The sequence below is a fragment of the Cupressus sempervirens genome, chromosome 1 (genome assembly GCF_028749045.1).
Source record: "Cupressus sempervirens isolate cs-2001-9-10 chromosome 1, ASM2874904v1, whole genome shotgun sequence".
NCBI classification, from domain to species: Eukaryota; Viridiplantae; Streptophyta; class Pinopsida; order Cupressales; family Cupressaceae; genus Cupressus; species Cupressus sempervirens.
Window position 1 is genome coordinate 291,667,804 of NC_143118.1, and position 72,089 is coordinate 291,739,892.

The 72,089-nt window shown below is 35.2% G+C and overlaps 1 protein-coding gene across 1 annotated transcript; it reads right to left on the reverse strand.

Moving 5' to 3' along the window:
• Positions 1 to 17,702: 17,702 nt before the first annotated feature.
• Positions 17,703 to 22,692, reverse strand: LOC149577251 (cation/H(+) antiporter 19-like). The gene is made up of 3 exons (XM_089822873.1): positions 22,069 to 22,692; positions 19,737 to 20,738; positions 17,703 to 19,476 (listed from the first exon to the last, which is right to left on the reverse strand). Exons 1-3 carry the CDS (start codon positions 22,288 to 22,290, stop codon positions 18,166 to 18,168), a joined length of 2,535 nt encoding a protein of 844 aa, XP_089678999.1. The 5' UTR covers positions 22,291 to 22,692; the 3' UTR covers positions 17,703 to 18,165.
• Positions 22,693 to 72,089: the final 49,397 nt, after the last annotated feature.

Genomic DNA, 72,089 nt, shown 5'->3' on the forward strand with positions numbered 1-72,089 from the left:
CAAAAGTCCAAATAACTAGCACCATCATGATAGGCTTGAAAAGAGCTTTTCGATGATATAAGATTCATTGAAAAATACCTCATATGACAAAGATACGGCCAAAAAACTACAGACAACTTTTTAAGACAAAATAAATCAAAGAAATGATAGTTTGAAAGCCGTCAAATTTCAGCCTCAAAAGGATGATGTCAACACCTGTGGTAGGCCTGCAATGTTAGTAGTTTTCTGACATCCTTGCTGTGTCAGTACTTTTCTGATGCAACATCCTTTTTTGGAAGATTTGAAAAGTTCTTTTTGAAAAAACAAAAACAAAAGAAAGCACGTTTTTTTTGAAACTTTTATTTTTTTGAAAAAAACATGCATTTCTTTTTTGAAAAAGGGCTTTCTTCCTTTTTTGTTATTTTTTAATTTATTTTTTAATGGAAAAATAAATTTTTTCCTCGTGAAGCGTGCCCAAATCTGAGAGTAATTTTTTTGCCTCAAATTTCAACTGTGTCCAAATTAGACAAATTTTATATGGAAATAGGGGTTTTTGGGTGCTACAAATCCAACGGTAAGGTCTGTTTGGGCTCAAAAAGAACCGAAGAAAATGACCCCCCTCAAATCCAATACAAAATAACTCTAAAAATTGAAACCCTCTGAAAAAAAGCATAGTTTTGAAAACCAAGAAAAATCTCTCATAAATTGAACTGGGGCATGAAGATCTAGAGTTCTGATACCATGTTGAAGTTAATGAAAGCTCAACCCCATAACTCCCAAGAATCACCTACATGCAAACACCTGTCATAGAAAGAGAAGCAAAATGCTATGGAGGCAGGAATTAATAGATCCATAGATGAGACATTCTTGATGAGAAAAATAAGAGATTGTTATTATCAAAAGTGAATGAATAAAATTACAAAGAGATCAATCCTTATAAAAAGAGATTGAAACCCAAAAAGGGTAACCTAAAGCAAAAAAAAACTAGGTTGCACATTATAATTAATATAAAATATTAACTATATGCACCTAAAGAGATAGCTTAAGAAAACTAGAGTAATAGGCAACTTATTTAATTAAATCAAAGTGATTTAATTAATAAGTGTGAAAAAATAATTACTCTAACACCTTTCATGCACATAAGAATTTTATGGTTTATCATCCTTAAGAAGACCTAGGTGGCTTAGGGTTAGGTATGAATCAATGGCTGTGAGTCATCCATATTTTCGCTTAAACCTTCCCTTTACCTAATTGGGTGCATGTAATACATAGGGATTCCCAAATAAGATTTTTCCTTATCACAAAAATATCATAATCCAATCCTTAAGTCAGCCCAAAAATGGTCTACATAGTAGTTTGTGCCAATACAAATAACTATGACAAAACTATGTTACTCAGCATGTAAAGTCCCTCGTGCTTGGCACATACTATGACTTCAATGTTGTCACTTAGCATCTGAATGACTCGACATACACTGCTTGCTTGGCTCCTAAATCACTTGGTATATACTATCTGCTTGGCACTTGAGTGACTCAGCACTCACTGTTTACTCAACATGCTCTAAGTTACATGTTGTTCTCAACATATGTTACTTGTTCGGCATGAACGAAGTAAATGAATCAAGTGTATAGACACTTACTTGTCAAAACCAATCTGAGATTAACAAATTCTAGTTCATCTAATTAATATTGGTTATTTTTACAATGTTCAAGTGAACCCTAGTGACACCACTATTTTGACCATGGAGAGCCCAAAATGTCTACAAGCACCCTAAGCTAGAGCATCTCCAATGTGCCCTAAGCATGTTTGGGTTGTGATCTTCCAACACCTTTAACTCAAAACTCTCAAAGATTATTGAAGAATTTTTAGATGCTAAAGGACCATGATATCAAGTCTTACAATAACCTCTTTTAGTTTTGGGAGATTCAATTTCATTTGAAATTCGCATAGAAATCTCGTTCAATGCCAAACCTCATAGTATTCCTCAGTAAATTGGTGCACCAGTAGGAAAATTCAATCCATTCATTGTGGCATCATTTCATTGGTGTCATTAGATTTGGATGGTTGGGTGAACCCCAATGACACTACTATTTTTCCAAACCAAAGTGTCTCCAAGATTTCCTAAGCATGTTTGGGTTGCAATCTTCTGACACTTGTAAATTAGAACTTGTGAGGCATATTAAAGACTTGTCAAATGCTAAAGGACCATGATATCAAAGCAAAATATAACCTCTCCTAGTTCTGGGATATTCAATTTTATTTAAAATTGGCACAGGGATCTCAGTTGATGCCAAATCTCATAGTGTTTCGTAGTGAATTGGTGCAGTAGTGCACACATTTTGAACCATTCGTAGTGACATCATCTCATCAATTTCGTTAGCTCCAAATGGCTAGTGAACCCCAATTACACCAATTATTTTACCACAAAGAGCTTAGAACATTCATGATTACCCCAAACTAGAGCATCTCTAAGGAGCCCTAAGCATATTTGGGTTGCGATCTTCTAACACTTGTAACTCAAAAGTGGTAAGGCCTATCAAAGAATATTTATATGCTAAAGGAGTTTGATATCAATGCTCACAATAATCTCTCTTAGTTCTAGGAGATTCAATTTCATTTAAAATTGGCAAAATGATCTTGGTCAATGCCAATCCTTATAACATTCCCTAGTAAATTGGTGTAACAATGCACAACTTTTGAACAGTTCATCGTGGCATCATTTTGTCATCACTATTAGCTTTGGATGACCAAGTAAACCCTAAAGACACCATTTTTTGACCATGGAGAGCCTAAAACATTTATGAGAACCCCGAACTGGAGCATCTCCAAGGTGTGCTAAGTACATTTGGGCTATGATCTTTTGATGCTTGTAACTCAGAACTTTTAAGGCCTATTAGAGAACTATTAGATGCTAAAGGATTATGATATTGATGCCCACAATAACCTCTCTTATTTCTAGGAGATTCAATTTCATTTGAAATTGGCACAGGAATCTTGCTGAATGCCAAACCTCATAGTGTTCCTCAATGAATTGGTACACAAGTGCACAACTTTCAAACCATTCATCATGTCATCATTTTGTCAATGTCATTAGATTTGGATGGCCAGGTGAACCCCAATGACACCATTTTTTTGACCATGGAGTGCAACTTTCAAACCATTTGTCATGGTATTGATTCATCACTAGAAAGTTCATGAACACCACACATTGAAGTACACATAAGGTCCATTAAGCACATTTGATAAATGATCTTTGAGAGTGGTAACTCAAAGCCCTTATTCTTTTGTTTGTTGATTGTGTTTGTGGTTAGTTATATGTTAACAAATTTCAATGGCTTGTCTTCTCTTTTGGCTATATTTTCTTAAGGAGGGATTTTGGTTTTGGGGTTGCTTAAATCTTTGGAGGAGTTCAATTCTTTTCTATTAGTGTGATATTGATTTCATAAACCATGAAGAATATTCTAATGAATAATACTTCATAAACCATATACAAGATTCCAATTAATGAGAATTCAATTAACAATATTCTAATGAACTTTATTAAAATAAACAAGATTGCATACACTAAAAAAATTCATATGTGCAACAATTTATGTAGTTCCTCTTGTGTATGTGCATTTTGTACCTTTCTATTTTAGTTTTGAGAGATAATTTGGCAGTCATGTTCGAGAACATTCGAGGTGACCTAATGGTCAGATACTTTATTTCGATTTACTAGTATCATAGATGTTAGATGCTATGTTTTTTAGTTTGAACATATCTACATGATGATGCTTATTGATGTGACATGATGCTTTATGATGATATCTGGTTATTTTTGCATTTAGACATATACTCTATTTATGATTATATGATGGACTTGCCAGATTTTGCATACTTTGATTTGTTGCCATGGCTACTTACTTCATTCTTTCTTTGAGATGTTTTATGATGCAATTAGTGATTTAAATAGATGATTTTAATGAGATTTAAGGCATTTACCACTTCGGCTATTAGTATATGAAATTGCACTTGATTGTGTTTTTTAGCGTGCAACATTTATATCCATGGTAGTGGCACATGGAGTTAGTGATTCGTTTGTCCTTACCTAACCAATGTCATCCTTGTATGGTCGATGTATCATGTATAGTTGATTAACTAAACCCTCTAGTGATTTAATAAATCTAGACTCATTTGCACTATGTGATTAGAGCAATGAGTGTGTCTGTGCATTTAGAGGTTTGCAATTGTCATGAAAATTATTTTAGAATATTGTTATAAATTGGTTAAAGGGAATTTTGGGCTTTATCTTATTTAATTTAATCCCTGACAACTTTTTCATACTTGAATTCCAATTACATGGAATAGGATGCTTTTGTTTGGGTTGATTAAGGGTTTAACTAGGTGATCTAGTTAGTTACCTTAATCCTTTTATTCACTTGAAAAGTGAACATATATCCAAAAAGGAATTTTATTCCTCACCTCTCACTTTTTGAAATAGAATTTTGAGAGAAAATTCCAAATCCTCTTCAAGAGGAAATATTGTTATGTTCATTGTAGGAGCTACAAGTGTGGGATCATTGTGAGGTTGGTCTCGTTGGATCCAACTCGAGGAGACCTTGGATAGCCATGACTTTCAATAGTTTCTGCATGATTTTTATTTTATTTCTCGAGTTCCTATATTTTCCCTTTTGGTTGTTAGGTAGGACTCTCCTATTTTACTATTTCAGCTCCATTCTTGCTTTTTCTTTTGGTAGTTTTTTGTTAGGAGGTTGAGAACAAGTGTTTCCCTCCATTTCTAGTTTCTAGCTCTACCCGATTGGGTGGGCATGAGCATTGCTAGCTCTACCCAGTTTGGAGAGTCTGAGCATTTCCTTATTTCTAGGGATGGTGATTTTGCACCATTATTCTAGCCATTTTTGCACACAGACTCTAAACCCATATTTTATTTGATATTCCTAGCTTTTCTACCAAAAGACAAAATTGGTTTGAAATTTTTGAAGTTTTTGACTTCTCAAGTGTTCACCTCAATTTGTGTGTTGCTTGATTTCTCAGGTTTTCTTGGCACTGTAGTTGGTTGTGGATCTAGACTATCTATAGGGATATCTTTCTAACCCTTGTTGTATTTTATTGCATTGGGATTCATGCCAAATCTATACTCCTGAATATGGGCTAATTAAGTGATCTGTTCACTTTTCCTTTTTGATTCTCATCCAACCCTTGTTATTTATGATCATCATATAGTTGGTGTGCCCATACACGAGCACATGAGTATGCAATTTTTAGTTTCTTACAAGACCTGAGCTCCTGGTTGTTTGTTGGTTGAGTTATGTTCATTAGAGTTGGATTGGGAAACTACATTGCCTACGGGCACTCATCGTGTGATGAGCATGGGTATGTAGGGTAGGCTAGTGTGGAGGGGCTTCTCTTGTAACCCCAGGTTGTATTCCCAATAAGGTGTACATGAAGAAGTTTCTAATTAAGTGATAACTAAATAAATTCATGGGTAATTAAATAAGATAAGGAAATACCACATTATTTTCATGATTTATTTAGGGACGCAATGCATTGGCCTCCTAAGGGGTACGGTCTATAATGATGTTGATCTTGGGAGCACCAAGCAACTTACTCTCTGTTAGAGTAAATAATTAATTATTAATTATTTATTCTATTTACTTAAGCTTACTTAGGTTAATGCATTTATTTAATATTTTATATTTAATGCATGTAGTGGTTAGTTGTTGACAACACGGGAGTTTGTTCCCTTCTAGTCATCACACTTATCTCCTAGCACCTTCCAGCTTGTTCTACAAGCTTCCATGAGCTCTTTATAAGCGGGCTCTTCTCATTGTAATCACATAAGACATTTTTATTGTAAATACATTTTCATTATGTTTGCACATATTGTCTCTCATGTCCGTTTAGGGTTTTCCCTTGCTCCATGCTCCTCCCCTTCCTTGGTTTCTCTTTGACAGGTTCTCGCATGCAAGTGATCTTGGGCATCTTCGGAGTTGGCTTTCCTCAACTCCAACATGGTATCAAAGCCTTCCTGCTGCTGCTTGGTTGAAGAAATTTTGAAGCCGTGATTTGGAGTCACAAACACTAGTTTGTTTGTGCAATTTTTTCTTCAAATCAAGGGATTAGCAATTTTTTGGAGCACTTTGGGACCAAACGGATATCACCATTGGATCCAGAAGGCCGTTTGTAGTCAGGATTCATATAAAATTTGTCAATTTTGGACACAAGGCATTTTTGGGGATTTTTTGAAGCCTCCAGGGTCTGTCGTACGGATTGTACGGACGCAGAGTCGAAAAAAATCAAAAAAAATTTATTAAAACATGCCGCTAGCGAGCCGTCGGGCGGCCACCCGTGCACTGCTCGTCGGCCACCGCAACCAGCTAAGCAGCCGCTGGGTAGCCCCGGCCCGGCCGCCGCCGGTCGGCCACCCTCGCTCCCTCCAGTACAGAACCCCGCCTCCGCCTACACCCCACTTCTCCGGTGGCGCAACCGTCTTCCTCTGCCTATGTTCTCTGCCAGTTCCTGTAGTGCACAGTCAACATTTTTTGCCAATTCAGCGGCCACGTGCACCAGTCTGAAGCTGACGCATGTTGCGTTACTGTGGACCTTGTGCACTGTCAGCAGTGAATCAGAGCGTGACACGTGGCATGGGCGCCACATGGCCTCTGCCACGTCGTCATCCGTACATGCCACGTGGTGATGCCACCTGGCAACCTTTTTGTGGCGACGACTGTCTAGCCATCAAATTTTATCGCTCGACTTGATGACGTCAGCGCTGCACTAGCCCTTGCTTGCACCTCTCTTGATTTGGTTTTGGACCTACTTGTGTTTTTTGGCCATAACTTTTGCATATGGAGGTATTTTTCTGATCCGAAAGAAGTGTTGAAAAGCTAGTTCCGAGACGGAGATTTTGGTGTAGGTATTTTTTGGTTTTGATACTTTTTATTGCCCATTTTTTAGTCAAAGTCTGAAGTCCTATTTTTGACTCCGGCAAGCATATCTTTTGCGTCCCATGCCTGTTTTTTGAAAACTTTCTATTTTTGGAAAGCTAGTTCTATCACCTTTTTAGAAATGCAGTCCTTGTCCTTAGTTTTTGGCCTCTACTTTTTCTATCATAGTTTTGGCATTTTTGCTCTATGGTTGATATTTTGAGTGTTTTAGGCCTGAGGATCGTTTTCCTGGCATGGTTTGCTTTGTTTTTTGTTGTACTTTGTTTTGTTGTAGCTCTTTTTTAGTTTTGATCATTGTAGCTATCATTTTGAAGCACTTTTTTGTTTCACACTGAGATAAAGTGTCACTTTTGCATTCTAGGGATCATGAACATTGTTTTGAGTCAGTTGTACTTGCACTATTTTCATAAAGCACCATGGGGGGGATTATTTGTTTGTTATTTTAGGCATTCTTCCTTTGTCAAGTGAGTGTCCCTTCCATGACATTAGCCCGATGTAGAGTCAATTTGACCGTGTCTTTATCGGTGTCTGTACCTCTTTTCTGCTCTCCTCGTTCTTGATTTGTCTGCAGGAGACTTTGGCCCACCTTCTCAGTTTCTTGTCATCACACCCCGTTTGCATTAAGGGGGGGTTATGCTATTGTTCTAATGCATCCATGGTTCGATGGTTCGATAGTGTGAACTATGTATTCAGTGGTTGATCCTATATACAAGGTGATTGCAGTGGTTGGCTACCTATGCATTTCGGTGAGATGGATCATCTACCATATAGACATGCTCGGTTCGTGCCTTCTTCTTCCATGGAGGTTCTTCAGATCAGCAGTTTGGCAGATTTGCGGCTTCTTCATGCTTCAGTGATGCTACTTTATACATGATCGCTCCTCGTTCCTGTTTTAGGGGACAATTTCCCTAGTTGGAGACTTCTTCAGTGCTTCACTAGGTTCTTACCTCTTTTTGGGGGAGGGTTTTTTCCATGTGGTTTTCTCTCTTTCCCCATTTATAGAGGTTGCGTTCTTCTTTCATTGTACTTGGGTACCTAACATGGCCTCATTGTCAGGACCCATTATGCATACATCTTAGTTTTGTGAGCTTAAGGCATTTCCCTAAGTTGCACTTAAGGGGGGGTGTTAGAGTAAATAATTAATTATTAATTATTTATTCTATTTACTTAAGCTTACTTAGGTTAATGCATTTATTTAATATTTTATATTTAATGCATGTAGTGGTTAGTTGTTGACAACACGGGAGTTTGTTCCCTTCTAGTCGTCACACTTATCTCCTAGCACCTTCCAGCTTGTTCTACAAGCTTCCATGAGCTCTTTATAAGCAGGCTCTTCTCATTGTAATCACATAAGACATTTTTATTGTAAATACATTTTCATTGTGTCTGCACATATTGTCTCTCATGTCCGTTTAGGGTTTTCCCTTGCTCCATGCTCCTCCCCTTCCTTGGTTTCTCTTTGACAGGTTCTTGCATGCAGGTGATCTTGGGCGTCTTCGGAGTTGGCTTTCCTCAACTCCAACACTCTCCACCAGAGTCCCTACATAGCAAACCCATAGAGTGTCTGACCAGGACCTTTTGTATTGCATTGTCTCATGATCATGGTTTTAGTCCTATGTACTATTTGGCATGAGTGTTAGCCATGGATGATTGTCTTATGTGTGTTTGAGGTCAAATCACTATCTCCATCAGTATGACAGGAGTGGGCCTATGGGTTCCACATGGTTGGTAGAAGTAGCTACCTTTACCACTACTAGGGACCAACATATAGAGTTGGCCTTTCTCCTTGTTCAATTCTGGAGTTGGATGCTTACATAGTTCTTTGTATCTTCTAGAGTATGTTTCCATGTGATTTATGTTATTTCAGTTCATAGAGATGGTTGATTTATGCTCATGTATGTTAATATGATGATACCTTTCTACATTATTACTAGATGTTATGGATTAGATGATTAGATGTTTGATTCATCCCTTCTAGCATGCTTAGTTTTTTTACATTCATTCGAGTGTTTAACCCTCAATTATTATGGATTTGGTATTCCATAGTGTGGAGGTTCTAACTCTTTCTCCATTCTGATTGTTCATTGGGTTGGTTCTTTGAATTCTTAGGTGACTGAGGTTCAACATTAGGCAATACTAAAAAAGTATCGCACACCTTAAGAAGAAATATCATACGATACTAGAAAGTATTGCACGATAGTTATAGGTTCTATCATACGACATTGGTAAAGTTTCACATGGTAGTAGTAAGGTCTATTGTGCACTCCGTAAGGGTAAGTGCACCAAGATGGTGTACAAAATAGTGGACACCTCCCCCCCAACCCCGCAACAAAAATAAAATAAAATTCAATAACCTGATCGAGTTATATGAAATTTCAAAAAGTGGCTAGGCTTGGTTACCAAGCCTAGCAAAATTACATAAAAAAACAAAACCCAATTGGATTTTGAAACCTAATCAAGTTTCTAGGATGAAAAATCTATTCAAAACCTGATCGAGTTATGCAAAACCTGATCGAGTTATTCAAAACCTGATCAAGTTATTCAAAACCCGATCAGATTTTGAAGAAATAAAAGTAGGCTCCACTTAGAAAGCCATAAATTTCACATCGAGACTATGATTGACTCCATTCAATGTGTGTTGAAAAGATATTGAAGAGATCTACAACATTATGCAACTAAAATAATAGTAGGAAATAAATTCTTTCTTTTCCATCCACTATAATCAATCATGGTCTAAAATAAGCAGTCATTAATAGGTAGGTAAGAGTATTATGATAGTTTTTATCTTTCTATTATCTCTCTCACTCCCTCTATCCCTTTCTCACACACAAAATTGCTCACTCATTCACTCACTAACTCCTAATCTCTCTCTTACTAACTCTTAGTTCCTCTCATTCTCATACCAACTCCTAACCTCTCTCTCTCTCTCTCTCTCTCTCTCTCTCTCTCTCTCTCTCTCTCTCTCTCTCTCTGTGCATATTTCTCACTCTCTCCATCCTATCCTACTATCTCTCTCTCACTCTCTCTTATCCTATCCCATCTCTCTATTTCCCCCGTCTCTCCCCATCCTAACCCACTTTGTCCATATTTCTCTCTCTGTCCATGTACAATACCCTCTCACTCTCTCCATCATATCATGCTCTCTCTCTCTCTCTCTCTCTCTCTCTCTCTCTCTCTCTCTCTCTCTCTCTCTCTCTCTCTCTCTCTCTCTCTCTCTCTCTCATCCTATCCTCTCTCTTTCTTGCTATCCCTTACTCTCTCTCTCCCTCTTACTCTCTCTCTCTCTCTATGAACCCTAATCCCTAACCCCCTCTCTCTCTTCCTAACCTCTAATCCATGAAATGGGAGCTTCATGTAGAGAGAGAGAGAGAGTAGGGGATATGAAGATGGAGAGGGGATAGGATAAGAAAGAGTGAGAGAGAGAGAGATGAATTGGTGGAGAGAGAGGGACATAGGAGGGAGGGGGAGAGAGAGAGAGAGAGAGGGGGGGGGGGATAGGAAGAGGGAGAGGGGATAGGATAAAAGAGAGTGAGATAGAGATGGAGAGAGTTACAGAGAGATGAAGTGATGGATAGAGAGGGGCATAGGAGAGAGATTAGGGCATATGAGAGAGAGAGAGAGAGAGTTTAGGGTTTAGTGAGAGATAGGGGGCTTAGGGATTACTTGGTGAAAGATAATTCATAAGGGTAACAAGTTAGAGAGAGAGAGAGAGAGAGAGAGAGAGAGAGAGAGAGAGAGAGAGAGAGATTATTAGTTAGTTAAAGAATGTGAGAGGCTAGGAAAAGTGAGAGATATATCTTAGGATTTATTCAGCTAGTGAGTGATTGTGTATATGTGTTTTTAGAGAGAGATAATTAACACTATGTTAGCATTCGTGTTTACCTATTGATTATGCATTTGGAAAACAATGACTACTTATTTTAGATTATGCTTAATTAAAATTAATGGGAAATAATATTTTGATGACATAGGATTGATTTATCTACACCGTGTTGTAGATCTCTGCAATATCTTTCCAATGTATTTTGAATAGAGTCAATCAGACTATGTATGTGAAAGTTATGGCCTTCAGAGTAAAGCCTACTTTTAGTTCTTCAAAACCTGATCAAGTTTTGAATGCAATTTTTCATTTCATAACTCGATCGGGTTATTTGAATCCTCGAAACCTGATTGGGTTATAGCTTGGTGATAGTATAGGGAAATGTCCCAAAGACTTCGGAGACTATTTTCCCTCCAAATTTTTTCCTTTGGACATTTTTTCATCTTCTAAGATGAATTCTTGTCTTTGCCTTCATTAGGTTTTCTATTGGTGAAGTGAGTATCTCTAAAATCACCACCATAATCTTACATGTCTTCTGAGCTTTTTAGCCATATAAATTTTTCTTTTTTTAGACAACAATAACATTGTAAACTTAATTAATTTTACTAATGCCTTGACATTCCTCACAAACATATGTCTACCATTTGTTTAATAAATTTTTATATACTTAACCAAATTCAAAATAAATTATATATTGCTATTCTACACTTTATTCTATACACTTGTATTAAAAAAATAATTTTTTATTATTTTGATGCAAGTTATGCTTAGTACACGAACAGGTACCAAAATTTGAGGATGTAATCAGTTCAATAATTCATAATAATAATAATAATAATACTCATCATAAAATTACAAAAAAATACACAACTTCTAGATATGACTCTTTAACTATCATCCTACCAAAGAGATTAGCAAGATACTAAATATAACTCAATCTTTTGTGATGCACACAAAAATAACACTGTTATGTTTTCTTTAAAAAATCAAGGATTTTTTTTGTGTGCATAGGGTTTAATCCACCTAATATTATTCATTTTGTAAAAACTCTAGTAGTTTAGAAAGTAGATTCAGAGTACTACAATTTATATGTTTTATACATCTTGTCATTTTTATTGGATCACCCTCAAATGTTTTGTCCAAGTTTAGGTTTACCTAATTTCAGAAAAAAGGTGTCCACTTATATCCCCCTTTTTGTACACCATCTTGCTACACTCACCCAAGTGTTTCCTATTAGTTATAAGGAGTATCATGCGACATTGGAAAAGTATCACCTGGTAGTACTATGAAATGTTGTACGATACTAGAAAAGTATTGCCTGATATCTTTGCAAAAACCTTCTTGAGCAAATAGTAGGTATCTTCAGACTTGATGGTCAAGAGTTGAAGGGTGTTTTGGGTACCCTCTTGGGAGGCACCCCTTCCTAGGTCCTGAGAGGTCAGAGATCTTTGGTTTCTTGTTTGCATAAACTTTCATAGTTAGTTTTGGACGCGTGAGTAAGTAGTGAAGCTTGGAGATTCATTGGTTGTCTGGATTAAGTGGTCAAGTCTTCTGTTGTGATCTTTTCATTGATGGCATGTTGATGTGTTTGATTCCATGCTTGTTCTTTAAAAAAAATATTGGCTTGTATTTATCCTTGTTCCAAGGATCTCTGGGAAGTGCATTACAATTCATAATAATATAATATATTAAAATATATAATCATATATAAGTTTGATGCAAATGTATGTCAAAATGTACATCTGTATACAAAATATGGTGCATGCCATCAAAATATGTCTATGAAATCAAAGTTTATACATAAAATATGGCATATGCCATCTAAAAATATGCCCTAAGGCATCACTAAAAAACTACTATATTCTAGGATGTGGAAGGATCATTAAAATGGAGCCTCTTTAATGCACCCTCTAAACTCTCAAGCTCTTGTATGAACAAAAAAGACAAAATCCAAGTTAGACTAGTTAATTAAATGATTTGTACATAAAAAATATAAATTTTTATTCAAATGCATATTGATCAATAATGAATGCAAATTCATGTAAGGCTCACCATGCCTTCCTCCACTACTCAGGAGTCCTCATATATGTCCTCAATAAAGCATCCACCTTGCTAAGTCTGACCTAAACATGTTTGTATGATTTTCAGATTGATCTAACACTTAAACTATAATGTTATTAATGATAACATAATGAAGATTTCAAATTATAATTTACCTTAGGTGATCTTTGATTAGCAAATGTTGGTTGAGTACGCAAAGATACAAAGCCCTACCTATCTCCCTCCATCACATCAGATGTTTCCTACAAAAATAAAAAATATAATTTTTACAATGATGACAATCATTTCTTTATAATCTAAGAACATTAAGATGAGTAACAAATAAATGATAAATATACATACTATAGGGCTCTCATTGCGAATAGAAATGCTCAAGGGTCTAGAATGGTGAATCTAGGTATGTGCATCATCAAAGGCCATCCCTTATAAAATAAATAATGCAATAACATTTCATTAGTACAAACAACTAAAAAGTACATATATATCTATATATGCATATAATGACTTTAAAACATATAATTACCTTCCCCTTGTCAATGGTCGATGGCACAATCCCCTCACACTATCCCCCATTGACAGGTGAAACCTGCAGGAGAAAAAGAAGATGATAAATCATGTAAAATATAATATCAAACAAGAAATTAATGAGTAATCAAATAATACATATTGTAGAGGTCTCAAGGCCAAATGAAATGGTCAAAAGTATGATAACATCCAAAACTTTCATCTCATCCTCTGTCATCAGTTGGACATAAATGAATCACATAATGTACATAAGTATGAAGTTATGAAATATTTTTTAATATAGATATTGATTATAAATTAACAATTCTATGACGAATCAAATTTATAGACTTGCCGCAATAGAAGGAGTCCATGTCTCTACCCGCCCCTCTGAATCTCTAGCAAGGGTTGTGGTTGTCTATGCATCCACGTTTATTATGTCATCATCCCCAATTTCATATTAAAACTTGAAATCAGTAATGGGACCCAAACAAAGGATCTTGTAGTTAACGCAAGTGTTCAACACACACAAACACATGTGAGGATCTACTAGATGTACTAGTCCCAACATCATCAACATGAGGAAACAATGACCTAGTCTGAGTGACTAGTAGATTGCTCAAATGATGAATGGCTCTAATAGATGTTGCACTAGCTTCATTGATGACATCAAGATGTTGGACTAGATGAGGGACAGGGATATTAAGGGGGATAAATGTGATGGCTTTCTTTCGCTTTTCCCTGGGTCTATCCTATGGAGCTCCACCTCCTACACCCATATTCAACTTCATGCTCTAATAATTAACTTTATGCCCTTTGACAAACTTAGCATATAGTTTTCTCAAAAAATATGGAAAGCTCCAAATTGGTATGTGGTGGTTTGTCAAAAACCATCCATCGACGATCCCAAAAATGAGTTCTAATGGCCTCATTAATGCACCATTTGATTTGCAATTTTGGTTTTTTACGGTCAACTTTTATACTAGTTAGGAAATAGGTCAATTAATTCTTTTTTACTAATATTAAGGGTTGCAACCCCATCATAATCCAAACCATCATCAAACTGGTGGTGCATCTCATTACACCAATGAATAGTTACATCATGTTACTCAGTAAGGGTCTCAATATTAGCCACAATAGTATGAAGGGTGGCTAGCATGGGAGATGAACTAGGGATAGTGTTATATGTTTGTTGCACAACCCTCAATTGATTTAGATTTTTTTCAATCAAGTCTTGAATTTGAGGAGGGTTTTGAGGGGGTAGTGAGTGGTTCTAGATTATTTTGAGGATCATCATTTGGTGAGGGATTGTTTGGAGGGTGGTTAGGTTTTACCATGCCTATTTATAATGCAAATGAACATATAATTACAATTTGAATGAACAATTTATAAATCAAACTAAAAAACTTTCATTTTCATTAAAAAAAACTAAATCATTAAAATAAAAAAATTGAACTTACTTGAATTTGAATGCAATGTGAAGTGAAAAAATGGTAAAGAAATTATATATACTCAAATTTGAAACAAATTCCCGATAGTAGAGGCCATTAATGTTGAGAGAAAATGACAAAATAAGCATTTGGATTTATTTTTTAAGTCTATGTGCAAGTTTTGGATACCCAATATGCTTTGGTAGGTTTTTTTGATTTGGTATTAGGATATGGGGAAAAAAGTCAGGGCGAATTTCAAATCGCTTTTGGACATTTTTGGACCTTTTTTTTCCACATCACCATTTTTTGGCCCACCACGATCTTGCACATAACCAAATGATTGAAATTATTTTCCCTTTGATTCTAACTGATACTCACCTCATCCTTCTTGTTTTGATCTTCAATTTAGTCTCCATAAGACCATCCACTAGATCTTCCACAACAACTTCTTTCACTTTGCCTGCTTTCAAAATTATTGTTCAGTTTTTCCTCTACTATTAGGGAAAATCGGCATGCCTCTGCAATACTAGTCATTATATAACTAGACTAAACTCCTCCTAAATGCTTGGCCTCCACCTATTAATGTAACAAACAACATTCTCCTTGTTAGCTTCTATATAGCATGTCCTGATGAGAACTTGATAGAACTCTTACATGTATACTCCCGAATGGATCTTCTTGATTGCTTCAACCCTTGCATTCTCTTTAGCAAATCAAGCTCATAATCAACGAAGATGAATTTTCACTTCGATTTCATCTTTTTATCTTCCCTTATTCTCTTTTATTTTTCTCTAATTGAATCTCCTACTACCATCTTTTTGCACAACCCTTTAATTTGGCCTTTGCAGAGTTTACGCTATATGGATCCTTGATATCTTCATACTTAGAATATTCCTCTAATTCATTTGTCCAGTTGATCAATTCCTCTTGGTTAAGATTTCTAAAAAATGTGGGGATCTCAATCTTAGATCTTTTTCCAATCTAGGAAATGGCTCTGAAAAGCCATTATTCCTCTTGGTTCATAACACCACCTCCTCTGTCTTGATCAACATTTCCTTCTTCCTTGAATTCATCCTCATTTTCATCTCTTACTTCAAGATTCATCCCTCTATGAAAATTTTCTTGCAATGCTCACACTTGTCTCTAGAGGCCTCTAGCCTCAAGTGTCACACTGATAGCTCTTCTGCCATGTTCCCTTTGTGGAGGCATTTTCATGCTTATCATTAAAAATCTTAGCCACGATCTTGGTGCAAAATGTCTTACAGTCTGCAATCTATCTACAAACTTAGGAACTCCTTCTCTGGTACCACTTGATGAAGGTTGTTCCCCTTAATACCATAAATATGTTTTTTTTTAAAAGAGAAAAAATAACAATTTGCAAGAACATAAAGTGAGCTTCTTATTATCTCCAAAAGTATGGAATTACAAATTTTAGAAATACAATCTACAAAAGATAAAGCTACGAATTACAATCCAAACCTTCCCTAAATAACCCTTTGAGTCTTCCTTATATAGGCAAATTTTCCACCACTCAGTAAAGTTCTAGAAATTTATCCCTAACCCTTAAGGTCAACCAACCCCAAATTATATAATTTTTTTACATTTCATTACATTAGAGTTCGCTCAAAATGATTTAAAATTTTAATTTCAAGTAACCCAACTTTTGGAGGCCATAACATTTTTGGCTTCAATTGGCTATTATAACCACTTTTCAGAAACAATAGCTTTTGATATATCGTACCTTGATTGTGCAAGCATTCATCAACTACAGTTTGACCTTATTTTGAAGCCTCTAAATCCTTCAAAATTAAGCTCAAAATTTAAATACCAAAAATCTTCAATAACTTCACCAACACAAATAATATGGCAATAAAACACAACTGACAAACTAAAATATATAAGATGAATCTTCACCTATGAAACTAGAACATTCTCAATTTGTATGACCAACTTACTAAAATAATTAATTTCCACAAATAACAACTCTGCACTAAAACAACCCTTATTGAAAGATAGAAACAAAATTAGTTTTGGGTGATGCAAGATTGTCCTTAGACCCAGGATGCTCCTGAATCAATCACATACACATAACTTTTGGATTGGTCATAAAATTTGGGGTATTTTCTACATCTTAGAAAATCAAATATTAGGGATCCTTCCAAAAAAAGGGTCCAAACTATCATCAATCTTTTAGAATTGTTATCATATGTAGGCTTCTAAAGGACTAGAACTAGATGTCTTTTGAGTTTTTTTGATGATTTAAAGAAGTTTGATATTTGATAACTAGAATAGGAGTTATGACCCTACCATGTTGAAGTGGTCAAATATACTACTCTTTATATATAAATGCAATTTTGTTTGTTATTTGTCCCCACTCTTTAGTTATTCGTAGGTTCTATTATTTCTAATTATATCTATAAATATATAGGTCTTTAACGTTTCATCTAGAAAATAATAATAATAAACAACTTATAATCATTCTATCAATGATATATTATTAAAATTTATATTGAAAGAAATTTATTTATAAAATTTAAAAGTATTTAATTTTAGACACACTACTTGTTCTACTTTGCATTGAAGTTTGGAATATTTCAATTCTTAGAAATAAAATTATAGTTCAAAACCATTTTAAAAGCCAAATTAATTTTGAAAATTCAAACTAAATATAAAATAAGAAGTCAAACATAGTTATAATCTTATTTGTGTGAGAAAAAATGTTATAAAGAAAACAATAACGTTAAAGGAGTCCAATTTCCAAGAGAAAACTAAATTGACTAACACAAACATTCAAATAAATATAATTACAATTCTATCTCTATATAGAAGGGACAATTTTTAAAGGAGTCAAATTTGACTTTCGAAATTTTAATGACTAAAAACACTATTTAAAATTCAAAAAATATAATTACAAGCCTATTTCTATAAAAATAAAAATTAGAAAAAGAGACATATTCATCGTGAACCATTAAAAAAAATTATTGGCTTTAACGAAAAAATAAATATTACAACAGCTGAAAAAAATAGCTGTAAGAACGAGAAGGGAAAGTAAACAGCTGCTCATAAAATTCAGTAGCACCACTGCCCAAGAAAAAACAGGAAAAACTCCCAATCTCCAGCCACACAACACTACCAAACACATCATCTCAAAAGAACCATTGAGCAGCGGTGTAGACATCTCCAACATCTTTCACTCAACAAACGGTTGACTAAATACTCTGCCTACCAATTTGAAACGACGGCGAAGGATTACATCCGTCGGCTTCAATGAAGATTTGGGACATGGGTTTTGTACAGTCATAAATCCAAATGCGCTGCCATGGAAAAGGGCAAAGTGGGGGGTTTCTTCAGGAAAATCAAATTGGTCAAAGACGCCATTATATACATAGAAACCCGGACATGAGAACCTCTCTACATTGAAAACCTATTCAAGGGTTTCAGTGAACGGGGCTGCAGAGTCCCCGCCCTTTGAGAACGGTACCTCGTCAGTGTGAATGTGATCATGTTGCTGAATCACAAGCACTGAAGCCGTGATGTGGATTGTGGATGACGCCAGCATATCCCCAATTGGACCCAATTCAGCGCACTCTGCTGTTCTATCTGCCAAATCTGCTACCAGAGGTGAAGGAAATCGCCCTCTGCCCACCAGGATTAGATTGTATTCGTTGCTCTTCCCAATTGATAGGACGGATTCCACCGTGTTATTGATCTCCTGCTCGGTATACACAATCGAGCCCTTTACATCATCATCAGCAAAGGTTAGGTTTTTCTTGGGATTGGATTGATAAGAGTCGTCGCCATTAATGGTGATAGCAGACAGAGCTTCCTCGTCTAAAACCCTTTCTTGCTCCCTGTTCATCTCTGCCGTGGAGAATTTGTAGGACTCTGGGTGCTTGTCATTTTCTTGTGGAGCTAATGGGGTTAAATTGAGTGCAATGTGATCGATTTCTCGGTCAGGCAGGAACCTTATGACCGTTACTTTGATGCCCGGATGCTCTGCCATTCTTTTGCCATAGACTAGAGCCTCACGGTCATCTGGGCCTCCAAAGAAAAGCACTGCAATGTTATGGGAGACACTGGAAGGTGCCAGCTGGGACTGCCCTCCAAGTCCCCTGTTTACAAGTATGCCTACAGAGCAAGGAGCATGCTTCAATACCTTCTGGTTCACTGTCCTTATTCCAGGATTCACAGACTCCAGGACTCCATCTACTCTTGGGTATTTGTGGAAGGGCAAGATTATCATTGCGGCCCTCTTTTCTTCAGCAACGTTGCAGATATCTTCATGCATGTCTTGGAATGCGGAGATTTCAGTCATAGGTCTTACTTGAACCTTGCTCAGCTGCTCAAATGCATCGAAGGCAATTACTATCTGGTCTTCATGAGACCTGTTTCTGTTCCAGAATGGTCGCCCGTTTTTCCTCGCTTTGTGAACCAGCATGATGGATGAAGACCTCTCGGAGAGCTCTACGAGGTGCATGATATAGAGGCGTAGGGCGGACTTTCTGATTCCTCTGGATGCCTCCATTAGGTTTATAATGGCAGGGATGTTCTTGGTGCCATGGACACAGGCCAGAATCCTGAGCTCGTCCTTTTGCTTTTCTCTCTGCAGCTTCCTGTGCTTGTATGGGGTTTGCTTCCTTGCCGGCTTGTATACGGCCATTACCAGTGGGGTAGTGATGAAAGTTGTGAACAGAGCCATCAGCACCAGGAGGGCGAACATCTCATCATTCAAAACCTGGAAATTTGAAAAAAGATGCAAAGGTGAGAATGAAAGTCTTTGATGGAATTTGATCTCTGTCTGTCTTTCCATGACAAAAGTTGCCATTCAGGCTCAACAAAACGGTAAATTATGAGCCTCGAAGGTCTTGGTTCCGAGTCTACTTAAGAAATACACTAGGCTTCACCCATTACCGATAAAAAACACAAAAGTTGTCATTCCTTAAGTAAACAGATAGTCTGAATGAGGCAGAGCAATTTGGGGTAATGGAATCATACCTTCCTCTCCTTGCCAATGTTGAGGACAATCAGCTCTACAAGCCCTTTGGTGTTCATAAGGAATCCCAACGTGATGGCTTCACGGAAGGGGACTTTGTGGGCTAGAGCAACAAAAAGAGTACCCAAGATCTTCCCGGCACAAGCCACGAATATCACCAAAACAAGGAGACCCCATGATTGAGCACCGCTAACAGTCGAAATATTTGTCTTCAACCCACTAGAAGCAAAATACAGTGGCAAGAGCAGGACACCAACAAAATCTTCAATCTTTTCAATCAGCATCCCTGCAAAGGGACCCTCTTTGGGAATTGTCAATCCAAATACAAAAGCTCCAAAGATTGAGTGGATACCGATTGCATCTGTCACAAACCCAGATGCCAGAACACCTGCAAGTGTTATGCAGATGAAAAGCTCACTGACCGGCTCATTGTCAGGTGAGCGGCGGCCCATGTAGGCCATCAACGGCTTCACTGCCAGCATCATGAAAGCCACAAATGCTACACCACAAAGCAGAACATAAACGGCTATGACTGGACTTTTGCCTGAGCCTGAAAGAGCAACAGCAATGGCTAAGAGAATCCAAGCAACCACATCGTTAACAGCCGCGGCAGACATGGCCATCTGACCCACATCTCTTGTAAGAAGTTTAAGCTCTGCAAGTATCCTTGCAAGTACAGGGAAAGCGGTAATTGAGAGTGCGACGCCCATGAAAACAAGGAAGGCGCCATAATCCACACCTTTTGCAATGGTTGCCCTGAGAAGAAAAGCAACCCCAATCCCAGCTACAAATGGTAAAGTAATTCCAGCAGCTGCAATTGCCAGAGATTTTTTTCCTGTTCGCCTAATGGCTCCAAAATCTAACTCCAGCCCAACTAGAAAGAGAAAGAATAGAAGTCCAATACTGGCAACGGTTTCGAGAACAGGGGTACTCTTCTTGGGAAAAACAGTATTCATGTAAGAAGTATTCCGTCCTATAACAGATGGGCCCAGAATGATTCCCCCCTGCAAGGTAAAACAAAATATTTAGAAAAAATAACATACTACTTAATCCTCCATTCATTTACATGAGAACACCAAAAGCCACAAACGCAATTTTTTTTTAATGTTTAACCTTGAAGAGTCCAAAATTTGTTTCTTGTTTGGGATATTTGTTGTAGGCTCTTTAATCAGAGCTGTCAGACTGGCGTAAGGGCAGGGTGGCAGATTGGTCAAATGCCTATCCAGACTTTGAGATGTTTTAATGCATAAGTTATGGTATATTTAAAAGCTGGATAGGCATTTTCTGGTCTATGAACATTGCACGAAGTAGATTAATCTCAGATTCAGCGCCTGCTGGCTCATGGTGTATGAACAAGTGTGGATTAATCCCAATTTCGGCGCCTGGTATCCTGTTACTCGTAAGAATTATTTGATTCTTCCTTTAAATATTTTACCATTCCAAGACAAGAAAATATGATCTCTTACGAGCCGCGGATAGCACGAAAATCATGAACACTACATTCCACTTTCCAGGCTGTTCTCTTAAATTCCCCTTACTCATCCAAATTTATTAAAATTTAAATCTAATACCCGTTACAAACAATTAACCGACCGAGAGAAACAGAGAAATTCAAGTTCCCACAGATAGGTGTCTGCAATTCTACGAAACGCAGTTTACACACGACAAAATATATGTTGAAGAAATCAATGCTGCCGAATACAACTTACTCAAATCTCTTGGGAATTGAATTGCCTTAGGTTTTTAACCATTTATCAAAACTGAAAGAATTCGAAGTTTTAGGCCAGCGGAGGGTTAAACCGACCTTGTTTAAGTGTAAAGGATTGATTATACGGAAAAAGCAAATTTAGTTAAATAATTAACATAATTTTCAGGTAAAGCGGAAATCATGATTCATCAAAGCCGCCATAGAAAAACAAGCTATGAAAATGAAGTTTATGTTCGACTCTTGAACAAGGCGCCGTCCACCGCCGTGTAAAGTGCGGATGGAAATAATTTCCACACCGAAAGCTCAGGAATTTGACAAAAATTTCAAAGTTTTAAATTTATCAAATAGTTTTCACATTGAAAGGTCGCGAATTTGAAAGAAATTTCAAAGTTCATAAATTTATCAAATAATTTTCACATTGAAAGCTAACAAATTTATCAAATAATCTCCTCACTGAAAGCTCGCGAATTTGACAGAAAATTCAAAGTAGATGAATTTATTAAATAATTTTCACAGTGAGAGATCGCAAATTTGACAAAAAAATCAATGGTCACAAATTTATCTAAATGGTAACAATTAATTGCCGTCAATCAGAAAGAAAAAGAAAACATTTTGCGAGCACTTACGATGATCTCTGCTACGACCCGAGGCTGCCGCAAGGGTTTGAGCAGAACAGCAAGCGTCCGAGTAACAATAAGCACGATACAGATCTGCAGAATTAGCAAAGGGAAGGCAAAATGAATTGGATTATCGCCTTGCCATGCTCCGTTGGACGAAGTTTGCATCAACGTGTAACAAGTGCTACTATTTGCCGTGGCAGCAGCAGCTTGCGCTAGAACGCGCTCCATGATTTCTATGAGATTAAGCAAAAATAAATGTGCAGAACCAGAATTTAGTGCACAAATTGCACGAACCGCGAAAAGGCTCGAAGGCAATTTAGTGCAGGGTGCCAAATAATTTCTAAATTGGCGTGCCTTATATTGAAAGCTCGGCCCCAGGTGTCAAATCATTCGCAGGAAAATCAAAACACTTCACCACCCGTCGACCGGCGGAAACGTCAGTGGTTAGGAAGGATTGCTCCAATTCAAATGGACTCTCTGAGTTGGAGAATTTGACCATTCACCCAGGCATGAACAAAACGAGACTAATTTCTTTATGCCTCACGGATACTTCCTCGAAGATCAATTCAGAGCTAACCAGGAGACTTTCTAGTTTCCACGCACGAGCTTATGTATTCCTACCTGCCCTTTGCTTCTGATACATCCCGTGTAGGTATATATAGTAGAACGGACCCATGATCCTTCTACGCTTTAAGCATCTTTTTATTATTCTATTTTAGAAAACTAGTGCTGACTTTTCCCTGCCAAAATTGCACCCTTTCAGACAATTGCGAGGGTGAAGCGTGTCTAGATCATCTCTTTTTACTATTACAAAGTGAAGCGTGTCTAGATCAAGATAAAGGGATGACTATTAAGATACGTACTTTTTCTAATGAGGTGTTAATAACTATTAATAAATAAATACTTAAAAATGTGAGCAATAAAAGAGTAGTATTCATCGTTCCAAAGTGTGTGCTTCATCATTGGAGGAGGTTTAAGGTTGTTTGTAGTTTCCCATGGTCTTGGGTTTGAATTCGAGGGCTTTCTTCTTAAGATGCATTGGTTTCACACGTGAGTAGGTGTATCTCCATGAGATTAGTCTTGCCCTAGCTCGCTGCAAACCATTAGATGTTTGATGGACTACAAGGGAGGAGAATCCCCACAAGAGAGGTCCTAGCCCCTTGCAAATTACCACACAACCGAAACACAACAACAATGCAAGATCTAATACCAAATGACAACTCTTTATTCATAAAATAATTGATTACATGCAAAGTGTCGGGCTGTAAGGCCTTCCTAGTTACGACCAAATACAACAGCATTACAATAACAGTTCTACAAGATCCCTCAAGATTCAATCCAAACACTAGCTAGTCCAAATCCACGCTCTAGTAGAAACCTCCAAGGAAGATCTAAACTTGTGCTCACAAGCCCACCAAGCAATCTCCTTGATTCGCAAGCCTCAGCTACTAGCCCTTCTCAAAGTTTACTCCTCCACCACATCCTCTTCTCCAAGATGGATGAATCTGTCTCACTCCTTTGAATGAACAAATGCCTAAAGACTCCACAAGATGCCTTATACCCAACTAAGCCATAAGTTGGCCCAGTTCATTACAAATTAAATTAAATCCTAACATTAAATATATGTTGAGCCACAAGTTGGCCTCCAACAGATATTAAATACTAAAATGCCTTAAAAGACTTACACCACAAATCAAATGCACATAAGAGAGATAACCAAGACCCAAATAGGTCCACACAAACTCCCAGATTGACCCATGTCACAATCACACGCCACATGCATTAAATGCTTCAACTCAATCGAGAAAATTTGCAAAAACTCCGATTGGCACCAACACATTTTCGAATGTTAGCAAACTCCCAAGCATTGTCAAGCAACCAACACATGCCAAGCAACCAATACATGTCGAGAACAACAAGTGTCGAGTAACAGAAGATGTTGAGCTCCAACAACGACCGAGCCCCTTCAATGACTGAAATCCTCGACCAAAACCACATCCAAAAGCGACCGAGCCCCACTCCTTTGGTGATCGAGTCCACAACTTCTAGTCAAAATCCCTCCAACATGTAGGATTTCCAACAAGCCTAGGATGCTCCTACATCAGACACCCCAAGTTCGAAAAGATGTTCTCAGTAGCTGGAAGAACATCTTATGGGATTCAACACATAAATCCCAAACTGGTCCTTAACATACATATCCTCCAAGTCCTCAACTTGTACACTTTCCCTTTGACCTTCTTCTACTTCTTCACATCCATCCTTAGTGTTTCATAGGTTTTCTATCCATACTGATCTCTAACCCTTTCATAATCTTTCAACTCAATTTGGCCACCAATACTTAGGTTCCTTCTACCGATCTCTTCATTCTGCAAAGGAACCAGGGAATGCTTCTCGCCACCTTTCACAATTGTAAACACATTCTTGACGCAATCATGCATGGCTCTGCAATCATACTACCAAGGTCTACCAAGCAACACATGACAACTGTATTACACAACACTTGATCCTTATACTACCCAATATGGAAATCAACAAGGCATTGCTCCCTCACTTCCAAAGCATGTTCACTTTGCAACCAGCCAATCCTATAAGGATAAGGATGTCTCATTCTCTTCAAACCAAGTTTCTAAACCATCTCCTCAGCAACAAGGTTAATAGTACTACCACCATCCACAATCACTTTGTAGACTTTACCACCAAACTTACAACAAGTCCTAAACAAACTACTCCTCTGAAAAGATTCCATTATCCTAAGACCAATCAACACTAGTCAAGCTAGTAAACTTTTCCTTGCTTAGGTTGACTATCTTGAACTTCAACCTCATTCACAATAGCAACTCTCCTACCATGAGGACATTCAAATGATCTATGTCATGCTTCTCCACATCTATAACAAGCACCCCTAAATTTACCTCCACATGTCCTCCTCTTCTGATCAATAGGTTTTGGTTCATCTTATGCACTCAGTTTAGCTTTCGTCAAGCTATCCTACTTCTCCTTTCCTCTAGCATTACCTTGAATTTTCCTCTTCAACTTATCTTATGTCTTTAGGGCATATTGATAAGCATCCTCAACTAAATCAAACTTCAATATACCGACCTCATCTTGGATATTGAATCTCAAACCATTAATATACTCAGCTACCATTTCCTTTGACAATTCTCCATGCCCAAACTGAATAGTCAACTTGTAGAACTCCTCGATATAATCTTTCACAGTCATATCCTTCTGCTTCATAATCTGCAACCTTTTAAACAACTCAAGTTCATAATCAACATGAATGAACTTAGCTTTCAACTTAGTCACTATCAATCTCCATTTAGTGATCTTCATTTCACATTCTTCTTCTCTATCTCTTTGCATTTCTTTCCACCAAAGAGTAGCATGCCCTTTCAGCTTAGTTTGTGCCAACCTCACTTAGAGTGGATCTCCAATATCCTCAAGCTCAAAGTAGTTCTCCAATTCACCAATCCAATCAATCAAGTATTTAGGATTCAAAGTACTCAAAAAATTAGAAACCTCCATCTTATGCTTTAGCTTCAGCTGAGATCCAGGCCTAGCAAATTGACCAACCTTGTTTCCTATAGGTCTCTCCACATGATCTGTTCTGTCCTCACCACTCGATCTAGCAATTTCAAAGTCTTCAGTAACTTCCTCATAATCATCTTCAATCTTACATGCCTAGCTATACCACCTAAAGCACTCACAGTTTCAACAATCATGTCACTATTCATCAATACCATATCAGATATGAAACTGACTTTAACCTCCTCCATCTTAGATCTAAAATTTTCTTTAACCTTCTATGAAATCCTTTCTTCCACAACATCGATAAGATCATCAATTGTCCTAGGGTCCACTCTTCTTGGATGCATCTTCCAAGATTTTCGCAACCCAAAGCAGTAGATACACAAATCTAGAAGATCAATCAAATTTATTAGGTCAACCTTCTCTTCCAACCTTCACCCAAGTCCTGGTGAAAACTTTCTCACCTTTCGCGATCTATCTACACACTTAGGAACATCTTCTCTCTAATACCACCTAATGGAGTGCAAGGCAAGAGAATCCCTAGAGGAGAAGTCCTAGCCCCCAAAAAATAACCACACAACAATAATGCAAATATTGATACCAAATTACAACTCTTTATTCATAAAATAATTGATTACATGCAATGTGTTGGGCTATAAGGCCTTCTCGATTACGGCCAAATACAACAAAAATTACAATAACAGTTTTGCAAGATCCCTCAAGATCCAATCCAAACACTAGCTAGTCTAGATCCACACTCTAGTAGAAACCTCCAAGGAAGATATAAACTTGTGCTCACAATCCCACCAAGCAATCTCCTTGTTTCCCAAGCCTCAACTACTAGTCTTTCTCAAAGTTCGCTCCTCCTCCACATCCTCTTCTCCAAGATGGATGAATCTGACTCACTCCTCCAAATTAATGAATGCCTTAAGACTCCAAAAGATCCCTTACTTATACCCAACTAACAAGTCAACCTAGTTCATTACAAATCAAATTAAATCCTAACATTAAATATATGTTGAGCCATAAGTTAGCCTCCAACAGATATTAAATACCAAAATTCCTTAAAAGGCCTACAACACAAATTAAATGCACATAGGAGAGACAACCATGACCCAAATAGGTCCACACAAACTCCTAGATCAATCCACATCACAATCACACGCTACATGCATTAAATTCTTTAATTTGATAGAGAAAATCTACAAGAACTCCAATTGACACCAACACACTATCGAGTGTCAGCAAACTCCCAAGCATTGTCGAGCAACCAACACATGTCGAGCACAACAAGTGTCGAGCAACCAATACATGTAGAGCACAACAAGTGTCGAGCAACAAAAGATGTTGAGCTCCAACAACAACCAATCTCCTTCAATGACCAAACTCGTCAGCCAAAACCACATCCAAAAGCAACCGAGCACTACTCCTTTGGTGATCGAGTCCACAACTCCTAGCCAAAATCCCTTCAACACGCAGGATTGCCATCAAGCCTAGGATGCTCTTGCATCAATGTTGGGTTGGGTTGCGAGGACACCTTATAGTTAAAAATAAGTAAAAGAGTAAGATTGCATTATATTATTTAAAATTAAAGTAATTTATAGGTGAGCACAAGCAAAACTTTAGGGAAATGAAGAGCTACAAAACTATATTTTTATCTTTTTTTCTATTAATTATTTTTTATATTTTTATCTTTTTTATTATATTTGTATATTTTTATCAATCTTAGCTTCAAATTATCACTCCTCTTGGAGATATCCAAGACTAAAAAAAGATCATGCTACAATTTGGAGATGTTTAGTATATATGTCATCATTGTTATATTATATACATATGTCATTTCTCTTCTAGATAAAGAGTTAATACAATTGTAGATCAGTTACAAAATACAAAAATGATAATGCCTATAAGAGAAAATCATCAAACTTGTATCAAAGGAAAAGTCATTGATTTCTTTGAACCAAGATTCTCACAGAAGTGGGTCATCTAATTGCTTGAAAATGGTCTTTGATGGACATCCTTATGTAAGTATTCAATGGCAAAAGTGTTTTGATCTTGATTTCCATAACAAATTGTGCAAGGAAACATGTAACTTTGGAAAAATTAAAAAGAAGGATGGAAAATCATACTCATTACGAAATTGAACATTATAAAAGTTGAGCTGTGAGACAAAAGCTAAGAAACCCCCTTTTGGGTTGCTTTTGGTTCTAGTAGTAATATACAAGTGTGAGGTATAGGGTAGCAAGACACCCTCAAGAAAGTGGAATAAAAGAGTAAAGATTACAAAAAAATTAACTACACATAGCCTCAAGATAAAATCTTTGATGTCATATGAGACCATCTTGGCTTCAAGGTCCAAACCTTTCTAGTTGAGGTGTCCATTACGATATAGTTGCTAAGTTATTTGAGAAGATTATAGAACATCAAACATAACAACATAAGAGAAATTAGATAGGAGGAAGAGCGCGTGAATGAAACATAAGAAGTGGATGAACAAATGGGGTAGTACATAAAATTGTGCTCAAATAGTAAAGTTGATTCTTTTTAAAAAAAGAAGTGTGTGCAAAGAAAATTCAAAGAGAGCATGTGGACAACACAACTCGGGATGAAAAGAACATGATATTTCAATCTCATGTATGACCATACATTAAAAACTTCATAGCAACAAAAAACTATGGGATGCAAAAATGTGTATAGCTCTATAAACCAGTTCACATCAATTTAGATGTAAAATGAGGAGATGTGTGATTTCTAAACAAGAATGGGCAGATAGAAAATGTTCTAATTGCACTCAAAAAGTAGCAAAGACTAAATAACATTGCATCGTGGAGTGTTCTACCTATGAGGATAATTGGATCAATTACATTGAGATGCTAAATGCGAACACCTGGAGTAACCTATTAAAGTGCTAAAAGTTGACACAAGTTGTTGTTTTCTTGATCAATATGTACAATAGAAGTTGCATAATAATTTAATAGGAAAATAAATGAAGTAGGCAAGGTATATTTTTGGGATATTCTTTGAGAGTTTTTATGTTGTAGACATTATTATAAACATCCATTTATTAATTCATTTTGTGAAGGTGTAGATTAATTTTATGCAAAGAGACTATATAATGGCACCACACTTTCTTATATGTATCATAAAAATAAAAAGTATAAAGAAAATTTCTTGTCTATTATTTTGATTATTAATATGTATTTATTTATTTTAAATTAATTTTATAGTTTTAAAACTATAAATTGTATCTGTATTGTAAATATTATAATATTGACATGACTACGAATATTTGTAGAAGCAACCCCTCACGTTTCTAAGGGAATGAAAACTATATTAGGGGTCCTAGTTAGTCTTTCTCTTCCATAGGCCCAGAGATGGATAATGTTGGTGGAATTCCTAGATGGATAATGCAGGTAAGGGAAAAGCCCCAATGAATGAGGGAGACCCTAAGAAGGATGTCTTTATTCCTACTCATCCACAAGCTAAGAGCGTAGATGAAGGAGATTATTTAAACATTGATAATCTAATATAGGTCTTAAATATTTTTTAAGTACTAGGTAGAATGACCTTAAAGAATGGTAATCCTCTAGGTGTTTCATTTGGTGTGACTGAGGTAGATGGGAGGATTCCTCTATAAGACTTCTATTGTAAACCAAGATATATTTGTCAAGCGACTAAGTGAGTCACCTATTGGCCTCAATTATGGAGCTATTAAGGCTCCTTCTATGTTGTAGGACAATTGCATAGTTTTGGAAGACTTAAGTATAGAGATCATTGCATCTGGTAAGGGAAAGGGATTTCTTTTAGCATAGGATTTGGTGTAAAGACCTCTTAAGAAAGTTTATTTTACTACTTTAAAAAGTGGTTGCAAAAAGGACCAAGAGAAGATCAAAACATAAAGATATTTATTAGTAAAGTATTAGGTCATCAAGCCCATGAAAACTCATTTCTAGGTCACTCTATTCAATGATTATTATCTTATGGAATGTTAGGGTTTTGAATAACATCCCTTGGAAAAAGAAAAATATTCACGAGCTGGTGGTTGATGACTTCCTAGATAATTTTGTACTTAGGAGACTAGTATTTCAATATATTCCATGTCCCAATGTGCTTCTAGTATTTGGTGTTATGGACAATGTCAATGTATTAGGTCTATGGAGAGCTCTTGAGAATTAGCTATTTTTTGGGACCCAAGGAAAATTACTTCTTCTAGTAGATTTCTAGTCACTCATCTCTTTCTATGGTTGCCTCTAGTTTGGATATAATTGAGATGTTTTTAATCACTAATGTACATGCTCTCGATGATCTCTATGGAAAGATAGGGCTTTCATCACATATTAGATATGTTAGAAATTGTAATACTTTCCTTCCTTCAATGTTAGCTGGAGATTTTATTTTAGTTTTAAATATGGAGGAGAAAAGAGTTGTGTTGACTCATTTGGGGCATTCTTTTGAGTTTTTTCTATTAATAAAATATGGATCTTTTTGCATCTTAATTATGTTAGCCTAAGTAATGGGCTATTTACTTGGAAAGATGGAAGGAATGGGTAAGATGTTATTTCTAAGAATGCATAAATAGATTTTTGGTCTTCTATTTTTATATTAGTGACAATCTCAACCTCTTCTAAAATTATGGACTCGAGGGGTTTTGATCATTGACATATCAAATTTTCAGCTAGTGGTGTTGTTATTCCAAAAACTCTTCTCTTCAAGTTCTAGTTGATGTGCCTTGAGATTCTTCTCTCCATGACCTTGTGTCTCACTAGTGGAGAGATGATGGTCTTGGTTATGGTATCATTATGCATTCTTTTACTAATATAATATGTTAAATACTAGCTCAATAAATGGAACAAGCTATGCTTTGGTAATCTTAATACCATGAAGGGGAAAGAATAAGATCATCTAGCAAAAATTACAAGGAAAGTTTAGGATCTTGTATTTTCTAAATATTTAGGTAGAGCAAAGTCCTAAACCCGCAGAGATGTAGAATAATGGGAACTTAGAGAGGAATTTTATTGGAAGCACAAGGTAAGGAATGATTGGCTTTGGGAAGTCGATAGAAATACCATCTTTTTACAAAAATATATATCTAGACTAGATTCATGATGGGAGCCATGTTTATTCTTTTGGTATCTTAGATGGTCTTTAATTGACTTTTTTGCTAGCTTTATTTTGAGAGGCTACCTAGTTCTATTTCTCTCTCTTTTATGATGATTCTCCCCTTGCTAAAAATAAGAAAACTATTGTTAGGTCTTGTGCTTCATCTCTAGTTGCCAATGTAATGAATTACTATCTCACGAGCCTAATTTCTATGGTTGAGTTAGAGGAGGTTGTTTTTGGCATGCATAATTTGAAAAATGTTCTTGTCCTCATGGGTTTCTAGTAGAATTGGTTCAAGAATTTTGGGATATTTTTCATTTAGGATTCTCTACAATTATTTTGAGAATCATATACTAATAAAAATGTTTTGGGCCTTGAACTCTACTTTCTTGTTCCTCGCTCTAAAAAATGATGGGGCTAAACAATTGGATTTTTGTTGACATGTTATTTTGTGTAATGCAAGACATACAAAGTGATTACAAGGTTAATCATTGAGAGGCTTAAAATGCATGAATCACCACTCTTATCTCATATGAGAAAAGAGGTTTTTTTGCAAGAAAACGAATCTTGGATGGGGTGGTTATTTCTACTTTGAATATCCATTATATGGTTGTTTCTAGGGAGAGATATGTTTTTGTCAGATTGGATATGGATAAGGCCTATGATATTTTTAAAAAGGGGTTTTATATGGAATATTTCTCTTGCCTTTGGTGGCTTTAATTAAGAGTGGGTAAATTGGAGTATGAGTTATGTTACACATGCATCCTTTTTTGCTCTTCTTATGGTGAGCCTTTTGAGTTATCTAGGTCCTTTAGGGGTCATCTCCACGGAGACCCTCTCTCTCCCTATGTGTTTATATTACAATGGAGAAGAGCCTTGGTAGAACTAATCAATATTAAGTGTTTCAAAATTTTGATCGTGGTTTGCGATAAGATGATAGGTTACCTATTCTTTCTCATCTTCAATTTGTTGATGATAGTGCTCCTAAAATAATTTCTCAAGTTCAAGAATTTAAGGCTTTTTGACAAACCTTAGACAAATTTCTTTATTTTCATTACGTTATAAAATTATTGAACATAAATCCTTTATATGCTTTTTCAACACTTTGGAGCCTATATAAAAGAGGATTGCTAACATCCTAAGATTTCAAATTGGATCACTCCCATTGATTTGGACATTTCTATTGTTGTTGGTAGGAAGCCAAGGATCTTTTGGTAGGAATTTATTAATAGGCTATGAAAAAAGGTTAATAATTGGACTTGTCAACAACGTTCTAGTTCATCTTAGGTAACTATTATATAATCTATAATTTAGGTTCTCCCTATTTATAGAAGCATGGTTTAGGACACACTTGTGTGTTTTCTTAAGGAGTTAGATGCTCTCTCACAACAATTTCTTTGGAGTGGTAACTTTAAAAACTATAAATGGAGTTTAATATAATGGCATATAATTTGTAAGCCCAAGAAGAAAGGAGGTCTTGTTCTTCTCTTTTCTATCTTAAGTGGCCAAGATCTTATTGCTAAGCTATACTGGTGGTGGAGTTCTCGTTAAAATCATCTCTAGGCCCATATTATCATGCATAATTATCTCACACCTGAGCTAATCCTTTCAATATTTCCTATGGAGGGCAGTGGTTCTATGAATTGGCCCATACTCTTAAGGCTGGTATTCAACTTGTTAAGAGGTGCCTTGTTCAAGATAAGTAATAGAGGCTCTGCGACTATTTATTTGGAGAGATTCTTGTGATAGAAATCCCTCTCTTTGTCCATGTACCAACATCTACAAGATACCTATGGTTCTTTTATTGCTACTACATGGGATAAGGTGGCACATTATAACACAATTCAAAATTGAAGCCTTGTTGTTGGATATATGATTGTCTACCAAGAGGTTCGAAGAGAGAGAGAGAGAGAGAGAGAGAGAGAGAGAGAGAGAGAGAGAGAGAGAGAGAGAGAGAGAGAGACATAAGCTTACTCATATCTTATCTTCTAGGGAATGCAACTCCTTGATGGGACCTAGCATTTTTGTCTTTGGTAGGGGTCATGGGGGGGTGTGCCTTGCTCATAATATACTTCATTAATGTAGGGTACTTGGAGCTTACTAGAGAGTTGTTTGGAGGTGGTGAGTAGTCTTGGTGGAAGAAGGTTTGGAATAAATATTCCTATTCCAAGTTTTTTTCACATGGTTGTTGATTCACAAACATTGTGTTGACTAGAACAATCTTTACATAGTATGGGGAGGATTTCATTCCCCATCTTTCCTTTCAATTCTCTTTTGTTAAATAGATATGGCACTTCTCATGGAATGCTTGGGGTCATCCGTACTTCTTCTTTAGCTGATTTTTGGGATCATATGGGGTCTTCTCCTTCTAAAGCCTCTTTTCTTTAGGTTTCTTGGGTTGTTTGTCCTTCATTTATTCTTGGGCATGTCTAGTTCAAAAGGAATAGGAGGATCTTTTAAGATGTTAGGTCTATTGTCATGCATCTTTGGTTAAAAAATCATCCAATATCTTCATAAGAAAGTTCTAGAACAATGTGATTTGAATGACAGTATGGATCCTAGAAATGTCGTTATATGTGATCACCTCAATTTTCCTCTTCAAGGAGGGGTTCTAGTGGTTGTTAGTTAGTGATATAGTGGTAATACTAATTAGCCTTTGCCACATGTTAATCATAAGGGGCATTAGACTCCTCTTCTTCGAGTATTCAAAGTCAATGTTGATGGTTCTTCTCAAGGTAATTCAAGACTTGTAGGCATTCAAGGACTTCAACCTAGTAGTTCTAGGGAAGTCTAGTTTCTTTTCTCTATGTATAAATGTTTTTGTAGTAACAATTACATGGAGGCTCTAGCCATCTTGTTTGTTGTGGAACAATGTTGTGCATATGATCGGTTTAGGATTATTTGTGAGACCGATTCTCAAGTGGTTGTGAATTTGCTAAGTAGGAGCTTAGGGATGCTAGCTAGCACTTGGCTTTAGTTATTTAATAACTTCTATAGTTGCAAGTCTCTTAACTCTATTATTTTTATACACGTCCTTATAGAGTGGAATGATGTTGCTAATTGCTTTGCTAAATGAGCATCAATTCACATAACAAAAGTGAAATAATGTTGATTTGAGGCAATTGCCTCTTGATTTGTCCCATGTTTTTTATGTACTTGTTGATTAGGATAGGATTATTGATTAAGCTCTTTTTTTTTGTATCTCTTTATGCTTCAATAAAATAACACCCCTCTTTTAGTTTAAAAGATATTATTAATTTTTTATCAATAAATATTTTAATTTTCGCATCTATCCTTTGAATTATTAAAATAACAAATTTTATAATAAAATTATAAAATTATTATAATATCACATAAAATATGAAATATTTATTAAAACTTAACTTAAAATTCCATAAAATATAATATTCTATAAAGTAAACTAAAATAATAGTAAAATATAACACTAAAAACAACGATTCTCCATAACGGTATCTCCACGCCCTCCTATTTACCTAGTTTCTTTCAGTATATATATGCAAAGTGCATATCTGGACTTTCCTTTGATCAGATTGTGATATGATGTCACCGCGATCAAAACAAATCTCTTTTCGCCGTGTCAACACGAAAATACAGAGCAATTGCAGAGGATAAGCCGTGTCCGAAAAAGAAAAACAATTTCACCTAGGAAACAAAGATGTGTCACATTTTCTAATTAATGTGGCTTTTCATTTAGATTTTTAGTTTTACAATTGCCAAAACTAGTAGTTTAAGGGGTTCCATGGTTTAAGGATGGGTGACGTGGCCATGTTTGCTGACTCGGATGAAAACGCAGGTGCTGACAAGGAAAAACTAGGACAAGCTTTTGTTTAATATTTGACTTAATTTAGGCCTTCGGTACACGTTACCCAATGGAACGTTGTGTTAGATTCGAACATGCGCATGGTATAATATATTTTATACCCTTACAGTCGGGGTCGTGCCCACGTAGTCTAGATACCTTCTTAAAAAATTAAAATACATTATTCAACATTTAACGAGCATTCATACAAATTCAACTATAGTAGGGCAATAATTTCTGGATAAGATGGATTTAAAGTCAAATATGCGTATACAACATTGCTTGATTAATAAAATAATCCTTGAAGCTCATAATTGAGAAATTGTAAACGATGACAAAAAATAATTGAGGAAATCGTAAATGGTATGAATGGGAGGTATTTTAATAATAATAAACATTAAAGCAATCGTATCCACTTTATAGTTGACGCGGAAAATGCGACGTTAGATCGGTTGTCCTTGAAAAATAGAATTGAAAATGGCCAAATTCTACAGCGTGACAAACATGATTTTCGGGTAAAGCTTTGTTAATAATAACTCTGTGAAAATTCGCTAAGCAAAAGAACAACTAAAAGCATACTTTTATTGAAATTCTTTGAAAGCAAAGCAACAATTATTAGAATTTAGGGTTAGTTTGGTACAATTGGAATAGAAGTTGGAAATTAGAATTTGTTTTGTATTTTGTGTCTAGCGCATCAAAGTAGAATTGGTAATATGAATGTGTATTCTCATTTTGGCCTGAAAATGAACATATGTCCATTTCCAAATAATATGTTATTAGAATAGGCTATTTTTATTTCCATTTTGACTTTTTCTTATTTGATAATGTTTTCAGATCCGCTTCTTTTTTGTTGCATATATGAGCTCCCATCCAAGACATACTTCATGATTGTAGCAACTTCAATTTGTCTTGGGTGGTGCTCAAGCCCAATTCCCTGCTCTTGTTGAGCCTTCACAACCACCGATAACTATTGAGCCACCACATAATCCGCCAACGACAACTATTGAGTTGTCACTGCCCTACCCTGTTGAGCTTTCACAACCTTTATCAAAACCAACGGTTCCCCTTCAAAGTATTTAGCATTGATCCTTGAAATGATGCTCTATCACTATCAAATGGACATTGAAAACATCATTTTCTCATCCCATTAATCGTGGATTCCCCTAATTTATAGTGATGCCCAAATCAATGGGAAAATTGCTGGTTATGATTGACAATGGTGGCCAAGCCTTGTACGCAAATAGTGATTCACATCTTGATTCAAAAATCACATAACCAAAGCCATTGAGAAGGCTACTATAAACATTATACATTTGGAAACAATGCTATGAGCACATCTTGGACTTCTATACCCAAACTCGAAACCTCTGGGTGAACATCTTGAAGTGGTCTAAAAGACTCTTCTTCAAAATTAGATTCTCACTCTAGAAATTTTTTGTCCATATGGTGCACAACCAAGACCTAAATGGTAGAACAAAAATGTATACTGTGAATACCATCAAAACATAGGTCATAAAACCAATAACTACATTAATCCACGACATAAGATCTAGGACTCCATTAATGATAGTGACATGGTTGTGGAAGGACATAGCAAAAACTCATATCGTCAAGTTTTTGAAGAAACATTTCCTCCATATGAAAAGGGAAAAACTTCTAAACCCAAAAAAAACAACAAGGTCAACTACACATATACCAATGATGACAACATAATCAATATGGTTGAACCTCTAGACTCTAAATACTATGATGTTATCACAATCAAAGGGAAAAGTGACAATGTAAAGCCAATAAATTCATTTTTCCTTAGAGGAGCTACATCTCTCTAATCTAATCAAGGACAATCACAATTTTGTGCTAACACTATCACACAATCTCGTGCTAAGGTAGAACTAAAAGGCCTTGCACATTTTTTTCTTGAAAGTAAAAAATCCAAAGACAAGACTATTGTTGGTCCAACTAGCAAGAACTCAAAACTTGAAACATCTTCTACTACTGCAAACTATAGCATACTCAAACAATTACAACATACTAATTCTCAGATAACCATTTTTGAACTACTTAAAATCTTGCCTGCTCAAAGGTAGATTCTTGAGAAATCTCTCACTAAGGCTAATGTACCTAAGGATCTTGATCTCAATCGATTTCAATCCATGGTACGTCACTTAAATTCACCTCACTACTTGTCCTTCTCTAAAGAGGATGATAATTCTTTGATTCATCCTCACAACCAACTACTATATAGTGAAGTCATGATCCATCAGAAACGTGTCTGTTGTGTGCTTATAGACAATGGTGCTAGTCTTAACATATGTTCCACTAGTTTTCTTACTCAACTGGGCTATGATGAGGAGACTATTGATCCTCACAAAAAAATTACTATCAAGGCATATTATGAGGTAGAAAAAATCCAAGGGTCTTGTTGTGCTGCCTATCAAAGTAGGACCTATAGAACAAGATGTAATCTGTCAGGTCCCAAATTTTCCTTTGGCATAAAACATACTATTAGGAAGGCCTTGGATTCATGAGATGAAAGCAATACCTTAAATGTATCATCAATGCCTAAAGTTCTCATTCTAAGGGAAAGAGGTAAGCATATCAACCAACACCAGCTACACTTGCAACATGCTCAAGTCTACTGATAGTTTTGTTCTAACCAATAGAGATTCTACTGACAATCATTTTAATAAGTTCAAAGAAATGGAAAAGACTCTCAAACTCAAAGAAACTAGTATGGGGGAATATCAAATCAAAACAATATTATCTCTAATGTCTCTTCCTATATCTCTCTATCACTATGGAAGACCATCTGAAATGCACAGCCTTTGATGTATCACCTACGACTATCTTTGATGGAACTTTTGTATAGGACACTGTGCCTTTAGAAGACGAGGATGAGAATAGAGCCATTGCTTCTTGTATGTATAAGGAAGAGGTCTTGACTAATCTAACAGTCTAGTCTCATTAAATAAATCTTGAAAAATATGGACAAGGTCTGAAATTAATGAAATGACTTGGCTACAAAGGTAATGGTCCTATAGTATGAAACAATAAAAGACTACTAGATCCAATTGAAACTACATCTAGATGACCTCATGCCATAGTAGGCTTAGGCTTCAAGAAAGTCCCCTTTCATTTGGGAATCAATAAATTTGCACCAGAGTTTGATGGTCCATTTGAACATGAATATTAGGCGAAGTCTGACAATCAAGAGGAAAGTTATAATTATGAGGATACCTTTCCTTATCATATTCCACTAGATCTTTCTATGCTCTTTGCAAAGCCTAATGCCTTTGTACCATGTGTCGGTACTTCTAAAACAAATAATAATTCTACTTAGAATACCATTGATATTCCCCTAACTCAATTGAAACAAGGTGAGTCTAGTCATGCTCTTACTATTGAAAGAATTGATCAAAACAAAGATGATACTAAAAGTGGAGAATGGGTACTCATGATTGTTGGAGAATGTAACAATTTAACTCCATGTAGTATTGATTCTCAAGAGTATGAGTTCAATTCTCTCTCATATGCAACTTCTGATAAAGATGTAGATAGATTCCACACATATGAAAATGTACTCGAAGTAGGAGAACATGTTGACATCAAGGTCAATTTTTCTATTAGTGACTTAAAACTCAGTTAGTTGGTTACATTGCTACCGAGCTTATCATTCATTCAACAATGTTAACTATGTGTTTTAGTTTCTCCTGAGCCAAGTAGTTAGAATGCAGTTCATGCCAAGCTTCATAATGTCTATTGAGTAGTTGAGATAATTTGCAATATAGCCTGAGCGTAGCAGTGTCTACCAAGCTATCTAGTAGAAGTGATGAAGATAATAGTGTTAACCAAGTTCTTTAGTGTCAACAAAGTTCCACAATGTCTACTGAGCTCATAGTGTTAATGAAGAGTCTCTAGTGTTGACTGAGTCATGCAATGTCAACTAAGTTGATTTTGTATCTACCGAGTTTCTCAATCTTCACCAAGTCACATAGTGCTCACCAAGTTCCAACTACTTGAAGTGATCAGTATGGACCAAGCTTCAACATCAATCGAGTGCCAGATCTTTCCAAGTGTTGATAGTGTTTGCCAAGTATGAGAACATCACCATGTTTGGATATAGAAGTAGAGTTGGTGACTCTACTGAGCACCAAGTTCTATCGAGTCAGAAGACCTTGTTGAGTTGAAGGTGTCTCCTAAGCATTAAAGACTAAAATGAGTAGAGGAAAGTTTGTCATAGAGCATGTATGAGTATGAAGCATTAATGGCGATCATGAAGACTAAAATTTGTTCAAAAAAGAAAGTTCATCAATTCATTTCACCACAAATTTCTAGAGCTATTAATGAAGAGAGATTTCAAAGCCTCCGAGTGATTTAAGTAGTTTTTATCAAATATTTCTCACATATTCTAAACCCTACTGAGCAATGGCATCTTTGAGAAAAAAGGTTAAGAAAGGTTCTAAAATTTTGGTTCATGGAATTTATTGCAAGGTACCTACATTCAAATTGAGTCCAACAATTGAAGAGGCACTTGACCCTACTGATGCACAATCCCAAATTCCACCCAAGGTACTACTTGTTCCCGACATTCATTCCTTTTACCATTTTTCTATTCAGGAGCTCAAAATCTTAGAGATGAATGAGGCATTCAATGAATTATGTGTGGATGGTGTTCTGAAACCTAGGCACAAACTTTGGAGACAAAGGGTTTGATGCATATCTTGCATATGCCGAGGGACTTTCAAGTAAAGTGGATTAAACTCATCTTGAGCCATGTTCACACCATGCAATTATCATTTTTGATCACCCTATTGTGATAACCAAGAAGACGATTCATCGGATCACTAGATTGCCATTGTTGAACAAAGTTAAGACCAATAAAACCCTAGATCAAGTTGAACTAGCAAAGCGAAATCTTGTCCAATGGGATGGAAGAGGCATGAAATTGAGTGGTGTGACAAACATGGAATTGAAATTTGACATCCATGTGATAGCCCAAAAAATCTATAGATTGAGCTGGTTAAATAGCATATCATGTGAAGCAATTGAGATGGTGTATAAGGTAGTGAAGACCAACTTGTACTTTGACCTTACCGAGATGTTGTTGAATCATCTGAGCAAAAATATGGAGAGCATGAGAGTATCAAAGAACAATTCATGTAATTTTAGTTCTCTCTTGACATTATGTTCAGTTTTTTTCCCTTCTAAAGCTACTATAGTATGGAAGAAAGATACTATAGTATTGTACCAGATAAATGAATTTATAGTTGAAATGGGAGAAAACTTTGAGAGTATCATGGACAATTATTTTGAGACATTCAAAGAGAAGATGCATAGTAGATTGAGGATTCCAAGGAAACTAGTAGAGGATTATGAGTGAGATATTTGTTTCATGGTTGAATATGAGAAGGTATACATTTAGGTAGTCAGACCTAGAAAGGCATGGGTAAAACCTCTAGTATATGAGGTTAAAATTGATGACACAAAAGATATCATTGAAGCTCTACTAAATGATCCTGTGGATCCTAAAGAAACATATTTTGGTATTTATGATGAGGCCAAAGAAAGAATTGAGCTTGAGATCAAGTTGACCCAAGTAGTGAGAAGGAGGAAAATGATAGAGAAGATGATGAAAAACACTAAGAAATCAAGTTCTCCTCTCATGCTTACCGAGGGAAAAGGAGATGATATTGAGGATAAGGATGAAGAGGAAGCAAAACTTGAGGAAGAGGACCCTCCCAAGAAGAAAGGGAAGGTTATCATCACCAAACCTGCTAAAGCTTCCACTACTGTGTTTATATGAAGGTCTACAAAATTTAAGAGGAAAATGAAGTTGGGAGAAGAAGAAGCTAAATAAATTATCTCTCAAAGGACTTCCCCTACCCATTAGGAAAAATTGAAAATATTTGAAGAAGGATCTAGTATGACAAGTTTTAAGCCACTCAAATATGAGACTATAAATCCTAGGGAGAAAAAGTAGATTGAGGAAATTCTTTTGGAAAAATTGGCTAAGTGGAAGTACTTTCTTGATGAGCTCATACAACAAGTTCCTAATGTTCTTCTGAATGTAGTCAAACCTCAGTGGGATAATGCAATGAGAAATGCTAAAGACATTAGTGAAAAAACCTTGAGATAGCTTATGCTGAGTCTTAGTGATAAAGAGGTGAAGGAAGCATTGAAAATGAATGACAAGAAGCTTACACCAAAGTTTAACATGTGTCTAGGATTGATGAAAGACATTGAATTTGTGATGAAGTCAGCTACTGCCACATGGAAAAATATCTATTAGCTACACAAGCCTAGTGATTTTGTTGTACAAGTTGATGATAAAGATGGTGAAGATGATGATATAGACAATGTTGATCTTGATGATGAGGAAGATGAACAAGAAGCTAGTGGAGGAAGTCTTCCAGAAATATAGAGTATTGAGGAAATTGATGAAGAAAAGATTGTAGCAAAAAATATGACTTTCTTTTTTCACTCTTTGAGCAAAGCCTTAGTGCAATCAAGCTCAGAGATGGCTTCTGCCAAGTTGGTTGAGGTCAAAATTGCTACACCTAGCACCCAACCAATCTATGGAATTAATGTATCGAATATTTCAATGACTGAATTGTCTAACTCTTCTTCTATCGAGCAACAAGTCTTCCCAGCATTAGGCTTGACTGAGAAACAACAAGGTATTCTTGATGTTAGTGCTATTTCTACTATTTGTACATTTGGTGATATTCCTACTTTTTTCTACTATTGTTTCCACCATGGCAAGTGCAATGACAACTAAGAATCAATTTCAATGGAACACTGAAGTTCGGAATAAGGGCAAAGAAACTGTTCAATCCACTATTTCTTCATAGAAAAATATAAAGGAGGATATTAATCTAGAGGAAGACATTATAATACCATATTGAGATCTCTCCAATCTAACACTTAATTAGATGGATACCATTTGAGAAATTTTGAAGAAAAGGGCCAAGCAAATGAAGCTTAGAGAAGAGAGGAATAAGATCAATCAAGTCCTTGAGCACATAAAGAGCACATTTGTTGAGGCTTTGAATACTAAAGTTGATGGCAAACAACTATTTTGGACCAAAATTAGTAGAAGTTGTCCACAAGTATAATGAAGAGTTAAATGGATAAGAGAAATAGTTGCTGAGAGATGAAAGAAAATTTGAAAATAAAGTTTTAGAATAGGTTGCCCAAAAATTTGTTATTGACCAAGTATAGTTGTTTATTGTTCTTTCTACATTGGAAACATTTGTAAATAATGTTCTTTCATTATTTGTAAAATTAAGTGACACATCTATCTTTACAAAGTATATAAAAGATAAATTACCAAAGATAGATGAGGCTTTAAAAGCAAGTGCCCATTAGCTATCACTTGATGCCAGTTGTAGTTTTGTACACTTAACAAAGATCAAATATCTAACAGATCTACAAGAAGATTTATTAAGGGAATAAATCCAATTTAGGGCCACTCTTGTAGAAATTCAGGGCATGATTCTTCCAAACATGGATGCATAGCAAAAGAACATTGCACATGTAAAGAGACTCATCCATGACAACAACTTCTCCATAGCTGACCACATGATGAAATTGTCAAAAGAAGTATAGACAACCTTGCATGCAACTAAGGTGTTGTAAGAAAATTGGGCCAAAACTATGGTACTAATTTTGAAGGTACATTCTGATTTCTTGTCACATTTTGGTATTAACTTATAGATATTATACAACTTTGGGATTTATGTCAAAAAGGGGGAGAAGATATGTAGATTATCTAGCGTATGGGAGAAGACTATATATATAAATGTAAAAAGGGGAGAAGATGTATAAGGAAGAGAAAATTATATTATACTCTAGATATATGTATAAAGGAGATACATCTACGGGGGAGTAGTAATATGTAGATATATGTACTGCTAAGCAGTAAAAATGTTTAGGAAAGTAATTTTGAAAAATTAGAAAAATAGAGTAATCTACCAAGCTACAACAACAATAAGTCAAAACCTAGTTAAAGACGTAGAATGTTGATAAAAGAATTTTTTGACTTATAATTTTGAGATTTCATATTTTTGGTAAGATAAGTGTTTTTTTCACTAATGCCAAAAGGGGAGATTGTTGACATTAAGGTCAATTTTTCTATTAGTGACTTAACTCTTAGTCAGTTGGTTACATTGCTATCAAGCTATACAATTTCCATTGAGCTTATCACTCATCCAATAGTGTTAACAAAGTGTTTCAGTTTCTCCCAAGCCAAGTATTCAGAATGTAGTACATGCTAAGCTTCATAATGTCTACCGAGCAATTGAGACAGGTTACAGTATAGCCTGAGCCTAGTAGTCTTTGTTGAGTTATCCAATAGAAGTGATGGAGATCTTAGTGTTAACCGAGCTCTATAGTGTCAACTAAGTTCTATAATGCCTATTGAGATCACAATGTTAATTGAGAGAATCCAATGTTGATCAAGTCATGCAATGTCAACCAAGTGATTCTATATCTATTGAGTTTCTTAGTGTTCACCAAGTCATATAGTGTTGACCAAGTTACAACTACTTGAAGTGATCAGTATGGGTTGTGCTTCAATTTAAATTGAGTGCCAAATTTTTTTGAGTATTGATAGTGTTTTCTAAGTATCAAAACATCACCAAGTTTGTCTTCAAAACCTAAGTTGCAGAAGTTGGGTTGACTTTGTGAATTATGATTAATTGGGTATTATAGCTAACTCTAGTAAATAGTTAATTGGATTGATATATATGTAATGTATTGTATCATATCTAATAAATATTAATGAGAAGTAATAAGAAGCAGATGAGTGAAAATTGAAGGATACAAGTAGTATATGGTACAAAAAAGACTTATCTATCATAGCAAGGTGATCATTACAATTTAAGGAATCTCAACCAACAAATCAAAGTTGTAGATTAGAGATTAGCCATTGATCCATCCTAACAAGTGCATCAATTATATCCTTTAATATGGCAGACTTAACAGTCTTTTTCTAAATCTCCTAATAGAGTGCATACTTTATAGTATGTTTGTAAAATCTTTTCACAAGGTGGACTAATAGTCCTTATTGCTCCTAATAGGGAAGATCATTAGAAGTGATCAATTGTAAGCCTTAATAGGCCAAATTTATACTACATTACTAAAGCTTGTGGATATCATCCCCACTCTAGTTTTACTTTCTTATTGGAAGGTTTCTGGATCACCATATCTTGTGTCAAAGTGTTATGAATTTTTATTGCTTTGATTCTTTCATGCATGAAATTATATCAAAATAATATATAAAGGAATAATTGGTGAAATAAGTTTAAGATTTTATTGGTGCTTGATTCACCCCTCCCCTCTCAATAACCTAGCCTACCTTATATTTCCAACAGTATAGTCCAAGGTTTGGTCTGATAAGTCTAACCCTATTAATGTTCATGTGTCTTTAGTTGATATATTTAGGACTCAAAGGAATTTGAACATACCTTTGGATGAAATTTTTCTAGGTCTCAACTTACTTGTATGTGCATTTGATTACTATACTATGAACACACTCGAACCCGTCACTTCTCTTTCACTCACCTATCCCAAGCTAAGAGATAGGAAGTCAAATACAACATCTAGTAAAGTCCATATGTTCCATAAAAACTATGCTCTCACTTGTTACCTACATGTTATTGAACTAGTGATGTCTTCCACTAGTGAATATAGTGTCAACTTGACTAAATATGACATCAAATATCTTAGTCATACAATCAAAAGAAAAAATAATAAGCACTCTGATGGTGAAAACAATGTTATGGCAGTATCCAAGCCTAAAATAGTAAAAATAAAATATGTATCCAAAGGTAAAAACCTCTCTAAGGTGCTTAATGATGGGATATTTGATGCACTTCTGAGTCACTTTCAAGAATTATCAAACTATTATCACAAACATCAACCTTAAATGAACTTAACCATATCTATAATATAAACTGAAACCACAACAAGATACTCATACACAATTAACAACAGACAAGTTAACTAAGGAAACCCTTGATTAGAGGGAAAACCCCAAAGGAGATGGTACCCACAAGATGATGTACTAATATAAATATTCCTTGTTAGAGGCTAGACCCTGTTAGGAGTCTGTTACAACATTCAGTACATATGAGGCTCTGTTAGGAGACTTTGAATCTTTGTTACGAGATTTGAACCTTGTTAGGAGTTATGGAAGATACCTGGACTCACTACCCAAATAAATTTGACATTAAGACCAATGAACCTACTATCCAAATGATCTCTTTATTATTCCTTGTAGAATAATATAACTAAATTATACTTGCTTCCTCTATCTCCTTCCTATTAACCAGAGTTTTGTTCCTTTAGATCTTGTAACTAGATCTCACATCCAATAATTGCTTGGATTGCTTACTTGCATTAAGTAAGAATTATGCTCCTTTTCACACCTCACAATATAAAATTCATTCTTTAAAAATGAGGAAAACAAATTTCCTTTATACTATATCTTCATAATAATTCTTTGAGTTGGCCTTGAGGCTTTCCCAATTAATTATAATAAGATAATTAAATAAAAATTACAATTACAATAGCACTATTGGATTACAGTCTATACAAAAATTTACAAGTGCAATACTAGGGCTTCCACACTTGCTAACATCACCACATGACTATCCTCTATCAATATGTGACTATGTACTTCTTCATTATAGCTCAAATCTAAGATAACAATCAAACATCAAAACATTGTTCTTCAATACTTTGCTTCTATACTACTCTTAGTAAATAAGATACAACTATTGTACGTCATCAACTTATATTTTGTGCACTTAACCACATCATCAGGACATTGTATGGAACATGTCATTAACTATGCATCACCATTAAATCAAGCCATTGCCCATACTAGTAAGATCTTTGACTGATGTTCTCCTATTCATTATATAAACACTTCTATGTTGACATTAATGACAAACATAGTCATGTATGCAACATGTCAATACTCACCAATGCTTAGGATACTCCCCCAATGTATCATTGGAATTCATGCTAACAATCTCCCCCTATGGGATTGATGACAACATAGATGAAAAACATCTAAGTTCTAAGAATACCAAGCTATACTCTATTGTTACTCTTGCTGAAAACTTCTCAAATCCTCTTCATCAATCTAGAATCCTTTGGATTCTAAAACTGGTATCATCTATTCACACACTAAAAAATATCAACACAATAGGTGCATATCCTCCTTCTAGATAGACATCAATTTTTCACTTCAGACTAAAAATTCAGAATACATTAGATGCACATCAGGTGCATACTTCTTTTTACATGAATCGCTCTAAATCTCCCTAAAGAGATATCTTTGCCTCATACATACTTATGAGTTCTTCTCCCCCATTTCTTAGGAGATTTTTTCATTAAAATTCTCCCCCATTGACATCAATGTCAAAGGCCTCAAAAAAATACAAAAATACCAATTGTTATAACTACTTCAACTCTTTAATTAGCTCAAGTGTCCAAAGACACTATTCAATACCAAATACCAAATACCAAATACCAAGAGTCCTTAATGAATTAGTACATAATAGATACTCCCCCATCTAGGAAGCATTAACATTTAGTTCAGTCTAATTATAGTGCTCTATATCATTGGATTGATGCACTCTCTACATCATCTACTCAAAAGTAGGCATGGGCATAACCCCAAGCATACCTCTTAGGTACTCAAAAGTATCTCTAGAAAAAGGCTTCGTAAAGATATCTACAATATGATCTTTATTACTGACATACTCCAATCAGATCTCCTTTTTTGCTACCTTCCCTCTTAAAACATGATACTTGATAGATATATGCTTCATCTTAGAATGTAATATAAGATTAGATTAGACATACTCATTGTACTTGTGTTATCACTAAAAAATGATAACACATTCTGAAAACTCAATTCCAATATCCTTCAACATTTTCTTCATCCATATAACTTGATTACAATTATTTTCTATTGCAACATATTTTTCCTCAGCTATACTCTATGAAATACCATACTGACCAATCCTCCTCCAAGAAAGAATACTCCACTACCAATTCTCTTTTTGTCATCCATACTGCCTGGCCAATCCGCATCAGTATATGCACACAAGATAAAAAAAACTTGATCTATCATACCAAATCCTATAAACAAATATTCCTTTCAAATATCTGAATATCTTCTTCACTATTGTATAATGATACTCTTTAGGATCAGCTTGAAATCTGGCTACAATCCCAATCGCATTTGCTATATCTAGTTTGGTGTGAGTCAGATATTGCAATCCTCCAATCATAAATCTATACTTCTTTTTCTCAATTGTAGGTGTCTCATCTTTCTTGGATAACTTATGACTAGTTATCATAGGTGTACAAACATGTTTGCAACTCTCTAATCCAAATATTTTCAACAAGTCTTTTAGATACTTGGCTTGTGGAATGAATATCCCAAAATTGTTCTGGATAATCTGTAATCCCAATAAGAACTTCATCTCTATGATCATGCTCATTTCAAACTCATTTTTCATCTCTTCAACAAACTTATCACTTTCTTTATCATTTCTTCCAAATATTATGTCATCCACAAATATTACAATGATTAAAAAAAACCATTATCAACTTCTCCCAAATACAAATTACCATATGCTATTCCTTTAACAAATCCAATATTTGTCAAATGCTTCTCCAACCTTGCATACTAGGTTATTCCATCTCTCATGAAAATAAATGGAACACTTAGCAATAATTAAATCTATGTGATGCTCATAGAGGTGAAGCACCAAGACTTCTCGGGAGGTCACCCATCACAATGCTACTCCAACTCGAGTGCACTTAACTATGAAGTTTCTTCCATGGTTAAATCCGCCCTTCTTGCAACCCAATTTACAAAACATTCACCAAGTTTTTTTCCTTGTAAACCATTCATTAGAAAGCCCCTTAAGCTCATCAACTGATACTTGTAAGAGATATTTTCCACAACAAGCCAAATTATGATATCAATATCACAATTTGACTTTCTATGAAAAATATCTCCTACTTATTAGGTGTTAGATTGTGCTTTCTTTAGACCATATAATGCTTTCTTTAATCTACATACCATCTCTTTTTCTTTTGTTATAGGGAATCCATTAGGCTGCTCAATGTAGACTTCTTCTTCAAGTTCTCCATTTAAAAAAGCTAACTTGACATCCATCTGATAGACTTTGAACTTCTTACTCCCTGCATTAGCCAAGAACATCCTTACTACATCCATTCTTGCAATAGGTGCATATGTCTCTTCTTAAACTATGCCTTCTTGCTATGAATAGCCTTTGCAAAAAAGTTTGGCCTTGTTTCTCACAACTTCTTCTTGTTCATTCATCTTGTTCTTGAATACCCACTTGGTTCCTATCACATTCTTGTCTTTAGGTCTAGGAACTAACTCCCATCTCTCATTCTTCTCAATTTGATCCAATTCTTTCTTCATTTCTTAAATCCAATGATCATCCTTATAAGCTTCATCTACACTTTTAAGTTCCACTTGAAAAATTAGACACAATTCCTCATTCACTATGTTCCTTGTCATCACACCTTTATCTTTATTCCCAATTATCTTCTCTGGAGGGTGGTTCTTTGTCATGTTTTTGTTGGAGGTAGGAGCTGACATCTCAACCCTTATCTCATCTCTAGGTTTAGACCTTTTGTCTTCTCTATGCTCAATAGATAGCACATCAAACTACAATTCATGGTTATTCTCAAAGAAAGCTTCAACATTCTGTCTAACAATTCTAGAATTATCTTTTTTCTTCATTAGAATTATAATCTACCATCTTTTCCTTAGTAAAAAACTTTTCATCAATTCTTGCATTTGTACATTCAACTATTGTCTTAGTTTGATAGTTCAAACATTTGTATGCCTTGCTCTTTAATGGATAGCCAAGAAACATACCTTCATCACTTCTAGGACCGAACTTACCAATTTCATCATCACTCTTAATGTAACATTTGCTCCCAAATATTCTAAAATATTTGGTTGATGGTCAATGATCAAACCATAAATCCTAAGGTGTCCTCCTCATACCTTGTCTGATCTACACTTTGTTCAAAGTGTACACTATTGTATTAATTTCTTCTCTCTAGAATGTCTTTAACACATCATTCTCAAATGACATTGCTCTAGTTGCTTCTTCTATTGATTTATTTCTCTTTTCAAAAATCCCATTTGCAGGTGTTCTAAGTGTAGTTAGCTATCTTTTGATTCCATTCTCTTCAAAAAAGATGTTAAACTCTTTAGAGGTAAATTATCCTCCTCTATTTAATCTCAAACACTTTATCTTAATACCAAATTCATTCTCAACTTTATTCTTAAATATTTTAAGCTTCTCAAAAGCTTTAGATTTCTCTTTAAGAAATGCTACCCACATCATTATAGTGAAATCATCAACAAAAATCATAAAGTAACTTTCATCATATAATCCTCTTGTTCTTGAAGGACCACTCAGATCTATGTGAATGATCTCCAACTTCTCTATTATAGTGAACTTCTTGCAAGGATAAGACACTTTCTTTTGCTTAGCCAAAAATACATTCTTTGCACACAACATTAGTAGGCTTTGTTATCTTAGGCAAGTCTCTAACTATAAATGTGATACTAAGATTCACAATATTATCAACATTTATATGAAAAAATATCCTATGCCATAACCAACTGATGTCAACTTTTGCAACCAAACATATCATTTCAGTAGGATTCAATTGAAATATTACCTCTAGATCTAGTTCTAGTTCCAATCATCTTACCATCCTTATCCTTGATAATGTAGGTCTTCACTATGAATTGTAATTTATATCCCTTGTCCACCAACTATCTAACACTCAACAAATTATTTTTCAAACCATCAACAAAATAAACATTGTCAGTATTAGTCCTTCTATCTAAGGTAATGGATCCAATCCGTATTATATGGGAGGTTGCATTGTTACCAACCCTAACAATACCTCCATTATGGTTTCTAAACTTAACAAATTTATTCATATCACTAGTCATGTAATGTGAACAACCTTTGCCAATTATCTAATCTAACTTCTTTTAAACTTGGGAAACTAAAGCTCTTTCTTTTTTAATTCCTCTATCTAAATCATCTTCCTTGATAGCCACAAATCCTAATTCATTATCACTTTCACTCTAACCTCTTTTATCAGATTCTTCATCCTCATTACATATAAAAAATTTATATCTCTATCTCTTCTAAGCTTAAACTTTACCTTATACATTTTCTCTCTTTTAGGATATTTAGATTCATAATGATTAAATTAATCACAAGTCAAACATTTAAATATTTTCTTACCATCTTTCTCTCTTCTCACAAGAAGGTCTATTCCTTCCTCAATCTTCTTGTCTTCATCATATTTATTTCTACCAACAAAATCTCCTCTTGTACTTGCATTCCTTGACAGACTAGGTCAAATGTTTAGGGCACTAAAAATTGTCTCAACTCTGGCTAGATCTCTAGACTATCTTAGTTCTACTTCTGTAGACTCTAATATTCCAAGCAATACTTCCTTTTTTAAATCTTTAGTGTAGGGCATTACTAGCTAAGTCATCTAAGATATTTTCTTGAATGGTGGCATCAAAATTTTCAAGATCTTCCATATAACTTCATTATCTTATTTAGTTCCACCAAGAGACCGAATTCCTACAACAATTTATGATATTCTACCAACATAATTTCTCATAGATTCATCTTCCATCATCTTAGCATCTTGAAATTCACAAATCAAATTTTGTAATATCATTCTTTTTGCATGATCATCACCTTCAAAAGAAACTTCTAATGCTTTCCAAATTTCATAAGATATTTAAAGTGATTTTACCTAATTGTATTCATTCTCTAGAAGAGCTGAGAGTAGGGCTTCCCTAGCACTCATGTTACACATGAAGAGATCTCTTCTCCCTCACTGTATTCCTCAAGCTTTCCTTCATAGACAATTGACTTGTTACCTTTTGTCAAAAGTCAATATCCTAGACCCATGCACAACATATGAGTCTTCATCTTTTCCTTCCAACTATCATAGTTGGCCCCATCAAATCTTGGACTATCCTTCCTGAATAAATTTTCCATCGATCTCCCAAAGTTGTTAAACTTTCTCTTCAATGACTTGAATCTCTAATACCATTGTTAGAATATATAGTCCACTGATATAACTGAGGGAGTGGGGGGTGAATTAGTTATCCAACTATTACAAAAAACATCAACCTTAAACAAATGTAACCATATAAGTAATATAAATTTAAACCACAAAAAGATACTCACACACACAATTGACACTAGATATGTTAACTAGGGAAACCCTTGATCAGAGGGAAAACTCTAGTGGGGGATGGTACCCACAAGATGATGTACTAATATAAATATTCCTTGTTAGAGGATAGACCCTCTTAGGAGTTTGTTACAACATTCAATACATATAAGTCCTTGTTAGGAGACTTTGAATCCCTGTTAGGAGATTTCAGCCCTGTTAGGAGTTGTAGAAAATAGATGGACCCATTACCCAAATAGCTTTGAGGTTAAGACCAATGAACCCACTATCCAAATGATCTCTATATTATTCCTTGCAGAATAATATAACTGAATTGTACTTTTTTCCTCTATCTTTGTCATGTCAACCAAACTTCTTCTCCTTCAGATCTTATAACTAGAGCTCACATCCAATAATCCCTTGGATCACTTACTAGTATTCAATAAGCACTCTGATCCTTTTCAAACTTTGTAATACACTTTCATAATATACAATTCATTCTTTATAAATAAGGAAAACAACTTTCCTTTATACCATATCTTCATAATAATTCCTTGAGTTGGCCTTGAGGCTTTCCCAATTAATTATAATAAGATAATTAAATTAAATTACAATTACAATAGCACTGTTAGCTCATAGTCTATAGAAATCCTCACACGTACGATACCAAGGCTTGTACACTCACTAGCATAGCCAATGATTGTGCTCTTTCAGTATGTGACTATGCACTTCTTCATTACATCTCAGATGTAAGATAACAATCAAACATTATAAAATTGTTCTTCAATACTTTGTTTCTATACTACTCTTAGTAAATTAGGTACAATTATCATATGTGATCGACTTAGACTCTGCACACTTAACCATGTCATCAAGACATAGTCTATAACATGTCATTAATTGTGCATCACCAGACAATCAAACCATTATTTGTACCAATAAGATATTTGACTGTTGTTCACCATTCTTTACAAAAATACTGCTATGTTGACATCAATGACAAAATTAGTCATGAATGCAACATGTCAATACTCTCTAATGCTTAAGATACTCCCCCAATGTAGTATCATCAAAATTCATGCTAACACAAATAAAATTTGTACATAATACATCTTGCACAGTCATTATCTTCCAAGGAAAAAGATGAGTCCACTTCTTTCTTATGGGAAAAAAATCAACTTTTTACAGACATACTCAGATGTACTATGTTTAGATGTTGATCTCATTATGCATCACTTGTCCATTGCACTAGGGGTAGGTCTTGTTAAATAGAAATTCCAAAAGATGCACCCTCATGTGGCACTTCTTGTTAAAGATGAATTGGAAAAATCACTAAAAGATGGATTCATTTAAGCCATTGACTATGTAGAATGGATATAAAATATAGTTTCGGTCTCAAAACATGATAAATCTATTAGGGTCTATACTGATTTTTGGGATCTCAACAAAGCATTCCCTAATGATGATTTTATATAACCTAACATTAATATGATAGCGGCCATGATGGTTGGGTATGAAATGTACTCACTAATGGATGCCTTCTCTAGCTATAACCAAATCAAGTTTTCATTAGAAGACATTGAAAATACTACCTTCATCTATGCATGGGGGACATTTTTCTAGAACATAATGCCATTTGGCTTAAAGAACACTGGCACAACATACGAACAACTTGCCACAAAAATATACCATGATATGATGCACAAAAAAATGGAAGATTATGTTGATGAAACTTTGGCTAAGAGCATGTAGAGGAGCACTCATCTACAAGACTTGGGACCCATCCTAGATTGCATGGAAAAATTTAGTCTCAGACTAAGTCCCAAGAAGTGTGCTTTGAGTGTCACATTTGGAAAATGATTGGGGTACATTGTTTCTACAAAAGGCATAGAGGTGGATCCTAAAAAGGTTCAAGCTATCATAAAGAGGCCTCCATATGAGAACATTAGTCTGATGAGATGACTACAAGGAAGACTTCAGTCTATTTCCATTTTATATAAAAATTACTAGATAAATTATAAACCTTTATTAAGACTATGAATAAAGGTGTGAAATACAACTCTAATGTAGAATGTGATCAAAGTTTAACACAAATCAAGAAAAATCTTGCTAACCTACCTATACTGATCCCTCCTATTACTGGGAAGCCACTTATTTTGTATATCTCTACAGTTGACTCATCCTTAGGTGTCTTGCTAGCTCAAGAAGATCACAACAATATACAAGTCTGAAAGTGCAAACTACACTTGACCTTCTTACCTTAAATATCATATGTGTTGCATTAGATCATATACTCTTCTTGAGAGCCAGTGACTTCTTAGGAGTTGTTTGATAATAGTTAACCAATGTAACAAATTGTGTTAGTTAGTAATTGTTATGACTTTCCATGTAGATCGTTGACTTCTATATAGGTTATAAATGCTAACTTAGGAAGGGAAATGTCCCTTTGAGGGACATACCTTTTAGTATTGATATTTAAGGAGGTTATTTTTGTAGTTTTGGGGACACACAATTACATTTTAGTTTGCTCCTTCAAGTAACAATATCCAAAATATATATATTGCAGAGACATTCCCATTTTAGATTAGATCAGAGGTTGATCATTCCTCATTGCATCAAAATTTGAGAAGTTCAGTATTCACCACATAAAGATTTTTGATAAGTCTAATCAAAAGCATAGAATTAGCAAATTATTTACATGGTATTAGAGCTCTGGTAGTCAAACCTAGGCTCTACAAAATTTAGTTATTAGGCTTCATATATATCTAGCAACTATCTTCTATCTTCAATGGCACACACAATCAGACTTGAGGATAGGTTTGATGGGAAAGAACACTTTGAGGCTTGAAAATTTAGAATCATGATGATTCTTGAAGAGAATGATGTAAGACAATTCGTTGATAAAGTATCCAATCAATTGCCAGTTGAACCTCATAAATCCATCTGGAGACAAGGAAATAGGAAAGCAATTCTAATCATATAAGATGGAGTAAAAAATGATATTGTACCCATGCTTATAAAACATCAAATTGCATTTGATATGATGAATGCATTATGAAATGCATATGAGGTGAGCAATGCAACTAGGGTTCTAGCACTGTGTTGGTGTTTTGAAAACTACTAAGCAACAAAATGCTTAATACCACAATGACAATACTCACACAATCTAAAGACTAGAAAATTATTATTAGCAATTATATGTGAAAACCATTTGGGACCAACTTCAACAAAACCAAAGCTGGTTTTCTACTCTTCAAGCTCTACAAACCAGGTTGGGTATACCTAGGGATGATTCAAGACTGGGAAACACTGTATGAGGATTATTTTAGTTTCATTCTAATTCTCATCTCAAATCCTCAAATACATGCATAATTCATGACAATTTGCTAAACACATCCCATATAATAGATATGGCCAAAATTCTTCTATAGATCTGCAAGTGTTCTCGACAATAGTGGCTAACTCAAGCTAAAACATTCCATGCAAACAAGTACTAGCCAACTTTGAAGATCTATAGGAAATAAAAGTAAAATTGATTTAATTCTGCATTTTTGACAACCATTTGTGACACATTTCTCTTTCAGCTAAATCAAAATTGATTAGTGCCTAATCCATTGGGGTTCAGAGTCTACATCAAATTCTTAGATCTAATTTTTTGCCTTACAACAAATTTTATTAGCAATTCTTATCAGAACTGATCATTTGAAAATCCTTTCCCCTACTACAACAATCTTATCACATTCATCAAAGCCTTTACTTAATCCATTGAATTAACAGTAGTGATAAAAAGATATACAACCTAACTGGACTGCATTCAATTGCACAAGCCTTTACTTATACAACATCAAGATAACCAAGTAATCAAAAGGAGACAAAGTTCAGAAAGAACTGATATGGGGACAATTCATAATTTGTACTCATTTTCCTTGAAAATTGTATACAATTTACAATAGACTCAAAATGACCTTCAAAAGAAACACAGATCATTCTATATTCATGTATTCTCAAGATCTGATAGAGAAAATACCCCACCAATTTTTTCAAAATAATGGACCAAAAATAGACTAAGTATCACTTAGAAAAATAGGATTTGGACCCCTTTCTCTAGCCTTGGAATCTCACTTATATAGTGTGAGATACAACAAGCTTCAGGCTAAGAGAAAATGATAGGTGTCCTTTACAAGAGGAAGAAGCATACATTTGTTTGAAAAGAAACGATTAACAGGAAGTTATGCGAATCATATATTCTCTTGCGGGCTTCTATCTATCTCATCCTTTTGCTGATTTAGCTCCAACTATGATTTTGTCGTATATGTAACTGCTAAGCTTGCCCATGAAAAAATCTAATCTGATGATTGCAAACTGACTTGAACTTGTGGGTTTTACCATCATCATGGTACTGGGAGAAACACCCTTACTTTCCACTCTTCGTTGATTAATACAACTCCTTAAGATAATGGGATTAACCCTTAAGAAACAACACTCGAGCATGGAAACAATGTTGCTGTCAAATATAACAAAATGAGCAATTTCTACTTAGCAAACCACATCTGCATCCAAAACTAGCTTTCAACCAAAATTTTTCACCTATTGACACAAAAAGTCATGCACTAACAAAAAGTTAGAGGGACTATTCACATGAAGCCCATGGGTATAAAATCTTCTTCATCCTCTCCAAAATCTCTGCACAGGGTCCTACATATTTCTGTTGCCATGGCATTGAAGAGTGTCATCTTGAAAATTTCCTTAGAGAAAGGTGTTACTACTGACAGGGTTTTTATTTTATCAAGTTCACTTTTTGATCCCCTCGTTACCTTAGTAGCTTGATCACAACCCATAGAAACACCTGGGATTACTAGTCTTCCTGATCAAAATTCCATATACTAACACACAAGACAAACAACTTCCTCTCTGTAAACCACCTTTCAAACAAACTTAAACCAATTCGTGAGGAAGAAACACTAGGGATCCAATTACTCTTATCAAGTAATCCTTGTGCTATGCACAATCTAAGAGTTAGTGAATTCTTTAGAGCCATTTCTGCTACACCATGTAAGACTGCAACAATTCAGAGACTATAGTAAAAAATGCACTTGGAAATCTCTTATCAGTAGTTCTTTTATGCTATTTGGCACTTATGCCAAAATCCACACAATGCTCTTAGTAAATGATCCTATTCAGAAAAGACTTCAAAATATTTATTCGCATAAGGTGCAACTGAGAAAATCTTATAAGTTACACTCTATTTTTTCTTTCACATGCAAAAATTTTCAAATCTCATTAATATGCAGAGTGCCAGCACCTTTAGTATTAAAACCTACGCTGTCGATCTTTAAAATCATATGATCATGGGGTACAGAGAAAGACAACTTGGCATTCCACTTGACAAGTTTGCCAGTCAATCCAATAAAAATGATGATGTATACAATGCCTCCCTTGATGGCATTTTTTCCTAGACCCATTGGTGACTGAGGACCCATGTCAATAGCTCGCTACTTTGCCATACATAAAGAAAGAGCACCTTGCCATAGCGAAGCAGCGATAGCCATCGATTCATTCTTGATCTTGCAGATGATATATTACTTGTATACTACTTAGAAGACAGTGGTGGGCCCTCGATCGCTATCTCGCTATACGTATCATTCGAGAAACTCTTTATGGTGAGATAGCAATGGCCGTTGATATGAGGTTACATCAAAGGTGTAGAAATTGCACCAAGAACCCTGAAAGGTGGTGGGCCCCATACTCGCTATGTTGCATAGCTTAATCAACTTGCAACTTTCCAAAGTGAGATAGTGAGGACTGTTGATTCTATTTTGATCTGATGATTGGGATCCCTTGTGTGATTTTTGAATGGGGCTTGGATCTAGGGCATTGATGACGTAGGAAGCTCTGCACTACTGGCACCCAAAAAAGTCTTTACTTTAGTCTTAGTCACCATCCACCTCACTTGAAGTCCCACTGGACATTCTTTTCATGGCACCTTGCTACTTTGCTAACGGCGAGATGTCAAATTTTTTCGATAGTGAGGTAGCGAGCTCCGGCAACCTTCAACAAAACTTAGCGCAAGGAAATATAATGACCCATCGAATCACCATGGCTCTTACTAACTTCTTTTGACAATAGTAGTTATTTCTTGTCATGCCATCTGGACAGGCCATGGTTACCGAGAAATTTTGAGGCCACCACACTTTTGATTTTGCGGCACCTCGCTACTTCGCTAATGGCGAGACGTCAAATTTTTCTGATAGCAAGGTAGTGAGACATCGAAAAAACCATCATTCCAGTGCTAACTTTTGACTGCTTTCACTAGGTCTCTTTTCCAGTACTAACAGTACTTGCAAGGTGTACATGACTGAATGATCAGCTAGAAAACAATTCTCTAACTACTGTGTCTTTATTTTGCAATCCCATCTTATAACTTTCTGGCACTCGCTACCTCGCTATATATAAAGTGTGCCCATGTTTTCATAGAAAGGTAATGACAATGGTAGATCTAATTAGATCGGACGGTTGAGGAATCTGAGAGGAAAAGTAGCTTAGGGTGTGGAAGATATAAAGGGAACATAATATTCGCCCGATTTGAAAATTCAAACATTTCAAACTCGAAAAATTATGAATGGAATGAAATGTAGGGTTTTCACAAAGATTTTCAAAGGGTAGCAAACATATGACTTATCTAGAAACTTTACTCACCACTTATGGACACAATCTGAAATTTCTATTCTTGGACAAAGGACTTCTATCATACGAAAATTCAGACCAACACACTAAAAATGCAACTAAATCACATTTAGATAAAGAAAGGAGAATCAATAAATTCTTACTTCCTAAGGGTTTCCATCATTAGAGATGAACTATCAAGTATAGGAACCATTATTAGTGATACAAAATTAACATTAATGGCTATATATGATTACCAAATTCATGGGAGACTTTTGCACAAGGAATAAGTGCCAAAGATAATCTTTTTGACTTCAATAGACTTAAGAATGATTATCTTCAAGAAGAATCTAGAAAACTAAAGAAAGGAGGGAAACTGAAAATAGAAGATGGAGAACTTCATGTTCTTAATACAAACTCATATAAGGGAAAAAAAAAAGCATTTCAAGAAGAAAAAAGGAAATCAAAAGAATGGGAAAACCAAGAAAGATCTATGTAAAATAAAGTGTTTCAAATGTGAAAAATTTGGACACTATAGATATAATTGTCCTAAAAATTCTAAACAAAAAGAAAAGTGTACAAATGTTATTAGGGAAGAAGATATGTATGATCCTAAGAATCGTGTATTGTATTCCTCACTATGAAATGAAATTTCAAATAAAGCATGGGTAATTGATAAAGGATCTTCTAGACATATAACGGGATACAAAGAAACACTATATTCTCTATCAGAGAAGGTTAACGGTGAAGTTACCATTGGTGATAATTCAACACATTCCATTGAAGGAATTGGAAATTGCACCTTGAAACTAAAATCAGGAAATACTCTTCTTCTCAAAGGTGTACTCTATGTACTAGAAATTAAAAGAAATATAATCTCAATTACAACACTTGAAGATGATGGACATAATGTTGCATACATGGATGGCAAAGTGTTAACTTGGGAAAAGAACTCCTAAATCAAGAAAGTGAAGTTGATTGGTCAAAGAAAAGGATATTTGTATGAATTAAATATAAGATCTAGTCAACCTATTCAAGCCTTAGTTCATGAAGCTATAAACATAAATGAAATATGGCATAGAATATTAGGGCATCTAAATTTCAAAACCTTATCAACTATGGAGAAGATGGTTACTGGATTACCTAAACTAAATAAAGACCACTGAAGCATAAGAAAAGAGTGCGTTCTAGGTAAGAACACCATAAGTCCATTTCATGATAGAACTAGGAAAACAAATAATATTTTGGAATTAATTAATTTAGATTTATGTGGGCCTATGTCTGTTCCTTCTCTTGGAGGATTCTGGTATTATATTTTGTTCATAGATGACTTCTCTAGGAAAACATGGATTTACTTCTTAATGCCAAGAATTAGAAGAAATTCTAAAGAGATTTAAAGAATTTAAAACATTAACTAAAAACCTTTTAGAACACAAAATTAAAATCCTTAGAACTGATAGTGGAGGGGAATATGCCTTAGACTTGTTTAAAAGGTTTTGTAAAGAATCAGAGATTAAGAGGGAGTATACCGTTCCTTATAATCCTGAACTAAATAGGGTAGAAAAAAGAAAGAATAGAACAATTATAGAAGCTACTAAAGCTATGATTTTTGATCAAAATCTAAAATATTACATTTTGGCAGAAGCCGTACTGCTATTTATATTCAGAAAAGAAGCCCACATTCTTACCTTAGAGATAAAACTTTTGAAGAGGTATTTACTAAGGTCAAACCTAATATAAGTCATCTTAGGATTTTTGGGTACATATATTCATGTTCCAAAAGAAAAGAGAACCAAGTTAGAACCCTTTGGGAGGAAAGGCATTTTTGTAGGGTATAGTGAAACATTAAAGGTATATAGGATTTTCATACCTAGACAAAAAAGTATTGAACTAAGTAGGGATGTGATTTTTGAAGAAGATCTTGCATTCAATAGAGCCCTAAGTTCTGAATAACCTTCTCCTTTATCTATTTCTAAAGAAATAGTGAATCTGGGTCCCAGAGGGATAATTTAGAAGAAATTGAAGATGAAATTCAAAATATGAATCTTGAACATAATCAAAATTGAAAGGAAAGACCACTTTGGGCCATTAAAATAGTCAAGGCAACTCAATACTTTGCTACACCTTCTGAAATAGTCAGAGAAAGAAAAAGACCTAAAAGATTATCTAATTATACAACAAACATGAGTGATTTATTTGAAATAGAACCAACCAATCCTTCTAATGCTATTAAAAATACAACTTGGAAAGAAGCTATGACAGAAGAGTACCAATCTATTATGAAAAATGATGTTTGGGAAATTGTTCCAAGACCTAAAGGAAAATCTGTTGTTTCTTCGAAATGGATATTTAAAATAAAGCATGCTACTAATGGTAGTATTGAAAAGTATAAAGCTAGTTTTTTAGCAAGAGGATTTTCTTAGAAGGAAGGGATTGATTATGAAGAAACTTTTTCTCTTGTTGCCAGATATACCTCCTTAAGAGTAGCCTTAACAATTACAACATCAAAGGGATGGAAAATACATTAGATGGATGTAAAAACAACATTCCTAAATGGAAAGATTATAGAAGAAGTATATCTAGAGCAACCTAAAGGATTTGAAACTCATGATCCTAAAACTTTTGTTTGCAGGCTCAAGAAAGCTCTCTATGGGCTTAAATAGGGTCCTAGGGCCTGGTATGAAAGAATTGATAAGTATCTCACTAGCTTAGGATTCTCCAGGAATGAAGCTGATCCAAATTTATATTATAAAAGAGATAAAGATGATATGGTAATTTTGATACTATATGTTGATGATTTACTAATAACAGGTGATGATCATCTCATAAATCAGTGCAAGAAAGATCTAACTAGAGAATTTGAGATGAAAGATTTGGGACTCCTTCATTACTTCCTAGGGCTGGAAGTGTGACAAAATTCTAACAGTATCATACTTAATTAGGGGAAGTATACATCAATCATTTTGAAGAAATTTGGAATGTGGAATTACAAGCCTATGTTTTCTCCAATGGAGACTAACCTACATAAACTTAAGGAACTAGCAACAGTATCACCTTCCATAGATTCTACTCTCTATAGACAAATGATTGGATCCCTTATGTACTTAGTAAATACAAGACTAGATATTTTCCATGCCGTTAATGCCTTAAGTTAGTTTATGTTTGAAATATAGGAAATTCACCTAGTTTTAGTTAAACACATTATGAGATACTTACAAGGCACTCTTAATTTTGGACTCAAATATGAGAAGGTTGCCTTAGACTTACATGGATTCACTAATTCAGATTAGGGTGGAAGTGTTAAAGATAGAAAAAGTACCTCAGGATGTTGTTTCAGTTTAGGATCAACAATGATATCTTGGATATGCAAAAAGTAGTCTTCAGTGGCTCAGAGCTCCATAGAAGCCAAATACATTATAGTAGAAATGGCCTCTTGAGAAGCAGTCTAGCTAAGGAAGTTACTTGTGGGATTATTTGGGCAAACCATGAATCCTATGATTATTTATTGTGATAATTTGAGTTTCATCAAGCTTTCAGTGAATCTACTTTTCCATGATAGATCCAAGCATATTGAAATTCCTTACCATTATGTAAGATATATGGTAGATAGGAATTCTATACAATTAGAATACATTTGCACTGCAACATATATAGTAGACATACTCACCAAACCTTTATCTAGAGTGAAGATAGAACACTTCAAGAGGAGGCTTGGTATGGTTGAGTTGTAATCCATTTGTACTCTTTAAATTTTTAATAAAATAATTTTATTTTGTCAAGCTATTGACTGTTATGAGCTCCACCATTTGTACTCATTATTAAAGAGGTGACGATCTCTAAGATAATGAACACTTGTATAAAAGACATTATAAGAGGTGATGATCTCTTAGATAATGTACTAAATAGTAGATTTCTTCTATAAGATCTAGATGAGTTGAAGATCATATTATGATGTAGAAATTGGTATGTCTTTGAGTCACAATTTGGATAAAGGAAGAATTTTATTCTCCATATTTATCCTATTTTCTGGTAGATCTTAAACTCTGGATCAGGTTGTGATATAGAAATACCAATATCTATGAGTCACAACTTAGATAAATGAAGAAAGTAAATTACTCTTTAGATTTATCCTATATCTTATCACTAGTAGCAGTGATTTGTCATATCATATGTTTAGTAATATGACATTGTATCATGTGTTCTATGATACCAAATGCTAAGAAGACTCACACAGATATAGAGTATTAATTTGTGCTTATTCATCTCTATTGATGTTACTAGATATAATATCTCTCTGTATGATTATCAAGTTAAGAGGGAGTGTTAAGTATGTAACTTGATAATCTACATATTTGAAAGTGTAGACTACACTTGACCTTCTTACCTTACATTGTGTTAGTTAGTAATAGTTATGACTTTCCTTGTAGATCACTGACTTCTAGATAGGCTATAAATGCTAACTTAGGAAAGGACATGTCCCTTTGAGGGACATACCTTTTAGTGCTATTATTTAAGGAGGTTATTGTTGTAGTTTTGAGGACACATAATTGCATTTTAGTCTGCTCCTTCAAGAAACAATATCCAACAAATATATATTGCAGAGATACTTCTATTTTAAATCAGATCATAGGTTGATCATTCCTCCTTGCATCAAAATTTGAGAAGTTCAGTATTCACCAAATAAAGATTGTTGATAAGTTTGATCAAAAGCATAGAAGAAGATTATTTACATATATCACATCAGTCATGCATTGGTCTTGTAGGAGATGAATTATATGTTAGATTGTGGTGACTGATCAGGAAAGTACTATACATACTTCATAAATAGTGGGGTTCGGGACATCGGCCCAAAATTTTTTTTTGGGCCGTGGCCGACATGGTAGCTGACATATTATGGCCAACATATGGCTGACATGTTATAACCCTAAAGCAGTTTAATACTTGTATAAAAGGGCTTAGGGTTGGGTATTTTTCATTATGTTGTGATACGAAATTGGTTCTTGCGGCGGTATTAAGTTGTAAGGGATTACAGATTGTAATCAGGTTGTAATCACTGGATTGTAATAAGATTGGACTTGCTATTTGGTGGACATAGCCTAGGGATTGGGTGAACCACGTTAAATCTTGGTGCCTTGTGTTCATTTCTGTGTGATCTATAATTTTTTCTATTATTGGTTATATTTGCATGTAGTTTTTATTTCTGTCCGTAGTTTATCCTAACAAGTGGTATTAGAGCGAGGTTGTCTTTCAGTTATCCTCTGTAGGAAAGTCTCACGGTTAAGTGGGAGTCTCACGGTTGAGTGGGAGCAATGGCAAATGGGGGTAAGCTGAGGGTTGATAGGTTTAATGGGAAAAACTTCTAGTTATGGAAGATGCAAATGGAAGAATATCTATATCAGAAGGATTTATGGAAGCCGTTGGAAGATAAAGCCAAGAATCAGGGAACTATGTCAGAGGTTGAATGGGATCTTTTGGACAGAAAGGCACTTGGAAGCATTCGGTTATGCTTGGCACCATCGGTGGCATTTAATATTACAAAAGCAAAGACGACAGAAGATTTGATGAAAACCCTAGCGACACTGTATGAAAAACCCTCTACTTCAAACAAGGTATTTCTCATGAAGTGTTTATTTAATATGAAAATGGAAGAAGGTGGATCTGTTGCAGATCATTTAAATGATTTTAATACTATTACTAGTCAATTATCTTCTGTGGGTATCAATTTTGATGAAGAAATTAGGGCTCTCTTGATTTTTTGTTCTTTGCTTGAAAGCTGGAATGGCTTGGTAATGGTGGTGAGTAATTTTGTTCCTAGATCTAGTACCCTAAAATATGATGATGTGATCGATGTTATTTTAAGTGAGGAAAATCATAGAAAATCCTCAAGTGGATCTACATTAGGAAGTGCTTTAAATGCACAAAGCAGGGGCAAAACGACTGAAAGAGGAGGTAACTTTGGAAATCGTGGGAAATCAAGAGGAAAGTCAAAGGGGAGGAGATCTCAATCGAGAGGACCAAATGATTGCTGGTACTGTGGGAAACCAGGGCACAAAAAGAAAGATTGTTAGAATCGAAAAAAAAAATGAAGGAGATAAATCAGATGGAGACAAGGAGGCAAATGTGGTAAGTAACAAATCCAAAGAGGATGCTTTGCTTCTATCTTTAGAGAGTGTTGATGATTAATAGGTTTTAGATTTTGGTGCTTCATTTCATGCTACACCTCATAGAGGTTATTTCATTGATTATGTCCAAGGCGATTTTGGGCTTGTTTATTTGGGGGATAATGAACCCTATTAGATTGTTGGAAAGGGAAAAATTAAGATTAAGTTGTAGAATGGGAATCATTGGCTACTACATGAGGTAAGACATGTTCCAAAACTAAGTAGAAATTTAATTTCAGCAGGGCAACTCAGTGATGAGGGTTGTGTAGTTACTTTTAATGATAAAAATTGGAAGGTTTCAAAAGGTTCCCTTGTAGTAGAAAAAGGTGTGAAAGTAGGCACCTTATATCTTTGTGTAGGTCATATTGTTCCTTCTACTTTGATTGTTTCAGAGAAAAATGAATGTTTAGGAACAACTGCTGCAGTTGAGTAGGGAGAACAAATAGCTGCTATAGATTCTGATACAGCGTTGTGGCACAATAAACTTGGGCACATGAGTGAGAAAGGTATGAAAGTACTTCATTCAAGGAAAGTTTTACCAAGTCTGAAATGTGTGAATATGGATTTCTGTAAAGGTTGTGTGTATGAAAAACAAAAGAGAGTGAGTTTTGTAAAGACAGGGAAGGAAAACAAAAAGGAGAAATTAGAGCTTGTGCATACAAATGTATGGGGACCAGCTCAAGTATCTTCCCTTGGTGGCTCTCATTATTATGTTACATTTATTGATGATGCAACTAGAAAAATATGGGTTTATTTCCTTAGACAGAAATATGATGTATTTCAAACTTTTAAGAAATGGAAATGCTTGGTTGAAAATGAGAATGGTAAGAAATTAAAATGTCTCAGATCTGATAACGGTGGTGAGTATTGCAGTCATGAATTTGAATATTATTGCTCCACTAATGGTATTCATAGACAAAAAACTATTCAAAGGAGTCCACAAGAAAATGGAGTGGCTGAACGCATGAACATGACTATAATGGAGCGCGCAAGGAGCATGAGGTTGCATGCTGGGTTGCCCTTACACATGTGGGCGGAGGCTGTCAATACTACAATATATTTTATTAATAGAGGTCCCTCTACTCCTTTGGGCTATGGTATTCCAGAGGAAGCATGGACTGGTAAGAAGGTGAGTTATTCTTTTCTCAAGACCTTCAGTTGTGAAGCTTTTGCTCATATAGACTCTGAAAATAGAACCAAGCTATAAGCTAAATCAAAGAAATGTGTCTTTGTTGGATATGGCATTAATGAATTTGGTTATAGGCTTTGGGATTTTGAAAATCTTAAAATTTTTAGAAGTTGGGATGTCATATTCAATGAGAAAGTGTTGTACAAAGATCTATTGCAACAACATGAGAAGAAAGAAGATGATTATGTAGTGCTGGATGATACTCCAAAAGCTAATGTTACAGCCATTCCTCATGATGTGCAACAACTACAACAACAAATACCACACACACCAGTGAATGTTAGATGGTCAACAAGGAAAATTAGACCTCCACAAAGATTTTCTCCCTCTTTGTATTCTATTTTACTTACTGATGTTGGTGAACCTGAAAGTTATGATGAAGCTATGCAGGTGGATACTAAGATTCAGTGGGAGTCTGCAGTGAAAGATGAAATGGACTCTTTGCTGAAAAATAAGACATGGGATTTGTGCAAGTTGCCTACAGGTAAAAAGGCTTTACGAAATAAGTGGGTTTACAGGTTAAAAGAAGACGAAGGAGGTAAGAAAAGATTTAAGGCTAGGTTAGTTGTAAAAGGATTTGCATAGAAAAAGGGAATTGATTTTGATTAGATATTTTCTCCTGTTGTTAAAATGACTTCTATTCCTATTGTTTTAAGTCTTGTGGCTACTAAAGATTTGCATTTAGAGTAGATGGATGTTAAAATAGCCTTTCTTCATGGTGATTTGGATGAAGAAATATATATGGCTCAGCCACAGGGTTTTGAGGTCCAAGGTAAGGAGAACTTAGTGTGCAAATTGAAGAAAAGTTTATATGGCTTGAAGCAAGCACCTCGGAAATGGTATCTGAAATTTGACAGTTTTATGCATGAGCATGGATATAACAGGTGTCATTCAGATCACTGTGTTTATTTTAAGAGGTTGGATGATGATAGCTAAATTATTTTATGTTTCTATGTTGATGATATGCTTGTAGCTGGGTCTAACATGGATCATATTAAAGGGTTGAAATGCCAATTAGCACATGCATTTGCTATGAAGGATTTGGGGGCAGCAAAACAAATCCTTGGTATGAAGATTTTTAGAGATAGGAAGAACAGAACATTGACGCTATCTCAAGCTGATTATGTTGAGAAGGTGTTGCAACGTTTCTCTATAGAGAATGCTAAAGCTATCAGCACACCTTTACCCAGTCATTTTAAATTGACTAAGGAAATGTGTTCCAAGGCACATGAAGAGGAGGATAAGATGTCCAAGGTACCCTATGCTTTAACTATAGGAATTTTGATGTATGGTATGGTATGCACTAGGCCAGATATTGCACATGTAGTGGGAGTTGTTAGCAGGTATATGAGTCATCTAGGATTTGAGCATTAGAATGCTGTCAAGTGGATTCTCAGATATTTGAGAGGGACATCCAATAAGTGTTTACACTTTGGGGGCTCTACTACTGATTTACAGGGCTATGTTGACTCAGATTTGGCAGGGGATATTGATACTAGGTGGAGTACTACAGGTTATGTCTTTACTATTGGTGGGGTAGCTGTGAGCTGGGTTTCTAGGTTACAGAAGATTAATGCTTTATCCACTATAGAGGCAGAGTATGTTGCTGCTATAGAGGCAACCAAGGAGATGATATGGCTTCAATTTTTCTTGGAAGAATTGGGACATCCTCAGAAGGATAATTATTTTTTTATAGATAGTCAGAGTGCCATTCATCTTGCTAAGAATTCATCTCTGCATTCTAAGACCAAACACATACAGTTGCGGTACCATTTCATTCGGTCAGTTTTGGAGGATGGATAGTTAAAGCTAGAGAAGATACATACCAATGACAATCCAGTAGATATGTTGACAAAGGTTGTAACAAGGGAGAAGCTGAACTCCTCTTTAGCTTCAGTTGGTCTTTTAGATTGAACATGAATAAAAGAACAGTAGAGTCCAGGATGGTTTGATCCAGTGGGAGCCCCATTTGGTAGTGGTATTGCTACAGGATCAGTCTCCAAGTGGGAGATTGTTGTTTAGTGTGGAGCCTGATCAGTCCCCAAGTGGGAGATTGTTAGATTGTGGTGACTGATCAAGAAAGTACTATACATACTTCATAAATAGTGGGGTTCAGGGCATCGCCTCGAATTTTTTTTTTGGGCCGTGGCCGATATGGTAGCTGACATATTATGGCCGACATGTTATAACCCTAAAGCAGTTTAATACTTGTATAAAAGGGCTTAGGGTTGGGTATTTTTCATTATGTTGTGATACAAAATTGGTTCTTGCGGCGGTATTAAGCTGTAAGGGATTACGGATTGTAATAAGGTTGTAATCACTGGATTGTAATAAGATCAGACTTGCTGTTTGGTGGACGTAGCCTAGGGATTGGGTGAACCATGTTAAATCTTGGTGCCTTGTGTTCATTTCTATGTGATCTATTATTTTTTCTATTATTGGTTATATTTGCATGTAGTTTTTATTTCTGTCCGTAGTTTATCCTAACATTATAGTATCATTGAGAAAGCCTATTTGGTAGTTGTTTTCGCTTTCTAAAAGCAGAGACACTACATGCTTTCTCACACTACAAGACTAATTGCAAAAATTGATCCATTAAACTATTCACTAAGAAAAACTACTCTAATAGGAATACTAGTGAAATTGGTCATGATAATGAGTGATTTTGACATTGAATGCGTAGAAAGGAAATACATTAAGGGAAAAGTGATCATTGATCAACTAGAAAATACACCATTTCAAAATCATCAACCACCAAACATTGAATTTACTGATGAGTCCATTTCACTTCTAACACACTAAACATGGACCATGTTCTTTGATATATCATTCAAATAATAAGGGTTTGGTTTTGAGATAATATTCATCACCACACAAAAATACTCTCTACCCAAGTTGTACAAGATTTTTTTTCTTTGTACAAACAACATAGCTGAATATAAAGCTTTAATTAATGGAATGAAGATCACCATCAAATGGAGGGTAGATAGACTAAACATCTTTGAAGATTCATAGTTTGCAATCAACTAGGTCAATGCCATTTATCAAATAGAGGATGAGAAAATGATTCGTTACAAAGAATGGTTGACAATATAAAGAAGTAATTTCCACATCTTATTTTCCAAGAGATTCCTCAACGAGATAATAAGGTAGCTAATGCAATGGTCAATCTAGATTCCATGTTACAAATGCCCAAAAATGACTTCAAACATGAGTTCCTAGTAGAAACATTATCCTACCTTGCTTATGACTCTCTTGAATCCCAGATGATCTATTCTATAATAGGACATGATTAATCTTGCTACCACCACATATACTCCTACTTACATGACCAAATTTTTATGGACACAATGACCTAGAATGAAAAAGGTAATCTTATACAAAATGATTCATGGTATGTCATCATAGATAAAAACTTGTTTAGAAGAGGTCTAGATAGTACACTCCTTAGGTGTCTAGAACTTGAAGAGTCAAAATGCGTGTTAGCTAAGGTACATGAAGGCATTTGGGGATCTCACTCTAATGGCCTAACATTGGCTTGCAAACTTATTAGACCTTATTTCTATTGGATAGAAATGGATAAAGAGGAAATTAAGTATGTTAAATCTTGCAAGCAGTGCCAACTCCATGGAAATATGTTTCATGCTCTAGCCAGGGAGCTAATTCCATTCATCACACTTTGGCTATTCTAGTAATGGGCCTTTGATTTGGTTGGTTAGATTCATCCTTCCTTGTTGAATGGACACAAGTTAATCATCATGGCTATAGAATACTTCATAAAGTGGGTAGAAGAAATACCTCTTGCTAAGGCCAATGAAAAAATTATAGCTATGTTCATTTTCAATTACATAATTTGTAGGTATGGTGTACCCTTCTCAATTATCACTGACAATGAGGGCAATTCAAAAATAAGGATCTGAAAGAGCTTTGTTAAAAGTTCAAAATCATGCAACATTGGTCTTCCATCTAATACCCCTAAGGTAATAGACAAGAAAAAGCATTCAATGAGGCTATTCTCAAAATCCTACATTGCATAGTTAAGAATTCTCAAAGGTATCCTTCAAATAAACCAAGCTCTATGGGTTTATAGAATAAGTATCACAATGCCTAATGGGGAAACACCCTTTTCTCTAGTATATAAAGTGGACATTGTGCTTCTAATCAAATTCAAGATTCATACTCTACGAGTCTCTCTAAAGAGCTTCATTACTAATTATGACTATAGAATATCTCAACCACAAGAGCTATAACTACTGGATGAATGTTAATAAGTGGTGTTCAATCATCAATGATCTTACCAAAAGAGAATGTCCAAGAGTTACAACAAGAAAGTTAAAGCACGAGACTTCCAATTGGATGACCTCGTTCTAAGGGAGAACCCTAAGAATCAACAACATCAAGTACATAAGGGAAAGTTTGAGCCAAAATGGCTTGGTCTATACATCATCACTATAGTGTTCAGATCAGGAACTTATCAATTCTGAACTACTAAAGAAGAAATTCTCAAGGAGCCGATCAAAATCCTTCATCTGAAAAGGTTCTATATATGATACTCTTTGAAGCTCTTTGTACATATCTAAATGTCCAAAAAAAGTCTAAAAATTGAAAAATATCCTAAAATAATCCATTATCCTGAAGATAACCTAGCAATAGGCACCTTTACAATACCAAAATAATTGAAAAAATAAAAAAAAAAAGAGAAAAGAGAAAAGAACAAAAAAATGAAAAAAAGGAGAAAAGTGTCATTGATGAAAACCTAGCAAAAAATAATCATGGTAGCAAAAATAGAGTTGTTTCCAAGAAGGCGAAAACTTGGTAAACAAATTCCTCTTATTGCAAATGCTTCATCTAGAGGCACAACTCCTAGATCTTTTACAATTCTTCTCCTACATTTCTTTCTTTCATTTTCTTCTTTCACTTATGCACACACTCCCTGTTATCTTTGAGAGCTTGCTCATACCTACATGAATTGAAAATGGTCATAGTCTAGGGGAAACCTACCTAGTCTAGGGTGCAACACCCTATATTATTAAAGGATCTCTCTTTTGTGAATCAGTAGTTGTCCTTATTGTGCTTTCTACTATCATCTATCTATTGAAGGGATTTCTCACAACACATCATGAACTTCCAATTTGCCATCAATCCATTGAAAATGAAACTAAAATTGAAAATAGGAAATGATTGAACTATGGTGATCTTTTATTCGAGTATTTTTCTTTCACTTTTGCATTCCCCTTTGAGTAACTCCAAGATGTCTAATTCAAATATAAGAGAAATGACTAGGGACTTGATCTTTTCTTTGTTTTTTATGTTTTGGTCTAGCTCTAATGATCTAAAGGATCCATATAAAATGGGTGTCCATTATAAGAGCCTCTATCTCATATTGGATGGCCATGTGTACCTCAAATCATTTTATATGGAAGCTTCAGTGAGTTTGGCCCTTCTCCTTTTCTATTTGAGTGAATTATCTATGCTACAATAAATACTAATACTCATGTTGTAAAGTGAATGTACAAGTCACTACAAGTATGCTTAGCACATATTTGCCTCAATTAATAAGCATAAGGGTTGTTTTAGATAGAATACTTACTGATTACTTAGCATGAGATGGATCTCTCATGTTTCTGATGTTCTTATACATAAGAAATATTTTGGTCTTCCTATTGTTTATGCTTGGATGCTTTTGTTTGCTTGCTAAATTAATAGGAAAAGATGTTTTGATCATTATGGATTTTTATACATTAATGCTTACATCTCATTCTGATAAATCTACAACTCATGTCATATTCATATTCTCATGATTGCAATGTTAGTGAGGGTTGTATGACATCTAATGGCCTTAGTAAAATTTTTTGTAATGAAAACTATATCCTATGGGTTTAGCAACCAAGTCCTAGGGTTTGCATCTAGCATAGGACAACACTGCATTTTAGACTTGCATTTTGGCATTGTCTTGGTAACACATTTGATTTCATTACTCAACTTGAGAGGTAGAAGGCTTCTTATGTGTATCATGTTTTCATCCCAACTGCACAAGTGTTTGATCCTATGGTTGATCTCCAATAATTTGATGGATCACCTATTATGAGAAACATAACTAAAACTTACATGAGATGTTAGTACATATTCATTTTGCATTATCATAACATCAATTTACTCTTATGCATCATAGAATCATCTCATCTCATAAATACATCATATATCTATGGTTAATCTATCACATTTACATACATATGCATATACATCTCATATCATCTATGCTACACATTCATACAACATAAAAATATGCCTAATCAAAATCTATCTAGGAAATCTCTCATGTATAAACATCATAAAAGAAATACATGATAGATGAAAGGTTATCAAAATGAGCTATCACATACATGTGTGTGTGTGTGTGGGAATGCGTGCATGTGCACATGCATGTGTGTGCATGTGTGTGCCTGCATGCATGTGCATGTGTGTGTGCACATGTGTGTCTCAAAGTAAAAATGAGGGGTGCTACCAAATAGGTGCTACTTGAGCACTATTAGTAACAATGTCTCAAAATGATACAAAATATGATTTTGATATATTTGATATAATATGATATAAATCAAAATAAATGGGAGAGATTAAGTGAGTTTCATACTTTTCCCTCATCTCCTGGTGGAGGAGGAAGAGAATCTACTCTCAGAGGGGGTTATGCACCCTCTTATGCTCTCAAATACTCTAAGAAATAGAGCACATGCTCTATAGCATCTAGAACAACCCTCACATATGCAACATAATAATATATTTCTTAGTTAGTTTGATGATGGGCCTCCTCTTGATGTCTCTCCAACTCCTCCCTCAATCATTAATCTCATAGCCATGCTCCACCAATCGAGTATCACAAGCCACAACTTGGATCGACAACTCTCCTAGTTGCCACTGCATTGTATAGATTCTATAACTTGATTGACATAGGGAATCTTGCATCTTTATGAAATCATCTCATAGAAGTCTGTTAGGGGCCTACTTTCATGTCCTCATCTCCACCATCTATTCTTGATCTCCCTGCTCTGATTTCCATGGAGGCTAAACCTCCACTCTCTATTTCTAAGAGTCACCACCAATGTAATCTAGGCTATGCATCTCTCCCTAGTGTCATCTCTATCGTAACCCACTGCTATTAGTACATGTTAGTTTGTGGTGATTGATCAGGGAAGTACTATACATACTCCATAATTCCTCAACTATTATTTGTCAATTTATGGCCAACATGTTGTAAGTAATTTTAATCCTAAAGTGGTAA

Excerpts from the sequence above, each read along its gene's own strand:
- LOC149577251 (XM_089822873.1), bottom strand. The coding sequence starts at position 22,290 with ATGGAGCGCGTTCTAGCGCAAGCTGCTGCTGCCACGGCAAATAGTAGC. Across the intron at positions 20,739-22,068 it reads GGGTCGTAGCAGAGATCATC|GGGGGAATCATTCTGGGCCC; the intron begins GTAAGTGCTCGC and ends TTTACCTTGCAG. Across the intron at positions 19,477-19,736 it reads ACATTGGCAAGGAGAGGAAG|GTTTTGAATGATGAGATGTT; the intron begins GTATGATTCCAT and ends TCAAATTTCCAG.